Raw genomic sequence first — 69,363 nt, 5'->3', positions numbered from 1 at the left:
TACAGTACACGAATAACAATTAATTGAACTACATTTTTGTTTTAAAAATACATATAGTTAAATATCACTACTTTTTTCTACCGCTTCACAATTCCTCCAAATTTGAGGGATCGTTAAAGAACAAATATCCATTTTTCACTTTTTTTTTTTGGCTAGAAAATGCTTTAGAAAACAAACCTCTTTAATGTATTTTTTTTTTTGTTATTTGTTATTTTTGTTTTGAGTTTTTGTTTCTTCCTAACTTTTTGTTTCACCATTCTAATACACACATACTTTTTCAAATTCCTAACCATCTTTGATACGATGAATTCATTTTACACATAACTATTGCACTTAAAGTAGACAAAATACAATTATTTATATAATGAACAACCCTACAACACATTTCAGCAATCATAGAACGTATGAATTGAATGTGCACAAAAAGTAGAGACCAAAATTGGCAATCGAAGGTTATTGAGCAGAGATGATTATCGAAACCTGAAAATGGTTAGCAGAGTTGCGTCGAAGATGGATGTCAACTTCAATAACTAATCATTGGAGTTATCATCGAAGATGGATGTCAACACCAATAATTGATCATCGTAGTTGTTGTGCGAAGATGATCATCGAAAAAGTTGATTGCACAAAGGTAGTCGCTAAAGTTGTTGTTAGAGTGATTGACGAAGCCTAGAATTGGTTGTTAGAGTAGTCATCGAAGTGATTGCCAAAGCTCGTTTTGGTCATCGAAGTTATCACTTGAGTGATTGTCGAAGCCAAAAATTAGTCGTCGGAGTTGGGCGTGTGATATTGGTTGCTAGATTTGGTTCCCATAGTGTGCCAACAATACTCGTCGATGGGGGCCAATGAATAGAACATTGAAAATATTGAAATAATGGAAAAGTTGAGGTGATAGTAAAATATACCACGTCAACTCCACCAACATTTTAAGTTGGTGGGCCAAACAACAAATGAGCGTTTGGAACAGTGAGTTGGTTACTATAATCTTAGGTTATTATATGTTGAGTTATAATATAGTTTGTGTTCGGGGTTTAGATTATTTTAGTTTGGATTATAATAGCATGTGTCTAAAATGTAAACTATTCTAGTTTGAAAAGAAAATAGTAAGCACTATAGCACAGAATAAAAATTGATGAATGGAAAATAGTAAAAACTGTAACGAATAGTAAATATAGTAGTAAATGGGGATCTTGTAGCTAATTGAGAAGTACTTAGTAGTATTAGTAAATGGGGATCTTGTAGCTAATTGAGAAGTACTTAGTAGTATTTACTGTAGCAAGTAATGGTTATTATCATTGGGGTTGATGCCCTAAATCTTGTGGTCTTGTGGTTTATAATTGTATTATTCAATCATTTTATTTATCTAATAAAATAAAATATTTTATTTTATTTGACATTCAGTTCATTATTAACTCATAAAACCAATAAACTAGCATACAATGTTATCTTCTATAACCTAAACATGTATGTGGAGACATACAAGTGAGTTATGTTTAAGTGATAGCCTAAATGGTCTATAGTGAGTAGATGAATAAGATTAGATACATTATCTTATTTTGGTGACACTACGAATACGACGTCCTTTGTAGTTGTTACAATTGTTTTAAAGTGCTACAAATGATTTGATCACAATCATTAATGTCGAGACATTAGAGTGGAGGTATTCTATATAAAGAGTTTGTATAAATAAGACCGGACCATAAAATAAATAGTCTCTCTTATTAACACTGTTACAAGTTGAGACCACATTTCACTAGGTGAGAGTGACTATGTCGTGAACTCTTGCCTATAAAGGCGGTCCTTGGATCTGCATGGGTGAGAGTGACTTATGTCACTAACTCAATATGCCTACCATTTTGGAGATTTGTTTGATAGGGGAGCTAGAAACATGATTACACAAGATGGAATTCACTCCTTTATAGATAGAGTAAGTAGAAAATTTGCTCTCTTACAAGCTAATTCCAGAACTTGAATAATGTGGCGTCACACCCTCTCTTGGCCTGAGAGAAGTTCAGTTATAATGAGACTATAACTTATTGTTCGTTAGAGGGATTAGTGGTACTTAAGGAGTTAGATGTAACTACATGGACAAAATGATAATTTTGGCATAGTTGTACTTACGAGCAATTTGTGAAAGGTCATTGCACTGTCAATTAGTTATATCTAATGAGCATTGAAATATATCTACAGTAAGAAGAGTACAACTGTTAGATTTTGGTGGAATAACTTGTAGTTAATGAATGAAGATTAATTAATTAATTTAGTGAAATATAATTGGTTTAATCAGAGAGTGATTAATTTAATTAAAGAATTTAATTTAATTAAATAGTTTAATCAATTAATCTAGTATTATTGGAGCTTCAATCTATTCAATCTATCCATAAAGTCCCTTGCTAACTCGATAGAGTATCTTGCTAGCTCGATAAGAATAGATGAGAATCAAATTTATTTATGTTATATATATATAAGTTAAATATATATAAATTTTATTTTAATTAGTAGAATAACTCCGTCCATCCCTCACAAATGGTTATGCTTATGATACAAAGAATTTGTTTTTTTATGAATTAATTTTCACTTTATCTCCTCTGTTTTCGCCATCTTTCTTCTCTCCAAAATCTTTTCAGGTTTTCTCTTTTATCAAATCAATATCTCAAAACCCCACAATTTTTTCACCTTCACACAAATAAGGAAGATTTTGTGGTATTTTTGGATGGAATCTGCAAAGGTTGCAGTGTTCTGGGTAGAATTCCACAAACGTTAGATTTCTTTTTTCATTCCCTCCTTAGAAAACCAGGTTGAATTTTAATTTTTGTTTTCTCTAAATTTTATAGTTTTTTAAGTTGAATTTCATTTGCATGATGTTCATATGTTTCGGCTATGGAAATTTCATTCCTTTAATTGTAATTTTGAATAATTCTTGCCCAAACACTATCGAGTTAATTTAGTATATTGTACCAACTCAATTCAACTCATATAAGTGAACCAAATACTATCTTATAAGAAATGTTTGGTTTGCCTTTTTTTTGTTTTCTCACTAAAGACTATTGTAAAACAAAATTAAATGAACAACAAACATTAATTGAGAGTGAATGGACTAAATAAAAACATTTGTAAGTAAGTGTACCAAAATGAAAGAAAAATACACCAAAATATTCAAATCATCACTAGCCTTAGTAATATATATAAGTATGAACAAAAAAAGGTGACACATAATTGCTTCATAAAACTATGGTTACCCTATTAATTTGGAAATTAAAATTAAAAATAAAAAAAGTGACATGTTTAATTATTACCATTTCATAAGTGTGTTTGTTTATTTCATGCTGTTTTCTTCAGCCTTCTAACAAAATTCTAAGCGTTTGATTGTGTCTATTTATTATTATTATTATTTTGAACTATGTTCTAATATTGAATATGAAACGTATATACATAAATTGAAACAATTTTGAATTAATATATTCTTTTAAAAAATTCTTTTTTAATTTTAATTTTAAAATTGATTTTCTAGTGTATTTGTTTAAATATTTGATATAACAAGTAATCAACGGTCGATCGGAGTCGATTTCTCAATCAAACTGACTCCAACCGACCACAAGTTGGTATGGAAATTGTTGACATGTCGGTCAATTTCTTATTTATTTATTTTTAGTTTACTTTCTACTCTTTTTCTTTTTTCGATCTCCCACTTTTTGCTAGTTAATTAATAAAAGCATAAAAATTAGGCTGTAAATATACCGTCAAAATAAAATCATTCCCATTAAATTTTGGTAGTAGATAAATAATAGAAAATTTGCACCATATAACAAATAAATTTAGAAAAAATCAGTCTGCAACACCTCTTTTTTACCTATTGCAAATATGACAATTATGACAAATGATTAATGATATCATGCGGATATTAGGCGGTTATCGAAAGCGTATTAAAGGACTATCAGAGAGTTATCGCAACAAATTTAAAAAATGTTGTGACATAGGCTCTATTATCATAAATATTTTTTTTGCTATTTTTGTAAAAGCTCCTCGATCATATGTGACATATTTTTTAAACATATAATATGAATTTAGCAAGACTACTAAATTTAAATTTTTGAGAAAGTAAATAAATAAAAATTTTCAATATTTAAAAATCCTTTTAATTTAAATTTCTCATATTTTTAAAATCTTTCAAAAAACTCTTTTTTTAATTATTTAGCAAATTTATGTTTAAAGTTATGTTATGTTATTTTTGTTCAAAATTTAATGTATGATTTCATAAGGTTCTCAATCAATATTTTCTAATAACTTATACAATTTTTCTAAACAAAATCGTACGAATGAATGTAGGAAATTTAGGAGTATGGTTTCCTAAAATTCTTGTGAGATATCGCATATTTGGAGTCCAAGATTTGATCCCAACAAAAAAATTATTTAAATTAATTGTATATTTAAATTATTAAAAAAAATCATGTAAATTTAGTTGAGGAAGCTGGCGATGATAACTACTCTTTTAACTTCTTTAAAAGTAATTCTATTTTTTTATTTGAAAAACCTATTCCATCTAAAATCTAATCTCACACAAACATTTAAGAAAAAACTTAACAAAGTTTATATAGCTAATTATTTTTAAAAAAAGCAAAAAGAAAAAGGAAAAAATGTTGAAAAAAGAAGATAACGAATATTATGCATATTATTTGGATAAAAAGACTTGGAATGAAAGAATAAACAAACACTAAAAGTGTGGAAATAATGCTTCCTTGTTTCTTTTAATTAAAGAAAAAAACACATGAATGAGAGTAGGAGTAGGCTACCAAAATTAAAACAAAAACTATATAACATAAAATGAGCAAAGTAAGAGAAGTAAAATACAATTCTAAAATATAGTAAAAGCACATCAATCAATATATATATATATATATAAACACATAATTTTGGGAAGGATATATAGTTTCACCAACGACATTTGAGTGTACCACATGAAACTAATATTATACAAAATTAACAAAACTTCTGAATGTAACATTATGAAAACTTTAGGGTAAGAATTATGTAAGTTTATAATTATATTTTAACGTGATAATTTTTTATTCTATAATTAAATATTTGAGACAACCAATTAAATTTACATGATTTTTTTAATAATTTAAATATACAATTACATCGTATAACTCTATAATCATCTTTTAAAATGGACAAAAAAAGAACCAAATGTTTATTTACTTGTAACCTCTCTTAGATAGTACTAGATGACACTAATGTGTGATACATGTGGATATTATAATATAACTTTATTTTCTAAGTTGTATTAAATATAATTCATCCTTAAATAATGATAATTATATTATGAGATTGTTACCATGTATTTTTATTTATAATCAATTAAGCGTTGTGGTCTTAAAAGGAAATAAAAACAACTCTTCTTAATTTGGTTCAATGTAAATAATTTAATTTTAAAATGAAATGAATGAAAAGTCGAAAAATTAATCTTAATTAGACCACCTATATTCAACTCAACTGGCACGATTTGTTTGTACAAGTACAAAAGTTGTCGAGTTTAAATATATGTTATATTGTACTACACTATCTTTCCCAAAAAAAAAAAATTAAAGAACTAATCTCATTATATACAACTTTTTATATAAACACTTCAAATGGAGGTAAGAATGTGAAAAAAAAAATAGCTAAGTTTATGGGACATTTTTTAAAATAGTAATGTAATACAAATTATTACAATCTATATAATGTGTACTATATGATTTTATTACTCTATATAATGTAATACAAATTAAAAGAAAATTAAAAATACTATAGTTCTTTGTTCCACAAAATTGACATTACATCATTCTTTTTTCTTTCATGCATGCACATCTTCGAATCTTTTGCAATATTACACAAGATTTACACAAGCATAAAACTAAAGTTAAAATGATGTTAAATAAAAAGAATCTAATTAAAATTATAAGGCAAGGAGTGATTAAAAAAATAAAAAGCAAATCTAAGCATAAACGTTTGTAAGAAAAATGGTTTAAGAGAATCTTTATGTGTGTATATATATGAGAAAAGTAGAAGTTAGAGAACCTTTTAAACTCATAAATTCTAAAAAAATAATCATTGCAATAAAGAAATAGATTTTTCATATTTTTGCTTATATGTGACGTGAGAATATGTATTATCAATGTTTTTTTTTTATTTTGTTTAATTTCGAATAATAATAATTTAAACGACTTAAAACTCAATATGTAATAAGTAATGTTTTTTGAGAAAAGAAAAGAAAAGAAAAAGGAAAAAAGTGAACCAAAATGATGAAGAGAAGAAATGTGGAGATTATGAATGATATATATAAGGATAGTAGAGAGATAAAAGTGATAGTTGTGGTGAAGGAGGAGATGAGAGAGTTGGTGTGACTGAAAGTTTGAAAGAGTTCAATTAATTTGGGATATGAAGCAAATGATTGTCCCACTCACAAATATACATATTTATTAAATCAACCATTAATTAATTAATTTGAAACATATTATCTTATCACTTAGCAATCACGAGAGAAAAACATCCCTAAATCAAAAATGGTATTAGAATATTAGAAGAATTTTAATACTTAATGTAATATTGTTTATTTTTTCATGAATTAACATATAATTGAATCACAGTTTGACTAAATTAAACAATACATATGACTCTATCACTCCCTAATATATTAAATATCATAAATACCTTCTCATGTGTATTGTCTTTTGTTGATTATTATTATTATTATTATTATTATTATTATTATTATTATTATTATTATTATTTTGACAATGCAATTTATTACTTATTTAAACAATTTCAATATATATTTCAATTTTCACCAACAAAAGATATCGTTATATTATTAATCTTTTTTAGAAGGAAAGCACTTACCATATTTATATTTTATTTTGTTAATGGCATGCAGTATATGCAGGTCTTATTTGATTTTAATTAATTGCTTAGAACCAAACCCACAATATTTAATTAATTTAGACTCAAAAACAACTTTTTTTTAGCTTTTTCTTCTCTTCTCAACTTCAAAAGGTTAAGTAATAGGAACAAAATTGTTGCCTCCAATGTTGTCAACTAAATATTAAGATTTTTTTTTTTGTTCAAATCTGTGTTAGATTTAGTTTAAATATAATATTTATTTATACGTTATTTTATGTCTTTCACGTGATTATTTTATTAGGTAAAAGATAGTGTCCTAATTAAACATCATGATGGGTGGTGCCTATAAATAGAACCTCGGGAATTAATCCTCTCAGTATCTCATTTAAGTAGTTCACTATTCTCCATTAAGAAAGTTAATTAAGTTATGGGAGGTCAAGTGAGAGAAACTCACAATCTCCTAAAAGTCATTCATGGATTAAGGTATGTAATTCTCTGACTAAGTTTAATTTATGAAATTCATGTAGTTCAAAGATTTTGATATTTATTGTTTTATATAATGTTATGGTTTGATTGTGTAATCATGAAAATAAAACCTACACGTGGTACCAAAGCTTTCATGGTGAATTTATGATTTTTGATACTAATGTGTAAAAAATAATTTTGCTTGATTTTTCTTTGGTATATGAAAATAACTCTATTGGATGAAAAATGATTAAGAAAATAATAATAGTAAATAAATAAATGGTATTTAAAAAATCACTAAAAACTCAAGTTTTGTTTGGTTGATTTTTCATGGATTAAGTATTCCGATGTAATTGTTTTTATTTATTAATTTATTATTATTTTTTTACAATAAAGAATTTAGATGAATTTCAAAATTGATCGATTTGCTTAAATCTATTGTCATTAGATTTTGAAAATATGTGCAACTACTTATAAAGATGCAAATATGATAATCACATCAATTATGTATCAATTATTATTATTTTATGTGTTATATTGATATATAATGATAATAATATAAGTATCCACTTATACTTTAAATTACGTCATTTAGATTGAATGAGAGTTTTGATAAAATTATTTGCAATATTAATACTTTTGCAAATTTTGTTATTAAAACCACTTGAAAATTATATTATTTGATATCTATATATTATATAAATAATTTGTTAGTTATCAAACTGACCAAATTAGTAAGTTATATAAATATCAAATGAAACTTAAATCGTGGAAGACAAATAAGTTTTAGAAATTGAAGAAATTTTATTTTTTATATTCTTATGATAAAGAAAAATCTTTTATCTTCTTATTATGATAAAGAAAAAAAAATAAAGAAGAAGATAAAGATCATCAACATAATCACAATATCAAGTTCGTTAGAGTTTTCAAAACTTATATATTTATTCCTTTTAAAGTTATTGAAGATTAATTAGATTCTTAATTACTCCATTAATGTTACTATTTTACTCATCATTGAGTTGCTTAAATTTAAAATATAATAAATTATGCATGTTTAAATTCCATAAAGTTTGGTACAATAAATTATGTTTTATTGTCCTTTTGCATTATGTTTAAATCACAAATAATTTAAAGTATGTATTTGTTGGTGATTATTTGATATCTATAGTATAAATAATTTGTTAGACACCAAAGTGGTCAAATTATTAAGTGTTCTATAAATATCAAATTAAAGTTGGGTTAGTTCAATTATCAATATTTTCGATTGTTTTGTTGCAATATATATGTACGTTATGAATAATTTGTTAGTCACCAAAGTGGTCAAATTAGTAAATCTTATAGATATATATTCCATTGATATTGTTTTGCAAATTAAGGAAATAATTCTTTTTTATTACTTTAATATGATATCTATATTATGAATAATTTGTTAGTGACAAAAGTGACCAAATTAGCAAGTTCAATAGATATCAAATTAAAGTTAACTCAATTACTAATATTTATGTGATGCTAATGAATGATATGATATTATGAAACATCAAGATATTATCATGAGTATATTGATTTTCATTATTATAAAATATTTAATTAAATTGTCCAAAAGTAATTAGTAGTTTTATAATTTTGAATCTCATTGTGGTTAATTGAGGTGTTTGGTTAGATATTGTTGGTATATCCAAAGATAACTAATGTATCTAATTTAAGCATTTAAATTACCAATTAAGTGAAATTAAATATAGCATCAGCTAAGTATAAATATTGTATATTCCAAAGAAAAACTTCAATGTATAAGTTAATGATTATTTAATATTATCTCAAATTTTGTTGTATCTTTAGGTGTGTTTGGCGGAGGGAAAAGGGTTATTGTTTGGGGAAAAGGGTTATTGTTTGGGGGAAGGGTTATCAAACCCCCTCAACCCTACTTCAACTCTATCTCAATCATACCTTAATAATAATTAATAATAACTTTCACAATCCTTCCCACACAAATATTATCATAATACTTTCTATTATATTCTCTCCCCCAAACACGTACTATCATTCATAATCTTTTCCCCAAACACATTATCATAATACTATCAATAATAAACCTTCCCCCAAACGCATATTAACATAACATAGGATTATCAGATTATCAGACTATCATGATTTTTTTCCTTCGTAACTTTTTCCCTTCCCCAAACACACCAAGTTTATTTCTTAAAGCAAGAATATATAAACATATTTATTTTGTAATTATAACATTTTCTCCCATTTCTATTTATTTGCATGCTACATCTATAGTCAAGTTTAATGTACTCAACTTCTCTGATTGCTGGTGTGTGAACAAATTTGATCACATCTTGAAGTTTTGGATCTTGATTTGACACTCTTAAGTGAGAAACCTACTGCACTTACTTTTGCTAGCAGTGATGAGGATAGATCTTTTTATAAAGCTTGAGAAGATAAAATAAATTGAGCCTAATATTATGTGAATTACTGTAGCAAACAATATCAAGTCCACAATTACAATATTAAAAGTGCCAAGAATTTTATAAATTTTATGGGAAGTATGAAGAGAAAGAACATTATATTGACTCATTTGTTAAATTCCTAGGAAGTCACGGTATATGTGCTCAATACATAATACTAGAAACACCATAACAAAATAGTGTTGCAAAAATATATAATCGTACATTAATGAATATTGTTAGAAACATGTTAATTAATTCGTCTACTTGTGTCCTTGTGGATATGTGCATTAAGAACCATTCAATATTTATTAAACAAGGTTCCTAGTAAGTTAGTTCCAAAGAAACCTTTTGAACTGTAGACAGGAAGGAAACCTAGTTTAAGGCACTTGCATGTTTGGGGTCGTCAAGCGGAAGTAAGAATTTATAATTCACACTAAAAGAAACTATTGAAGAACAACTAGTGGTTTTTTCATTGGTTATCTAGAAAAAAACAAAATGGTATAGATTTTATTGTTCTAACCACAATATGAGAATAGTTGAAACTAGAAATGTAAGGTTAATTGAGAATAGCGTAATAATTAGTGGAAGTTTGTAACCACACAAAGTAAAAATTCAAGAAGTTAGAGTGAAAAATCCTTCATCTATAACTTCTTATCAAGTTGTTGTTCATGTAGTTGTTGACTCTGTTAACAATCCACAGGAAGAAAAAATTAATGGTTAAACACCACATAATGATGGTATAACAAATGAACCTATACCTGAGGGACTACAAGAAATAGAGTTAAGAAGATCTGTAAGACAAAGAAGATCAACTATTTCTTATGAATATGTGGTTTATTTGCATGAGTCAGAATTTGACTTAAGTATTAATAATGATCTAGTTTTGTTTTTACAAACCATTAAAGAAGATAGTTATGCCAAATGGTTAAATGTCATGAAAGAAGAGTTAAAATCAATTAATAATAATGAAGTCTAGGACCTTGTAGAATTGCCTAAACGAAGTAAAAGAGTTTGTTGTAAATGGATCTTTAAGACCAAACTTGACTCAAATGACAATATCGAACGACACAAGGCTAGACTTATTGCCAAATGTTATACTGAGAAAGATGACATTGACTACAAAGAAAGTTTTTCTCTTGTCTCGAGAAAAGACTCATTAAGAATTATTATGGCTTTAGTACCTCATTAAGATTTAGAACTTCATCAAATGGATTTGAAACTACCTTTCTAAATGAAAATTTAGGTGAAAAAGTGTTCATGGATCAACTGAAGGTTTTATGGTTGAAAGAAAGGAACATATAGTGTATAAATTAAAGATGTCAATATCCTCTGTCCTACGTCCGCAGTCCGGAGGATTTATCCGTAGGACTATCCATCAAAGAAAGGAAGGTCCAGGGTCCTACGTCTGCAGGATTTATCCGGAGTCCGGAGGATTTATCCGTAGGACCATGGACTTAAACAAGCTTTCAGAAAATTGTATCTTAAGTGCAATGATACCATCACATCTTTTGGTTTTAAAGAAAACATCGATGATCGATGTATATACCTTGTTCTATATGATTATTTACAAGAGATCTGATCATCTTGAGTTGATTGGATATTCAAATTCAGATTTTGCCAGGTAGGTGGATACACGAAAATTTAGTACATTTGGCTATTTGTTCCTGTTAGTTGAAGGAACAATTTCATGAAAAAGTTTGAAGTTGTGTATTATTACTGCATCCATTGTGGAAGCTGAATTTGTAGTATGTTTTGAGCTATAGTTCATGGTTTATGGCTGCAAAACTTTATCTCAAGACTTAGAATTTTTTACAGTATTGTCAAGCCATTGAGAATTTAGTTTTCTTCTAAAAAAAACGACAAGTATTCTAAAGGTGCTAAACTTATAAAATTAAAACACTTTGTTGTTAAAGAAGGAAGTTCAGAAACAAAGAGTGTCAATCAAACATATTAGCACTAAACTTATGATTGCATATCAACTAACTAAGGGATTGCCACAAAAAAAAAAAAAAAACATTCAATGATCATGTTAAACACATGAGCATTAGTAGATATCATTATTGAAATCAAGATTATGTTATTTGATACTTTGAGCTAATTTATTTATTGTTTTTTATTTTATATAATGGTTATGTTCTTATGATTAGTATATATATAAATGAGTTATGTTAAACAGGACATCATCTTTGATAAAGACACTTATTGTTGAATCATTATTGATTATCTTTATTATAGATCATGTTAATAGAAAAACTATTTCAATGATACATGAAATGGAGTATGTTAATGGAATGATGTATGACCGTCATGATTCTTTAGTAGTTTCTTTGACTTGACATGATATGTTATGAAGTTTAATTTTGCACATTATGTCTATGAACGTATATAGTAAATAATGTGAATGGGCGAACTGAGAGAATATTAGATTTAATTTGTCTCCAAAAATACACATCAATTTTTGTATTAAAAAGAAATTGTCCAATATAAAGCAAAATTTTATGTTTAATGTCACGTTTGGATTTATTTATATATATATATATATAATATAAAAAATCCAAAATTGAAAATTGAAAGTTGGTTTATTAGGCATTAATTTTATAATTTGAAGAATTAGAAAATGTATTAGGTAAATTTGAAAATGAGATGGTATGTAACACTTATGTCTAGTAGCTAATGAACACTATACTTTTTGAACTCTTACATAATTTGTTCTCCCAAGTCCAAATTTTATCAGGAGAGACAAATTTGAAAATTTTAATGGAATATAACATAAAATACATAATTATAGAAAGAAAACCTTTTTTTTATTTATATGTTTATAAAAAATAAACAATAAGAAGGGGGATGTAGTTGAAATGTAGTTGGTAGAGTCGGAGTGTGTGTGTGTGCTTCGTTTTACGAGTGGATCACCCTCCATTCCTACCTCATTTCCTTTATCTAAATACAAAGTTTCAATAATTTCCTAATATTATTCATCAATTATTCTAAATCATACTATCCATTCAAACACTTCTTATTTATATAATATAATTCACACATTCAATTCTTTTTTAACTACCCCCAATCAAACATTCATAACATATATAACATTTACAGTTTCTTAATGGGAAAGTTAACTCTTTAGACATATTATTACTAAAAGAAAGTAGATTCATATATTGAGAAAATATGTGATTAATAAGTACCAACATCCATCTTTGAATTAATTATTAAATGAGAGTTAATTAATTAATGTAGATAGAAATGAATATGTTTGTGAAGCTAAGGTATACTGCACTCCTAAGCCCGACAGATATAGCATTGAGTTTAAAGAGTTGGAGCCCTTCTTCCTCAACTTATCCTATATATGTGTGTATGTATAAATTTGAATATTAACTCCAATAATAATAATTGTAGTAGTTAGCCTAATTAATTCATAATTAGGATAACTTTTTATAAATACATTTTTTTTTTCCTCTTTTAGTTCCACCTTAATCCATTGTTTTTCTCAACTCCTATCTTCTCATTTTATTCAATACTTTTTATGAATAATAATGATGATAAAAAGGGTTTAAAGAAATTTCCAATTTTTCAAAAAAAAAAAAGAAAGGAAGAGAAAGGAATTTCCAATATCAACCTGCAAACACAAATAAATATATATATATATATATATATATGAGTATTTACAAATATATCAAAATTTCATATTAAAAGTTTACTGACTAGTTTTTCATTTACAACAATTTTCCAACTTTGTTTCTGCCATGCTTATTTAGTTCTTTATTTTTCTTTAATTCAACACTATATATACAAACTTTTGTTTGCTACATTTTCAAATGTTTAGTTTAAAATATAAGTTTTTTTAAAAAGTTATTGTTTTTACCGGCCTTCAAAATAGTTTTTGAAGTGTATTATAAAAAGAGAACATTTTTTTAAAATCAATTCAAATGAGTCATTAGCTCGTGATTTTATATTTCTTATTTTGTTTAGTTTAACGGGTGATCGATTAATTAAGTAGCCTACACACAAAACTATATTTAACCAAATACATTTTATTAGATATATTTTCTTTAGTAGCATATTAGAAAATCAAACCTTCAAATTTTGTTAGAGGAGGATTATGTTCATTACCATTAATTTAAATTCATTTTTGTATATTTTTCTACTTATATTTAAAATATAAATTAAAGTATATCATCAATTACGCCACTTGATGAAAAAACAATAAATATTCCTATTTTTTAATTACAAGATAAATTTTTAGATTAATATTCATGTAACTATCACAATTTTGCATAGTCAAGTTGGGGTCATATTATTGATCTAATTATCTTATCTTTCTAAAAGACAATAGTGGAAGCATAAACCAAACAGTTCTTATATGGCCAATCACATGTACTCCTTCTTTTCGCTCGCTAGCTTGCCTTTCCTCTTACTTTTGTCAGAAAGGTTAAACATGGAAAGAAAGGGTATAAACAATATATTCAATAAGAAATCCACTACTACTCATCCCGCTAGATGAACGGTTAACTTCCTATTAGAAGGTACATTTAGTCATATCAGTCTTGTGCTTTTGTAGGAACACACATCAGTCATATCTCAGTTTGGTGATTTCGTAGGAACACACATTAGTCATAAAGTGAACCTAAAGGTACACTTAACACTCAATCAAACATCAATATCAGTAAAAAAAAAAATGTGGTGACTAGCCTAATAGCTAAAACTAGTAGCTATCATCAGTTCAAATAGAATGTAACAGTCGAGCTTAGTCCAACAATAGGCATAAAATGCAAGCATCAACCAATAGCTTCATAATTACATATTCAATCACATAATAGTTACATATTCAATTACATAAATAAATAACACAATTTGAGCCAAACTCTCATATGAGCCTATCAATGCATTTCAATTATGTGCATAATCGTTAGTCAAATTATACATCCATACAGTACAATTTTAATCTTAAATCGAATGTTTGGTAGTAGAAATCTCTTAGCTTAGCTTATGCTAAGTTCCTTACTGCAAACGAAACCACAATTCCACCTATGCATAACCAAAATTAAATTAACAATTTTCTGTCAACAAATTACTAATTTAATTACCTTAGCTTACCAAACTTAACGAAATGGAGGTTGAAAAATTGAAAAATCACCCCAACGATGGAAAAATTCACCACTTAAATTCTCAAGCTTTGCCAAAAGAACCTTCCAAAGGCATGCAACCAAAATCGATTCCAATACTAAACTTAATTTATAGTCTCAATTAACCTTTAGTGAGAACTAAACTTTCACAATAAAAATTCAAAACACTCTGTTGAGTATGGAATTTTGGCCAATTAAATTTCACCGCATCATCACAGCAAATATTGTGGTCTAACAAACAAATGCGCTCAAGCTTGAGTACAATAAGCAAATAGGCCCAAGCCCAAGCTTAACTTCAATAAGCAAATGGGCCCGACCCACACCCAACAAACAAATAGGCTCAAGTCTAAATTCAATAAGCAAATGAACTCAAACCCAACAAATAAATGAGGGCCAAGCCCACCAGTCCATGAAATTTCTCAATAAATAGAGATAATTGTCATTCATTTTGGAGGTTTTTGATTGAAGAAAGAATTGAATCTCTGAAATACTGAAGCTCTAAAGAATTGTAAGATTCAAACTTATATAAAACTCTCAATACGTGCAAGTTCTTATCAACTTCGAGATCATTATCTTCTGAAATATTGAAGACTTGGAAGATCAATTTTTTCTTAAATTCCATAGGACTGAAACTCAAATAGACTTGCAACTACAACATTCTAAAGACCGAAGATCAAGAAATTCTAAGTTTTTAACTTGTATTTGAGAGAAAGCATCAAAGGAGTAAATATTAGAGATTGTATTCACAATATTCATCAATATATCAAAGTTCAATTTCACGAAATACATTTTTTTCGAAATCTCGTGTGAACACACTCATCTAACTCACTAATCTTAATTAAAACCAGTGAACGACGATGGCAGAGGGCAACAAACACAACTTATTCGAACGAGGCTGGACAAAGTGACACAAACTGAAGGCATAGGAAGGACAATGGAAAAGAAGTCGGGGAGAGAGAGTCAACAACGGGATACCTTGGAAAAGAAAATGAATATGTTTTTTTCCTTTCCTACACAATCAAGGCACAAACCTTAATTTGTAACTAAATAATAATAAAAATTAATAATATGTTTTTATTCTTTAAATAAACATATATAATAGTTATATATAACTTTAGGGACATTTTTAAAAGTAACAAATTAAATTAAAATATTTACAAAATTTGAGATTCTATCGAGGAAAGAAATTGATAGACTTTATCAATGTCATCGATTAAAACATATTAATGTCTATTATTGATAAAATCTGAAAATTTCTTGTCATATGTTATAAATATTTTGTTAAATTTGATGTTTTTTACGATTCTCTTAATTTTTATCTAAATCTCCCTCCTTTTCTCTAATTAATTCCTTTCATCATCTTCCTCAGTAACTATATTTGAGCGTATAATTTTTAATTTTTCACTTATTAATTATATAACCAAAACTATATAATATTAATAACATTCTCATTCAAGTTCCAAAATTTTTAATTAAATATAACCCACCTATATATACTTAATTAATACAACATATTACATCAAATAATTTCCTTCATCTTCGATGCTAATTAATAACACCAACTAAGTAACAAAATTACCTTAAATTTTTTTTGTATTACAATTTATTACATGTGTCATCTATCAATAAGTTGAGTGTTTCAATCCTCTCAAAGTCTCAAATTTACCTATTAGGGTAATTTTTGGATTTTTCAAAAACACTTCCTCTCATAATTGCTCAAACATCCCAATTTTAGACGTGAATGATTTTATAAGGATGACAATATCACTCTTATTCTCCAAAACACCACTCTCAAACATGCATTTTCATAAGTAAATTAATTTTGAGCTTTGATTAAGATTATTATTAAAAATAGACGATGAACTAATACCAATGAACTATTTCGTTAATTTGACATTTGTAAGAATGTTTAATAGAAATTGTCTTAATTTCATTAGTAACAACTGTTTGGAAAGTTTGATAAAGACGCTCTTAATTCTTACCTATAATATTTTGAAGAGTGTAAATTAAAAAACCAAAATCTTACATAAGCTACTTGAGAATTGAAAGCAGAGTGACTTGAACCACAACATTGATAAGAACCTCAATTCCATGCATGAAGGCCACTTTGATTGGAGGTTTTTTTAGGTGGGAATGCTTTTGGTCATTTGAAGCTCATGTTTGTTTGTGAGTTTTATCCATTTTTCTACTAATATCACTTTCTCATACATCTTTACTACTTTACTACTTTCCTCCCATTGGATTGGATTTGGATTGCCTTGCAAAATGGTGAATTTCTTACCATGTTTCCCATGCAAACTTCTCTCTATTTTCTAAATTAAATACAAAATAATTCTTTTTCATAAAATTCATTAGGATGTCAAATCAAAGATACAGTTATATTTGATTTCTAGAGATCATTATACTCCAATCATCTTATATACTGAACCAAACGATTTCTAAAAGAAAAAAAAATGAATATTTTGAGACTACATTGAGTTTTGAATATTTAAAAATATGTGAAGTTGAACGCACAATTTCAAAGTTTGAAATAAAATAAGATATTATACAGTGTAATAAAAAAAAATGCAAAATAAATCCGTAATATCCCAACTCAAATGTAACTTAAAATTCCCCTAAATTTTACTCTCTTTAAATTGTTGACTATTCTAAAAAAATAAACAAATTAATAAATCAATTGTTGACAATATTATATTGCTGTAATATTGAAATATGGTAATTATTTGATTTTGGGTTTTAGATTTTTTAAAAGTTTTGCTTATAAACACTTCTTCTTAAAAATGTTTTGTTACCCACACTCTATTCGTATACTAAACTACGTTCTACTTTAATTGGAGGGATGGTTGGACAAATCACCAAAATGAAATGGAGTTTTAGAAATTTGCTCAAACCCATTTTGTTTTTGTGTTTTATTTTTATTTTGTGAAAATTTGTCAAACAACTAACTCTTATACTATTTAAAATTTAATAGTACACAAAACTACTCATACCACTAAATCCTTGTAATTATGGTGTATTTCAATCGTAAAACACTAAACATGATCTAATCTCAATAATTTAAATTTTGAATATATGTAAATAAATAACTATTTAAATCAAGTAATAAATCCGATCTAATTTAGTTATAAGAAAGTTATATGGGTAGTTTACAAAATGTTTAATTATAAATAATGACTCAAAATTTGCCAAGAAGAATAAACACAAATACAAAAATATTGATTAACTCTTCCTCATACTTAAGTCTTATGTATACCAATTTAAACTTGATCATATGTCAACACATACTATAAAAGCAACTGAAATCTTAATGACAATATCTCACCTTATATTCAAATAACTATCAAATATCACCTTCTAATCCATAATTATTTTTTAAAAAAATTATCATACCATTCAAAAAATGGTTATCTCTATCTTTATTCTTTTCAATTCAACATTTTTCTTTCTTTTAATTAAATTTCGTGGGACTCGGTTTGAATCCGTAGCAAAAGTTAACTTACATTAATGGCCCATGGGCCTAAAATAATGGGCTTTTCGTACTTTGCAACATGGCTTCTACTTTTCCTTTCAGACCTAAATGGGCTCAAACAATAAACTATACAACACTTCTTCTTCCACAAATATTTTTATTTATTTATTTAAGTATAATGAAAAATAATCTTTTTTTTTTCTTTTGTTCTTTTAGAGAAAATATGACAAATACAAATTATTTTTCAGAAAAATTGAATTGTTCATCTGAACTGCCGGATTTAAATCCAAAATCTTTCGTTTACATGTACTTTACTATGTGAGTTGAGCTTTACTCCTACTGACGTACGCCTTAACTTTTTAAATATATACAATAAGATAACCATCTTAGTTTTATATTATTCTTACCATTTATTTTTGTATTAAATGTGTCAATTTTAAAAAATTTGAAAAAGTTGATAGATTAATGGAATTGAATTGGAAACAAATATTATATATATATAATTAAATTAAAGAATTTTAATGAGTCCAGCAGAGAATGGAATAAGATGTTCAAAATATGGAGTTTTGATAATTCATATGCAAATGAATTGAAACTTATAATTTTCTAAACCAAATTGAATATTTACATGACACGTGTCTTAGCAAACCGACCCCGTAAAAATATGATTATTCAATTCCAAGAATCCATTCCTCCTTCCCGGATTTCGATTCTCTGCATTTCTTCATTACATTATTAATTAGAGGTCCCCATCTAAATTAATTACAAATCACACACACTTATTTTTCTTATTCTATTTATTACACTTTAACTATATCACTAATTAAAAATATAATAAAATAAAATATTATTTTGATTTGTGTACTTTCAAGTTTAGTTCATACCTACTTCCAAGATGTTCATTTCGGTTTCTTTTAGATGTTTTTGTTCAATTTGTTTCATGTACTTTTAAAATGTTTATATTGGTTACCGCACTTTCAATCTTGATTTATTTTAATATTTAAACTTTAAAATAGTGATAATTTCAATATAAAGTAAAAGTTTAGAAATCTAGTTACCAAAATGATCACTTTTGAAAGTACGTAGACTAAAATGAATATTTCAAAAGGATGAGAATCAAAATAAACCAAAGTTAAAAGTATATGTCTAAAATGAAAAATTGAAAAGTACACAAACTATTTTAGTACTTAAACTTCAAAAAAGCGATAATTTTGATAACTTAAAAATAAAATTTAAGAAACCAAATTGAAGTATAAGAACTAAAATGAACAAAAGTCGAAAGTACATAGATCAAAATGAACCAAAGTTTAAAGTATATAAATATTGAAATGATATTTAAACCTAAAAAGAAACGTGTAAAATATCAAACTAGAAAAAAAAATCTCTAATAGAATTCTAAAAGGCACTTAATCCTTAGAACATATAAAGCAAATCCAAAAAGTATTAGGATTATATATTCATAAGTAGTTAGTACAAATCGTAACATTCAATTTAAGATATGCTTTCTCTATAAAAGAACTAGAAAATAATCCAAAGAGACCCATTACAATTTAGGGGACTAAGAATATCTTTTTATTATATGTTTTCTTTTCTCTATACACATAATGTTTACAAAAAAAAAAAAAAAAAAAAAAAAGGCAAATAGAAAGGAGAATTGGAAAAAGAAAAAGGGTGAAAAAGGAATAAAGGAAGTAGAAATTGAAAGAATAATGACATAGTTTGCTTTATTAAATAAGAATTGGCATATTCGAAGAAAATAATAAATAAAGATATATAAGATTATATCAGATGGTATTGTGTGTTTTATTATATAGAATATTTTGTTGGGATATGTATTGGTATTCAAGTGGTAAGCTTTTAGATGAATATTTCAATTATATTCCTAAGTTCTTTACACGTATGATTCCTACCCCCTATTTATTATTTGTTCTTTTGTATATTTATTATTTACTATGAAAAATTTTAAACTTTCATTTAAATTCCTTTTCTTCTCTTTCACCCGCATATCTTCTTCTACCCATTGTTAACTAAAAAGTAATCTAAAGTTAACAATAAGATCACATAAGGAGGTAAGCTAAATTAACATATACTAAAAGTAGTTTAATGATAATAACGTAATTAACATGTACAAACACATATTCAAATCTATGTCTAGCTTAGCTTAGCTACTTTATTTGTTGTATACTAAAAAAACATAGTTGTTATATAATGAACAAATTATAAAGAAAACAAAATTACATTAACAAGTGTGTTGACTATATCTGCTATATACAGCGAGATAACATTTTATAATTTAAAAATAATTCATAATGTGAAATAGTGATATTTGGTTATATATTTTATATACAAGTGATTTGTTTGCTTGATATGTAATAAAATATAAATGTAAAGAGTAAAAGAGTTGAAGCAAACAAATTCTGTTTAACTAAACTATTATTATAATAAAAAGGGAAAAGTAAAGTAGGAAAAAAATGAAAATGAGTGGAGGAGTAATAATAATATCGAATTCCTTAGGAAGCGAAGGCACAATTGGTGTTAATTGGAAGGGTAAAGTAGGAAACTCAATCTCCCGCTTCCCTAATATCAACATCTACTTTTGCTTTTGCTTTTGCTTTTCTTTTTTCTCATCTAATTTTTTAGATTACATGCTTCACTTCTAAACTTTTTTGCTTTATAATCTACTTTTCATCAATTCTGTTTTTTAAATCTGAAACCAAAATTTGAAAATTTTCTATAAAAAATGTTGTAAAAACATTATTTTATTTTTAAAACTTGGCCAAAAATTTGAAATATACCAATTTTTTTCTTGAAAAAATGAACTTTAATTTTAAAAACATAAAATAAAAAACCAAATCATTAATAAATTTGCTTAAAATTTCCTATATAAAGTATTTTTTTCGTTAATTAAAAAAAAAAAAAACCCTAGTTTTTATGAACTGATTTTCTTAGACCTAAAATTTAAATTTAAGGGTAAAAGTGAAACTTCCAAACTTTGGAGATATAATTTGAATTGTATGGTTACTGTTTAGACCTCTTTTTGTTTCTAGAAGTGTGCTTGCTTTTCCCTAATTCATCTCTTTTAAATAAATATGTGAATTTTCAGTTAAATTCGAAAAAAAGAAAAACAAAAAAGAAATTACAAACTACATTATTTTTTTCTTCAAAATTCGATTTGGTTTGTAAAAACCTTTGGAAATAAGTCTATAACCTACTTTTTAACCGTGTTTAATAGATCATTTTCACATAAATAAAATTTGAAGGACTAAGGTATATTAAATGATAACGTGCAAGAATTTTGTTCTTATTTAATTTACAATCTATTACTATTGGAAATGAGTGAATAAGTTATATTTCAAACATCTAATGTAGGAGACATTGGTGAATAAATGAACAATATTTTATGACCTTGATTTGTGTTGTATATTGATTATTTAAAGGATGAGGGATAACACACACTATATATCAATAAAGTTAAAATGAAAAATAGAAAATAGAAAATAGAAAAAGAAAATGTGAATAAAAGTAGAGTGAGATAGTGGATTGAGGTGGAGATGTGATAAACCACTGATTTTCATCCAATACCCCACGTTTATCATAAATTCCTACCCACACTTATTTTCAGCCCTTCATGTAATCAAAGTCATTTTTTCTCACCTTCCCTAACTTTTCCCCACTCCACACTATTTTCCAACTTATTCTTATTAATTCATTCATTAATTAAATCATCTAATTAATACATATTCATTTACTTAATTTAAATTATTATTATTATTATTATTTAATTAAGTGACGTGAGCAAAATTGTCCACATCTCCCCTAGCTAGAACATAATAGAAGCAAGTATTTGGGGAACTGCTATAATCGTGTTCTTTACGCACTCTTCTCCTAATAAATTGACAATTTTAGTCTAACTATTCTAAATATTTATCTTCATCTAAATTACATTACACCCAAATTCGGACATATCCAAAATCACTGACAAACATAAACCCTCCACTGAAATTCCTAAATTAAATCATATATAAGATTTTATAATGAATTTATTATTATTTTTAGATAAGTAATTATTATTTGATTAATTGATTAATATTTAAATTCTTATCTTTTTCAATACCTTTAGTTCTTCAGATAATTTTTTAAAACAATTAAATTAATGTTAGATATAAACTTTAGCTTGAAACCTAAAAAGAGTAGATATATAAAGTAAATAATGCTAAATTGTTGGAATTGGTAAAAATGAATAAACAAACATGCTATCAAATTTTGAACTTCTTTCTTAACTTTTTTATTTTATTTTTTGTCGGAATTTCAAATTAAATTTATATTTTGCTTTTGTTGGAGTGGTTGTTAAGTATAGGAGGAATAGATGCATGTTTTTTCTTTTCCTCTTTTTTCTAAATTACAATATTTAGAAAGAAAAAAATGATGGGATTGAACTAATCAACCTCGAGAAATAGTTATAAATTGGTTTTCAAAGGGGGAATATACTAAATATATAAGTAATTTTATTTTATAGAGAATAAACTAAAAATGAAAAGATAAATTTTTAGAATAATGGTTTGTTTCACAAGAATTTACTTTTAAAAGAAAAAAAAAAAAACTAATTACCCATTCTAAAAAGTATAACCAATTTTACAATAAAGTGCAAAATATTTTATCGATTTGAACCATTTTCATTTAAAAAAGTCACAGGACAATTTAATATAGAATTGAACTTCATCCCTAATGAATCTTGTAAAGCATTCAAAATAGGTTAGATTACTACCTATCACATTTAATGTCATAAAAAGTAATCTAAAATGCAATCTAAGTGGTCACAAATAGAAATTTATACCTAACAGTGACTATATTTTTGAAGGCAAGAAATTAAATTGATATATATTAAGATTTATAGACCTATCAAATTTTAAAAAACAAATGGATAGAGATTTAAAAAGATAATAACTACAAAGCAAAGTTGAAAATCTTGAGATGTTAATAGGATATAAATTTAGGATAAAAAAGTGTTTTTAATAGACTTAGTAATATTTGAAATGAAAAATTTATAATATATATATATATATATATATATATATGATATATGATATGAGCGATTGTGATGGACATAAAGAAATGAATATTTTCCCCTAAAAATTGAAGGATTTTAAAAGGGTGAAAGGTGAAGGAAGAAAAGAGAGAAGGAGATGGTTGGAGTTACCTACCTAAACCAAAATGGAAAGGGGAATTAGGTGGCAGTGGGAAATAGAAACATAGCCAGGTGGATGCATCAGAATCTGCCATGCCCATTTAAAAATTGCTGAGGAGTCAAACACGTGGCTACTCTTCCACTTCCTATTCCTATTTTGATAATTAAGTTTTTTTTCTTTTTTTTTTATATATAAAAAATGAATGTTTATTGTGGAAAGAGAGGAAATCGACACTTGTCCTTCTTAATTAGCGGTTAGCCGTTGGAGCTGGTGATATGAAAGATGATATGAAGGTCAAGTCCAATCTCTACCTTATTATATATTATCGATTATATCAACTTAACTTTCTCTACTTCTATCACCTTTCTACCCATCATTTTACTAAATACTTCTATTTTTTAAATATATAAATGTATTTTTTTTCAATATAATAAGAGATTTCGAGACCTCTAATCGTGCGAGCAAATATAGATATAAATTAATAGTATTAGTTTATAGTTCATAATTAACTCATTATTATATTTTATTAAATTAACTTTTTAAGTTTAGGGTAAAAAAGTTAAAAATTACGTTCACCCTTAGTTTTAGATAAAAATAATTAAAAGATATTATGAAGTATTGAAAAGTGAACTTAAATTTTTTTAAAAAGTTTTTTTTATTAATCTAAAACTTACATCAATTTTCTCAACGATCAAAATTAAAATTATAATTTTAAATTTCTATTAACACATGGTGCCATATCAAGAACATAACCAATTCTAATAATTATTGTTGTAATAATTACCCCTAATGATCAAATAAAAATATATATTTGAATATTAATATTTAATAATAATATGATAAATTTATTAGTGTGTTTTTTTTGTATTCTATTAATTATTGTTTTTGTATGGTTTAAAGACTATGTTTTTTAGAATTTTGTGAGATTTCGTCCGATTTTATGTTTTAACAAATATTTAAAATATGGGTGAAGTCTTAATTTGACAAATATTTTGATTTTGATGGATATTTTAGAAAATTTATAAGAACAAAAAGTTTAAAAAATTAATTAGTAAATAAATATTTTAATTTTAGTAAGAATATTTTAAAATTATTTTCAAATGTTTGATGTCATTTTGAAACATTTAAAAATTTGGAGGTACTTTTGACACAATCCACAAAATTTGAGACATTTTTTTTTTTATATATATTTAATGTTATATTTTAAGTATGTGTTTAGTAATTATTTGATTTTTAAAAAATCTCATCAATATAAACACTCATTTCATCTTAATTTTATTTTGTTTGTACCAGCATACAAAAAAAAGAAAGTAGTTTGTTTAATAACTATTTGTTCGATAGAAATTAGAAGACATTTGAGGAATAAACTATCATAATATTAGAATAAGCTCCTCTTGGTATATTAAACATTCTTTAGAAGCCTCAAATAGCTATAGTTAACACATATGGTATTTTTAGTGTATATCTCTTGATTCCACGAGTAATTAATACTACAAGAAAATGAGGATCTTTCGACGCACAAAAGCGTTAGAAGAAATATGAAAAAACGTAGAGAAAGGATTTTCTGACGCATAAATTTGTGTCGAGATCAAGTTGAAAAAAATAAGTCAGGAGAGGATCTCCCGACGTACAAAATATAGCATGGTGTTATGAAAAATGAGTTTTAAAGGGAAACTCCCGAGCAAGGAGAAGTTTAATATAATAAAAAAAAATTCAACGTTACTTATCCAAAAGTCATGTTGTGCGTGGAAAATAAATATTTTATTATAGTGAAAATACAATAGGAGGTACTTATACACAACCATAAACAAAGATCCTAACCGTCTAACAATCTAACAAAATATGACAAGAAATGAACAAATACCTTAAATATAATAACAAATTAGATTTACATTAACATCCCCCTCAAGCTTAAATGGTAGAGTAAAGACCCGCTTGAGTATGCCATGTAACTGATGGAAGCAAGCAGTGGAGAGCTCCTTGGTCTCATGTCTGCTAGTTGTTCATAGATATAGATTGAAGGATGACGAAGCCTTGGAGATGGTGGCGTATAAAGTGACAATCATTCTCGATGTATTTTATGCTCCTGAAAAACATCATCGTGAGAAATTTGAATAGCATCGTGATTGTCACAATGAAGAAGAGTGTCACAATTAACACCATTACAAATTTCTAACTTGATTCAATATTTACTATTTTACATTCATCATTTTTTATTATTTGTTACCGTGTTTACTATTTTTTTTGTTAAATTAAAATAGTTTATACCTCAAACATATACTATTATAATAAAAAAACTAAAATAATATACCGTTTAAAAACAAAAACTATTCTAACCCAATTACTTTAACCTAAAATGATCTTTGCTCCAACTATTCCTAACATGATTACAAAAAATAAATAACAAAGTAAAATTTTAGGGGTGAGAAGAGAATCTATTCTTTTACTTTTAATAAGAATAATAATAATAATAAAAAAAAAAATACTAAACAGTCATTAAAAATAGCTGTACTTTTTAAAACTTGTTTGATTTTGGTATTTGCTTAATGTTCCAAATTATTTTACTTAAAAAGAATGAAAATTATTGTAGAAAATTTAACAAAAATAAGGTTAATGTTAAATAAAAAGAAAAATGAAGTATTTATTAATTATTATAAATATTAGATAAATAGAATTATCATTAAGCTATGGTGACCATATTCCACCTCACATGTGTACGTGTTTGACTTGTTGTTTGTCAAATTATCTTTGATTAATTTTGGGGGTAGGATACGAACTTTCCAAATGAAGAGGAGATGAATTTAAAGGATTTTTTGTAATTTCTTATTTCATTATTTATTTTAATATTGTATTATTTATTTTTATTTGTGTATTTTGAATCTGGCTCATTTTCACAACAGTATTGGAATAAATTTAGAAACAAAGCCATGGAATTGAATACAAAGCATAAGAAAAAAAAATGTAGGGTCAAATTGGTGGGTCAATTTTTAAAAGAATAAAGCCACAAATGTTGCTGCTTTAGTTTTATAAAGTCAAGAAAAAAAAGAAAAGGAAAATTGAATTGAATTGAATTTACGAGGAAGCCCCTAACTTTCCATTCAAAATACCAATTCTAGGTATCCTTATGTGCCCACGTGACACATCTTCAATTTTGGACAAGGGCTTATAAGTTATTTCCCCTTCACAAGAGCGGAGGAAAACCCTCCCTTCCGTTTTTCCTCACACGTGTACCAAGACACCGAGCGTGCCAATAGTAATAGTACCCCGTGTGGGCCCAAATTAACAATTGGAAACGCCCCTGCCGGTAAAATGGGCGGTTGGTCCGGTCCCACTTTGCTCCTGCCCCGGCCCATTCACCCTTTCACCCCGAATCCGATTCATATATCCTTTTTCCTCTTTATTCATTATATATAACTGCCTTCACTCTCCGCTTTCCCTCGCTCTTTTCATCCCAACTTCTCTACACCTTTCTCTACACCTTTCTCTCTAATCATCCATTCTTCTTCCTCTCTTTCTCCCATTCAATTCAATCCAATCCAATCCAATCCTTCTCAAATCATCAATTCTCTCTCAATCTTTTTGTTCCATCTCCTCTATTTGCTTTTTACGACCGCTACCCATTCTCAGTTCATTTATTCACAACCGTTTCTGTCTTCTCCTTCTTCTTCCTTCACTCCCATTTTAATTCTCTACTCGCTTGTTAGGTATTATTCCTTTTCTCTTTTATGTATTTTATATTCAGTTCTTTTCTACTATGACCCCTGCTTCTGCGAGGTCGGTTTCGTGATTATTCATGGAACTTCAAACAATCGTCCAATCCTATTTTTCAGTTATAATGTGTATGATTTTTTAGATGACTTTTCGTGGAGCGTAGTCATGAATTTTTCCTGAGTTTGGATATGTTTTTCTTCTGTTCTTCTTTGGTTTCTCATTCCTAGCTGTTTGTTTTGCGGTCTTGGTTTATGTTTTCGTTTGCTGGATAAATTTTAGAAAGCACGTTTCTCATTTTGTAGATCCATGGAAAATTTTGGAAACGACTTCCTTGATTATCTTGTTGATGACGATTATTACGACGTGGCTAATTTCGATGACGACTCCTCTTTTGGTGATGACGAAACGCAGAGGAGTAGCGATGTAGATTCTCTGGACTCTGATTTCGAAGATGATTTTGAGATGGTATATTGTCTGTGTGGCTTTCTATTTCTTGTCCTCTTTACGTTAGTTTTGGTTAGGGGAAAAAACAATTACTGAAAATGACGTTTGGCTTCAACAGAGCAAGTCAAGAACTGATACGTCTGCATTGGAAGCTAGAAATGGGAAAGATATACAAGGTATACCTTGGGAGAGGCTTCATTTTACAAGGGAAAAGTGCCGTGAGACACGTTTGAAACAGTACAAAAACTATGAGAACCTCTCACGCCCTCGCCAAGACCTCGAAAAGGTCAGTGGCTCTGTCGTTATCTCACTTTTATTTCGGCCATTGCTTAATTCTTTCTCTTTTATAACCACGAGAGAATCGATCTTCTTACGTCCTTTTGGGAACCAAAAAATTTGAAAATGGGATATGTCGATTTTGTTTGGCAAGTTGCGTTTGATTCAAGTAATCTTACTCTCTCGTGTAATTCCTAATTTACTTTCCTGATTTTTAAATAATATAAGATAAGGAGATATTATTCATTCACTTTTTCGGAAGCCCCTTGCATACTTTCCTTTATCCCGTTTCAGAAATTGAGAACAAACACTTTCATGATTGAAGAATAAACTTTTAAACTATGTTACGTTTATTTATTTATTTTAAAAAATCAGTTGGTTTTCTTGCCGTTTCTTGTTAAACAGGAATGCTTGCAAGTAGAGATGGGACATGCTTTCTATGACTTTCAGTTCAATACCAGACTTGTCAAGTCAACAATTGTGCATTTCCAGGTTGAGATTCTTATTCATAGTGTTTGTTTTCCTTCTCTGTCGTACTGGATACTTATTTCCGTTTTAGATATTCTTATTTATGGCTGTTTAGTTTGGAATTGTTTTTATTTTTCCTTCGTGAGGTTGACTACACAGTCCCTGTATCGTCTTTGTATTTTTTTTTAATAATAAAAAACATATATTTTTTCTTTTCTGCCTATTTTCGTGTTCGGTTGTCCTTTTATCCACAGAGCATGCTCAGTTTGGGAAAAAGTAGTAGTCTGCCGTGGTTGATTTTGATTTGTTGGGCCTTTTACAAATTTGGCGTTAGAAGATATAATTAAATTTAGTGGAGCAGATGGGTTTCGTAGTGATTTCAAATAGATCTAATCTTAATACACGCCTGGTCAGGTAGATATTTCTTTTTGATTTATAAATATGTGTCCTATCAAGAAACAGTTTCCTGTTCAAGATGCAAACAGTTACCCCCACAGCCATTATTAGTCATATTTTACCTGAACATCTCCTCCTCTGTCATGGATTCAAGCGCAATAGGATTAATCTTTTATCAGTTGTGGTCGTTCAGATCATTGAGTTAGAGATTTACTTTTATGCTTGTGGTATGTACTATTCCTTATAGTACTTAACACTGTTTTGCTATTGATTCTCCCAAGTGTCTGAACTAATTCTGTGGAGCAATTCTGATAAATAACTGTACAGTCAACCTCTATTTTTCTTCTTTTAGAATCATTTTGTTTTTCCCTGTAGATGTAATGTGTCTGTTGTTCGTGTATCCTTATATTTTGTTTCAAATTTTTTTATGACGAAGTTGTAAATGCGTTGCTTATTGGCTGTTAACCATGATATATGAAATTAACCTCTCTTTGCTATTTAGGACTGCTATTTCACTTTATTTCAGCATGTAAAGCAGGTGGGAGTTATAACTGAGCAGCTGGCGCAACCTTGAAATGGTATGACAGGAAACCGTCTGAGCATTTAAGCCATAAGAGGCCGTATGAAAATTGCTTTAGTTAAATGTTGTCTATTCCCTAATATTAGGAGTTTGTCATTGAAATAGTTAATTTCTCCTTTATGCACACGATGACACATTTAAATGCAATTTCTTTATGATGCTTCGACTGGAATAGTTTTTTGTGGTGGTTTTATTTGGATAGAGTTCCTTTTATTTGGCCTTTGCTATCTGATAACGTAAGGGTTCGAAGTGCCATGGTGAATGGTTGATTTAATTTCTTGGAGATTATTTTTGTTCTATGTTAGTTTTAGTTTTAGTTTTAGCTTTTAGTTTTAGCTTTTAGTTTTAGTTTTAGTTTTTTGTTAAAAAAAAATGTCCTATTTGCACACTTCAACTACAATTTTTGTTGAGGTATCCCATGCACGGCCACGGCCTTAATTTCTTTGATTCAATTTTGTGGTTTTTAACAGATACATGGTTATATTATTATACATTATTTCGGTTTCTCAGTTCTGGAGACTGATTTTTCACTTTTACCACATGCTAATCAAAGATTTATTTAGATCTTGTTATTTCTTTATTTCTCTTGGTGAGATTATAATATCGCTACTCTGAAGTGTTGCATCTTGCGAAGATCATCTCATAACAGTAGAAAATTGAGTGTGTCATGCTCTGAAACAAGGGCTCAGAGTCCTTGGGTGGGGTGGAAGGGAGGCAGTATCTGCCAAATGGGTCCTCATCTTTCTTATCATATTTAACACATGCCTTTTGGCTCTCTGTTTCTGTTTCAAGATTGTCTGGTGGCTGTTTAGTCCGTAGTTTCTTTGCAAGGCCTAGAAACATATCTGTGCTCTCTAATTTACCTTATTTTGCATGCTTTTTCTTTCCAATGTTAAGTCGTACATTCTTTCATTCAGCTTTTCTGTGTCCATGATAGTTATAATATTTTGTTGGTTTTTGTACCAGTACTTGGTTTCACCACCTTCGTCTATTTCACATGCTGTGTGGCATTTTGTGAATTATTTATTGAAATATTCAAGGTTGTGTTGTCCTTGTCCATGTGTAAGTTTCACTGGTTCAGTGAAGTCAATTATTCACACAGTTTCTGACATGTTGGATTCTAAAGTTGAGTGAAGTAAATTAGTCACGGAGGCTGGCATTTTAGGCTTCTATAGAGTCCCAGCTGACAAGCTAGTCAAGTATTTTGCTTTCTGGAGTTTGTTGAAACAAACAAACCGGAGTATCTTTTTGATTGATTATTTCTTACTTGTTTTGTTTTCATCATTTTGGTGATTTAATAACTCCTAAACATTCTTAATATATTCATTGACGTATCCACCAACTTCTGTTTTTCAATCTTTGCAGCTGAGAAATCTGTTATGGGCAACTTCCAAGCATGATGTATATCTAATGCAGAACTATTCAGTATTGCACTGGTCTTCATTGCTTCGAAGGAGCAAAGAAGTACTAAATGTAGCTAAACCAGTTGTTCCCACTCTGGTATGCAGTGCTTTGTTGGAAAATGTTTTTCCACACTAATGCCTGGCTCTTAAAGTTATCCTTTCCAGATCATTGAATGCTTTTATTGATCATAGTTTTGTTGGCTTGTGCAGAAACTTCCTGGATTGATGTCTCAGTCACTTTCTAGAGTTCAGATAAGCACCATGGCGGTTAAAGAAAATCTGGTTGTTGCTGGTGGTTTTCAAGGGGAACTTATTTGCAAGGTGTGCAAGTTGGGAGTTAAAACATATGTAGCACACACTTGATAACTTCCTACTCAGTTTCCTTGTATTACTGAACATCTGATTTTTGTTTTTCTTATTCTTCATTCAGTACCTAAATCATCCAGAGGTTGCATTCTGTACAAAGATTACAGCAAATGAGAATGCTATCACTAATGCTGTGGATATTTACCGAGATTCAGTGTAAGCACCATTAGGAATTATTAATGAGCAAAATTGTCCGAGTAAACTATTATGTTTCCAATGTATGTACACTAGCATTAAAAAAAAAAAAAAAAGACCGTTGATAATCTTCTCTTTAATGCAGGAGTGGAATAAGGATCATGACGGCAAATAACGATTGCAAAATCAGGATTTACGATGCTGAGTGTTTTTCTTCCCTTGGTTGCTTCTCATTCGACTGGTCTGTAAATGTGAGTGCCATCCACTTGGTTTTTCTTTATCACTGTTTTGATAATTTGAAGGCACCCCTAACACGGTTCTCTCACAGAACACATCCGTCAGTCCAGATGGTAAAATGCTTGCTGTTCTTGGGGACAGTCCAGATTGCTTGATCACTGATGCAAATTCTGGCCGAGTGAGTACTTCTTACCTTTTCATTTGCATGTTTATTGTACTTGGTTTTAGGAATAGGATGGGCAATAGAATTATTGGTTGAATACTAAAATGGAAGGGGTTTTGAACAGGCTATTGGATGCCTTCAAGGGCACTTAGACTATTCATTTAGCTCAGCATGGCACCCAAATGGCCATATTCTGGCCACAGGAAACCAAGATACAACCTGTAGGCTATGGGATGTGAGGAAAATGTCGGAGTCCATGGGTGTTCTAAAAGGAAGGATGGGAGCTATAAGAGCTTTAAAATTCACATCGGATGGTAGATTTTTGGCTATGGCTGAGCCAGCAGACTTCGTCCATATCTTTGATACCCAATCTGGGTACGTTGAAGGCCAAGAGATTGATATGTTTGGAGAAATAGCAGGCATATCCTTCAGCCCTGATGCTGAATCTCTTTTTGTTGGTGTGTCGGATCGAACCTATGGTAGCTTATTAGAATTCAACAGGAGGCGTGAGAATAGGTATCTGGACTCCATCATTTAGTGCAATCATTCTTTTAGTGATGTGAATGTACGTACGTGTAAATAACTTTCCAAGGATTCGTATGTGTGTGGATTATTATGTAAAGGGAAAGGAGAAAAAGGTTTGTATATAGAAGTTGAGAGAAAAAAGAGAGGCTGCCTGTTTGGATTTCAAGTTCAGTGCTCAAGCTTCCTTGATTTCAACGAAATATTCAAAGTTCTCCTTTTTGATCTTCAAAGTAGCACACATGAATTAATATCTGATGATATTTATTTAAAATGGTTGGTTGGTTCTTTATTGTTTTAAACAAGCGAATCTCTGTGCCATATATTGATATAGGGAAATGAAAGCAACCTTCTCCTTTGAGAAGGCTAGAAACCTCTCCCAGTAAAATCTAAAAAATGCTAATCCCCAAAATATTCTCTTTATAATATATCCCCCTTACAAGTAGTAGTGGGTCCTCAGGTATATATCCCTCCCCTCCCAGTGGCACTTTTATTCCCCAATTCAGTGCATTTCTCTTTTTGCCCCTTTCTCTTGGGAGTCTTAATGTATTGATTTATTTATTTGTAATGTTTTTGTGTTGCCTATATATGATGAAAGTCTGTTGGCCATGCAATTTGGTTGTTGAAGAATCAGTTATTTATTTTAATAGGCCATGTGATTTGCGTTGAGATTAATGAATTGGATGATCATATATCTGTTGAGGCAAAAGGCATATTCTTTAATTATATATCCTTTCTCCCATTCAACTATCAGCTGAGCTAACTCATAGGCTTAGGCTTAATTTTCAAGAATCGGGCCGAATAATTTAACAAACTAGATTTGTTTGTTTGTAGGGTATTGGTTTTGTATTTGAATTTCTTGAGGGAAGATGAAAATAATAGGTTTTGTTTGTGCTTCTTGATTTATAAAAATATGTGAATACGTGCACACTCCTAGATAGCACCGCATGGGCATGTGTGTGGGCGAGAAAAATATTAGAATGGAGGGTAGGCAGTTTTTGTCTCAAATGATAGCCTTAATCCTAAGGTGTTATAGTGATGAATAATATGGATGGAGAGGATGGAGAGGATGGACCATTATCTCCCCAAACCCTAAAGCTTCATTCTTTCTCAAATTTGTCCCTCAATTAATTATTAATTAATTATATATTAAATCATATTTAGTATAAAACTAATTGATACATGTAAATATCATATCATTATAGGTTTACACCTCTCTATATTATAATTTTATACAAATCAAACTTATATATGAATTTAATATTTGAATCTCAATCAAATATATATATACCTCTTTAATAATATGGTTTGGGTTATAAGTTTTATATATATTTTAGAAAGATTAAGAAAAATCACATAATGTTATAACTAAGATTTCATTTATTATCTTAATTAAGATTTTTCTGTTTTGTAACCACATTTTAACCCTCACATCAATATTAAATATAATTAATTTTTAAAAATATATAATAAATATTATACCAAATTATGAGGTGTCTTTTAAAAAATATATCAAAGCGACCAAACATTTATACTAGAACAATTTTGAAAATAGAAAAAGTTCACATACTCTTAATGAAAAATACTAAAAATGTCTCGTGATTAATTGATATGAACAATAATTGGCACTATGTATGCCTAATATATTTGGAAAACGTACGCATTTAGCGGGCTAATATATTTGGGAAATGACCGTTTAGATTTGTCATTTTGATTTGATCGAGATTTGATTGTTTAAATTTAGATAACCAAATTTTAACTATTTTTTTCATTATTTTTTTGATACACGATCGTTTAGATTTGACAAGCGGTCATTTAAATTTGGATAGCCAAATCTCAACAATTATTTTTTCTACAAATCGTTTATATTTGGGAAACAATATTTAAACTTGATTATCTTTTTGTACACGATCGTTTACATCTAGCCATTCAATGTCTTTGAATTCGTTTACATCTGGTCATTCAATGCCTTTGAATGATGTTTTAAAAGATATTTTATATTTTGCAGAAGAGGAGAAAAAATTGTAGAAGAAGAGAAAAGAGGATGAAAAGAAAAAAGAAAGAGAAGTTGCATAAAAAAGAATATGAAAAGGAAGAGCAAACAATTGAAAATAAAGAAGTGACGATGAAAAGAAAAAAATTGGAAAAGAGAAAATGAGAATGATAAGAAAAAAATGGTAGCAGAAAGAAAAAGGAGGATGAGGAAAGACAAATCAAGATTTTTTTAAAAAAAGAATGGTAAGTTTGTGGACTTTTTCGTTTTGTTGTTATTTAAATTAAAAAACAAGGAACAAAAGTCATTTATAGTGAATGAGTTTTTAAAAAGAAATTAATTATTTTTTAATTGATTTATTATTTATTTAATATAAAGAATAAAGCTATATTATGTTTTCAAATTCTTAACTTCCTTATAGAATATTAAAAGTTTTTATCTCTAAACCCAAAAATTATACTTACACAAATTTTCTTAACTTCTCCTCTTTTTTTATTATTATTTTATTTTCAAATATTTCCTTTGATTATGTGTTTTATTAGTTTCTTCACTGTGTTGTCTATGCTTAGTATCACACTCGTCGGACGTTAATCGTCAGTTTGTCATTTCGCACCGTCCACCACCACTAATTTTTTCCTCAGTTTTTCTGACTTTTCTCTCATTATGAATTTCAGGATTTTGAACAACCTTGAATAGATTCACAACTTTATATCTCGTTCGAACTTAACTCCATTATTGTTTTTTTTATTATATTTTTTAAACTATTTCATAAATATTATAAAATTATATATCAAAAATATATTTTTTAAAATATTGTTACAAAATGTTTTTTCTTAAGAAACACAAAATAAGTAGTTTCTTGTATGAAAATTAAATATTTTTTTTTATATAACTAGATTTTAAAATAAACAAATATTTTTTTAATAACAATGATTATTTTTTTTAATGAATTTTACTAAAATGTGAGAAACTCATGTTTATTAAAAATAATTTCCAACCTAATACTCCTATTAAATTTAGAAAAGCAAAAGTTCACATCCTAGATGAAAAATAATTTGTATTTCACACAATATATATATACATTATATATACATTTTGTATCTGTTTTATACACTATATTTTATATATTGTATATGCATATTGTATCTATATATGTATATGTATATACAAATATATTTACATGCATTTTTTTCAAACGTTAATATTTTCAATTAATTCTTCTCTACGAAGAAGGCTTTGTTTTCGTTTAGACGAACGAACAAAATAAATTACTCTGTTTCTTGTTCGAACTCAATTATTTTCTTCTTCCCAAAATCCATTCTATGCTTTATTTATTTATTTATTTTAAAAAAACACATAAGACACAATATATCTATTATATAGAATTAAAATAGTTCATTCAGAATATCACAAACACACAGTTTCAACACATAAAAACACAAGATAAAAATGTGGTGAGAGTTATTGTTGGTGAATTAAAAACTTCTACGTGTAATGGAATTATTCTAAGAAAAAAAATTAGATTACTATTTTTTTTAGAAGATATAATCAACATCAAAGTATTAAACTTTTAAGAAAACCAAAAGATTAAGAGATTCTAAATGATATGAAACCCTTGGATATTGAATCTAAGAACCATGTTAAACAAGACTCAAAGAACACAACCCCAGCAGCCACAAAACTAATTTGATTTCAACCCCTAAGATATGCTAGCTAGATGCAGATTGCTTAGATGATCTAAGAAACCAAGGATCAGATAAAATTAGAAACTTCCATCAACCCTCGATCTTTAAAGCACTACACAAAACTGACAAATAAATCCTCACTTGAATACTCCAAATATTCATGCATTCTATCACAAAAACATACAAGAACAAAATTATACATTCTAGAATTTTCAAATTTCATTCATCCTAAAATCTTAATTTTTTAAAATATGGCTATTACAAACCTATTTATACTAATTAAAAGATTAAATGAAAGGTCACAATATTTAATTTTATGGCCTTTCAACTACCTTAATAAATGAAAACACATTTAATAATATGACTTTTGGGTTGCCAAAATAACTCTTCAACTTTCAAGCATTGTATCTTTCAACTTCTTCATTTGTTAACAAATCCAATATGAATAGTTGTCAAATGTGTATCGTTGTTTTGTTAAAATGTCTTAATCTGTTATTTGACCCTATGAACAACCAAGTACGGGGGCTCGCTTATAGACTAGCTAGCACACTGTTCATGAACCATGCTATATTTGTGTCGATCTTCCTTTAGTATTTTTGTCATCTTCGTAAAAACTTTACTTTCAAGTTTTTGCTAATGTATACTTAAACATATTTAATAGTGTTCAATTAAGCAAATAAAAAATAATTATGATGTTGATATTTTAAACCAATCTTAATAGTCATGAAAAATTATTAAAAATCCCAAAAGAAGAAGAAAAACATGAATGAAATCAAAGAACAAAAAAAAAAAAATAGAGAATAAGAAACAAAGAGGAGAAAGAAATAGTCACGAAAAAAAAAAAATCAAAAGTCTTATACTATGTGATCTTTCTTGCTATTCTCTTGAATTTCAGAGAAGTCATAAGTGTGAGCTATTAACTCCTTGGAATATAAAGTGAGGGTAAGAAAATGTTGAAAGTAGAGATGAATCTAGAGTAGAGGTGAGGGCTAGAGGGAAATGTTTTTCACTCAATAATTGTTTTTGCAATGAATGCATAAAACCCTTAGTAATTGCTTATGCAATGAATGCATACAACCCTAAATGGTTTTAATCTCTCTTTCTCATACAAGATATCTTATAGTTATTTGTACCGAGCTAACATGCGAACATAATGGATCTACATATCGGTTCATGATGTAATTATTAATTAATTAAACTCTTTTAATTTAGTTAATCAATATGTATTAACTACCGGTCACTTCACTAAAAATCAATATACTAAGCCCAAAATCCTAAGTACCACAAATTCCTTTAATAAACAAATTAAATAGTTTAGTCCAACTATGAACTAACACCTCTTGGTCTAGTGCTTCTTTGTTAATGTATATGCATTTAGTGCTATAATGAATATTACATTATGGTTCTAAGTATGCGACTAAGCGAGACGGCTAAGTTAAGATCATATGATAAAATGTGATTTAATCTTATGCATTGCTTGATTTTTGTACACACGTTTTTTCTCTCTTATGTCCAAATGTAGCGAAAGAAGAGGTTTCCTGGGTAAGTCAAGGTCGAACATAGGTAAATTTGGCATCTTTTGACTAAGTATGTCAAAATTGAACTCAATTTGTTTTTGGCAAGAATAAGGAAAGAAAGTTCAGTATAACATGATGCTATACAAATGAAATAAGTAATTCTTTTAGGCGAAATAAATCACCTAACTAATTTCAAATTAAGGCGATCATCCTCTCGGAGCCTTTGCCTTACTCTTGCTCGCCATTCAGGATACAAATACTTAAAATTATTATGCAATTTATATGTAATATGTTCAGTCGCATTAGTTATGATCCATTCTATATTAAGGCAAGTAGCCTCTTGGCGTCTTGTTGCCGCACACACTCGCATTTTTTTATATATATATTGAGGAATTCATTGAAGTAATTTTATTGCTACAATCATTTCATCGCCTGTTCAGTGAGATCTATGTCACCAGCTCTCTCGAGTAGTTAACACCAAATACCTTATTCCTTCTTTTAAATGGATTGAGGCATTGAATAAAACTCTAACTAAACAAGCTAAGTAATACAAGCATTCATATTTTCTAAGAACTACTATTTCTTTATGTCGTTTGAAAGCATAAAACATAGAAGCATGCAAAGTAAAGAAATGACAAAACGAAAGTAAAAATTGATTGTATTCGTAGCAAAAGCTTTAGGCCTTTTGGCCATAGAGTTTAAACTATAAATACAACAGAAATAAACAATAGAAATGGAAAGAAAATGAAGTGCGTCAAGCTGTGGAACACAGTCTCTCATGTTCTTTGACTCCATTTTATGCTTATTATAGAATTGAGGGGGGAAATGAGAAATGAATTATTATTTACAACTATCGCTCTAAGCTCATGTAAAGTACAAAGAGGAAAGGTTAGAGATGAAGCTGAATTCTTTCACTGGATTTTCACACACATCCGAAATGAAGAAATTACACTTTTATTTATAGGCATTTAAATGATGGGATGCCACATGGTTTTATGTGCTATTAATTTCCTGACTTCGCAACATTGCCATGTGGCGATAAAGACGTTATTTCGTCCTTTCGCTAACAATCTCATCAACTCTTATTATATTCTAGTTATTCGTATTGCTTGACGTCTTTTCGTTGGGCGCCAAGTTGGTTGATGCAAGCAATGGCAGCCTAAAATGGCTCATTCATTTCGATTTCTCTGCTGCTTTTAGACAATAAAAACCATGATAAACAAACGTCTTATCTTTTGTGACTCGTATATCATGTTTAACTTATGTCAGTCAATTTTGCTACATGTTATTGCTCTTTATATCATAATTATGTTCTATTTTTTTTTACATAAAAAGCTACAATAACTTGTATTTCTACAAGTTATCAGCTAGTGGGAGGTTGTAATAGCTTAACTCTTTATACTAAGATGTAGTCATTACCTTAAAATAAATAACAATTTTGACAATTTCTTAAAAGTAAGAAAGCTAAATTTTTATTAAAAATACCATGAAAACTTACTGCAGTGGTTTTACAAATTTTAAAGATAATAAAATAGATAGATCAAAATGTTTAAGATCAAAACTTTGAAAACGAACATTGAAAAGCAGAAGCAAAACTGAGTTCCCATATGACGTCACAAGAATTTTCTGTCGCTCGCCAACTTTCCTTTACCTTTGCTTGAATAAACATATACTCAATAAGTGACCCACAACTAGTCTCGCTAGGTGTCTGTTAACTTCCCATTAGGATCTTGTGAGGAGGTACTCAAAACTATCGTGTGCCCAATGGAATACACACAATCTAGTGATCCCAAAGGAACACTCTCATCTGTCGGTGAACTCGAAGGAACACCTATGATATTGGATTATAGTGATCTCGTCGGACAACTCATAAACATAACATCACAAACTGGTGGTTTACGCACATAATCATAAATTTGTGAAAGGTGGTGATCCCGAGGGACACCCATATAGGTACAACCTTAAGGGTGTGTTTGGGGGAGGGAAAGAGTTACGAGGGAAAATGATTATGATAATCCTAGTTTTATGATAATATGTGTTTGGGGTCAGGGGATTGTTATTGGTAGTGTTATGGTAATACGTGTTTGGGGAAAGAAATATGAATGGTAGTGTTATGATAGTATGTGTTTTGGGGGATGAATTATGATAGTAGTGTTATAATAATATGTATTTGGGGGAAAGATTATTATTGTAGTATTATTATAATATATGTTTGGGGGAAAAGTTATGAGTGTAGTCTTATGATAATATTCGTTTGGGGGAGGATGATGAAATTTTTAGATATTTTTTAAAAAAATAAAGAAATTAATATATGTATTTATAACAAATCATATTATTTTTTTAAAATAAAAAATATTAATATATGTAATTATAATAAAACATATTATTTTTTTCAACACTATTTGCAATTTTTTGTTACAGAGGAATTAATGAAACATTTGTATAAAGAGTGAGAGGCGTTTAAAATTAAATTTTTTCCCATCGTACACAAGCAACAAGTAAATTAGTTAGAGCATTAAAATAAAAACGATGAATGAAATTGGAAAAAACAAGTTTAATACATACTAAGGTTAACATTAGTCCAATAGCCATAAAACATAAATAAAAATACAAAAAAGCATCTAGCACGCAGATTAAAACAACAGACAAATAAGAGAATGAAATATAACACAAACAAAGTTAAGGGTTTTCTTTAAGAATGACGGTGTAGAATGAGAACTTCATTTCGTCGGGTATACCGAGGAATCCTTTCATGTCTTCGACGTTGTGCATCAATATACGCAATAAGCGACACCTATCGATCATAGTCAGCTTCGATATGGTCTGTAATTGGCGAACGACCTCTTGTCGTGTTACACTTGCATCTTGTAACTTGAGGATGAGCTAGTCTGCAATGCGGTTTAGTTGTTCATTGTCGTACTGAATTGCATTGTGAACTACATCCCCAGTTTCTACGGACTCTCCTTCCCGTTTTCGCTTAAACCTGCTAGAAACATTCCTACTGTCACTTCCGCGAGCAGTTCATGTGCTCATTACTTCGTCAGGCGACATATTTAATCCCTGACTATACGTTGTACGAAACTCCATATCACATTGACATCGACAACGAAAAATCCCTCGTAACATCTAGGCACATTTGAGCCAACGACTACAAAGGTCTTTGTCCAGTCGCCCGTTGAATGATGTTTGCCAAAGAAGTAGGAAAGTTTGCGTAGTGGGAAAACTATCTCTGCAAGAGGCCATTCTCAATCAAATGACTCTATTTAAATACAAAAAATAATGTTAGTACTATTGGGCCACGCATCTCCGCTATAGTGTGGAACGTTTTCTTAAGCAATTTTAGGTGGCTATCGATAATTATTGCCGGGATATTACGGGGCTCTTACATGCCATCATGCTTGCGAGCTAACTAAGGTACCCTGTGTAGATACCGTATTTTGTCATGTCTTTTTAATTTTTTTATTATTTTTTTAAAAGAATTTGAATTTGAATTTGAATTTAAATTTAAATTTGAAATTTTAAGTCTTAATTCTAAAATTTTAAATTTATGTTTTAAAACAAAAATAAAAACAAAAACATATTTAAAATTAAAATTAAAAATAAAAGTTTTTCTCATCCCTATTTTTTTTTATCAATCATCCCTATTTTCGTTTTCCTTCGTCCCCAAGCTCCCACCTTCTCCCACTCTTCCACTTTCTTCTCCTTCACTCCACTTCACTATCTAAAACTACTCCACTTTATTACCTAAAAAATTGGACTTTGCCCTATAAAAAGAGAAGGAGAAGATTCAATGAGGGGAGGATTTTTTGCTGGGAACACATAAAAGAAATTTTTTTTGGGAAGAGCTCAAGAGGATCAACAAAGAACCTTTTTGCATTTAAGGCAGACTGGTTGGTAAGTTCTTTTTTTATTCATGCTTGATGATATGGGTTAATTATTTGGCACCCATTTGGGTGCTGTCTTAATTATTCATTTACATCACTCATTAATTAGCTGCGTTAATCATTTAACACCCATTTGACATAGTTTAATTATTTGCATCATTTTAATTAATTAGCACATGTATTTGAAAATATATTAAAAAATAAATCAAGCTTATGCCCACGCCACAAATTTAAGGCGTTGACTTTTCATGGATATACCAACAAGAACTACAACTGTTGGCGTAGTTGATCTATACCATACCGTCGGCAATAAATGTTGTTGGCAATGCGTGAATATGCCAACGAAATTCTTACACTGTCATCGGTGAATAATAAATGGCCAACCCTAAATGCCAACATAATAAATGGCCATGAAACACTTTTTGTCATCGGTGAATAAACCCTTTTGTCGACGGTTAATTTCTAGCGTTAGCATTAGATCCATTTGTTCACTTTTGTCAGTAGTTCTATTATACGCTGATAGTCTCTTTTTCGTCATTAGCAAAGGCTCTTTCAACGGACCTAAGACGACGGTTTGTGTCGACGACTAAATTTCGTCGACATAAGATAAGCTGACGAGTTTTTAAAAATAGGTTGACAATTTTTGTCATTGGCAAAATGTCAATTTCTTGTAATGTAAATACATGCAAGCCTTTAAATTCATGTTCGAAGGTCTAGTAGTAGAATCTCTTACTAGAGAGATTAACCAAACAAAATACTCTCTAGCTTAAAATTCTCCAATTAAATTAATCCCAAAATTGAGGTTGAAACCAATTCAACCTTAATGGAAAAAAACTGTAATCTAAGTTTTCAAGATTTACCAAAGAAACTTTCCAAAAGGCATGCAACCAAAATCAATTCCAATAATAACTTAATTTAGAGCCTTTAATTAATTAACCTTTAATGAGTACTAAAATTCCACACTAAAGATACAAAACACTCATCCAAGTCATCGATCTTAACCAAACTGGTGAAGCGGAGACAAAAGATTATCTAGGTGAAGAAGATGAATGAGTTTTTTTTTTTTTTTTTCCTTTTCCATATAAGCATTCCAATCCTATTTATAAACCAAAATAGTAATAATAATAATATTTATCATTATTATTTTCTTTTATGATATATATAATACCAATATATACATATAATTTTATTTCCATTTTTTTCCTCGTTCAATTCCTTAAATGCACAAAATCTTAAGGGGCCATTTGGAGAAGGAAAGGTAAGGTAAGGAAAGGAAAAGACTTTCTTTCCTTGTTTGACCCATGAATTAAGGGCAGGTAAATGAATACCCTTAATCCCCTTTATTCCTTCTCTTCCATCATTTATTACCCCACTTTTCTCCCTTAATCATTTCATTTTCCAATATAATCCTTCTCTTTCTTCTCCTTCTTCTCTTTACTCATTTATTTATTATTCTCTCCAAATTAATTCACATTTCTTCTTCTTCATTATCTTTGTGTAAAACGAATTAGTCATTTTCTCGTATGTTGCTTATCGTTCTCATGAAAAAAAAAATTAAAAACGAAAGAAAAATATTAAAAAAGAAAGAAAAAATAAAAACAACATAATGCAATTTTTTATTGTATAGGATTGATGATTCAAATTTAAAATACAAAATTTATTTTTGTATTCTATTTACGGTAAAATTTGAATAAACATATTTTACATAAATGAAAAAAAAATTGTTTGTATTATGTATTGTGTGTACGATCCAAATTTTTTTTATACAAAATAAATTTAAAAATTAATACATATTTTATGTGTGTTGGGGTTACAATATAAACATTATTTTAATACAATTTTTCGTTGTTTTGGAAAACAGTACGAACAAAATAAATAAGTTTAGACAAACAAAAAAAAAAAAATACAATTTTTGTTTGTATTTGGTTTACAGAAAACATTCCATAAGCATTTCTTACACTTTGAAAAAAAATGTAATTCAATTTCTTTCTCATATGAGGTTGCGGTAAAAAAACAAATATTTGTCATAAATTTAAAAAAATAGCATATTTTTTTAATATATTGAATTTACGGATCAAATTGGACTACAAATTGAACACAAAGAAAAAACTAATGTACAAATGTGAAAAAATACTCTACGTTTGAAAATATATTAGGACTACGTTGTAAGTAAAAAAAATATTTATACAAAATCAGCTAAAGAAAATCAATACAATTTTTTTTTGTGAACGATTGGATTACAACCTAACTAAAAAAATGAATTTGAATACAATTATTATTCTTCCTAAATCATATTCCTTCATGCTATAGCTGGTAAAATTTTTAATTTATTTTATCAATAACAAACCAAACACCTAAACCCTTAACCCTAAGACTTCTATCATTGCCTACAAGGCCACTGATAGAAGGATATAAGTGTCTATCAAATGTTTGTTATTGATAGAATTTGAAATTTTGCTATAACTTATAAATATTTTGTCAAATTTGCTATTTTTGACAATTTTTCTAATAATTATATATATATATAACCGCGTATACATATAATTATAAAATCTCTACCAAAAATTTCCACCTTTCAATTTATTTAAATAAACACTTAAATTATTTAATTAAATTTAATCTCAACACCACAAAAGATCCAATTATACTAATTAATTAAATATCAACCAACAAATATTTGATTAATTCTAATTTCATAAAACAATCAATTTTAAATTAAATATTTCGAATTAACGTTCAATAGTTCTAACATAATTAAATAAAATTAAGATAATTAAATTTAGTATTACCTTAATTTTTGGGACAGTACATTGGTTGAGACTTTATTGTTCAACACCCGAAATCAACTATTAGGAGATCAATTTATCTAGTTTTTCAAGAAACTGGAAGGGGTGGATTTCATCCTGTGTATCTGTGTGTTCACAACTTCGTACTCGAAAAAATCTTCAAAATGGTAGACTTGTTTAGTCATCTATCATGCCTACTCTTACCCCTATACAGAATAAATAATGATTGTCATTATAATAGAAGCTTACCATCCACTCAAGATTAAGGTCAAGTCTCTTGTGATCATTCTAGTGAAATATCAGTTTTATTCAAGTAATTATGGTGTTAAAAAAAGAAACCAATTAATAGTATTGTCACTTTACTCCTTTATACATGATACCTCAATCTCACATACCTCCACATGAAAAATATGGTTCTTATTGTTATTACAAAGTGAGCTACCGGACAAGACACGCAACCTTTATTTGATTTCTTGGAGGTATTTTAGGTTATAACTTGAACATGAATCACTTGTATATCAACATCATATAATCTTAGATCTTAGCTTATTGAATTGAAATAATGTAGACCAAATATCAAATAAAATACTTTTTGTTTTATTAGACGAACAATTTGTGAATAGAAAGTAGGGTAATAGATGAGATTTATATGACCCCAAACCTAACAAAAACCGTATGCCAGAAAAGTCTTTCACAGTAAAAAAAAGATTTCTACCAAATTGTGTGGAATCCCATATGAGCTTTATTTCCAACTCAATTTTTTTTTAAAATGCCGTATGAAAAATTAATAGGGAGTTTTTTAAATATCAGGTTAGTTATCAATATTTAAATCATGCATCACATTTAACATTTTATCATCTATTATAATTAGTTTAAATTTATCCAAACAAAACAAGGTTACAATTTAAATTGATATGTAGGAATTAAAGGAAAGGCTTAAAGACAGAGAATATATAAATGTAGGGATGGGTCAAATAATGTGATACGATAACATTGAGAATATTTTTTCTTTTATAAATATTGTATTTACGTTTGCAAAAGTTCACTCAATACTTCTTCTATATACCAATTCTACTACAAATCAAAAATACAAACACTATAACTCTTTTTCTTACGATCCAATTTTGATACCCAAAAAGTAAAAAGTAAAAAAGAAAAATGAGTTGTGCTTTGGATCAATTATACATTCCTCTTGGATCTTTCTTCCTATTCTTTTTCTTCTTCACAATTTCTCTTAATATTCTTATTTAATTATATATATATAACAAGTAGAAGTATATGAAGATCATAAGCTGTATGTTGAAACTATATATATGACGATCAAAAGTATAAGATAATTTAGTTAAATTTGAATTAATATTTGGTTAGTAAGACTACAAATAAAATATATATATAAAAAAAAGTATAGGAGTATAACATAAACTTTAGAATATCACGTTGGATTGAACTTGACTTTGTTTTTGTTCGTGGAGATGGAAATATCCTCTAAATTTTAAGACGAAGCTTTTCGTGTTTTGACCCATGAAATTGTGGTATAATTTAGATGCTCACTTATTTCATACTAATTAATTATCTTTATCTTTCTACACGTATATATCTCTTAAATATTCTCATTTTCACTTATCTCCCCATATTTCCTTTTTCTCTTTTTGTTGACTCTTCTCATTATTCCCTCTCTTCCACTGTTTTTTCCTTTGTAAAAACGTGGATGAAGAAATAAACCGATAAAAAGTGGAATATACTAAATTATATTTTAAATTCCCACTTCACATGTTAGAGTCTAGAGGTGAGTATTGATATCCAAAAAAACTGATCCAAACGATCGAAATGAACGAGGTTGTTTGGTTTAAGAACTGCGACTACAATCAATCTTGTTCGTACAAATTGTACCATGAGGGAAATTGGAAAGAACCTTACAGATCTCTCTACAAAATAAAGGGAAGGGAAAGAAGTATTTGAATTGAAGAAATAAAGAATAGGAGAAACCATTGAATCCAATTAGTGATTTGTGTGGGGAAGGAAAAAGGAAAAAAGAGGGTATAGTGTGAGCACACACTCTTTTCTTCTTTCTCACAAAGGGTCACGGCCTTGTGCTCCATTTCCAAATTTTCTTCTAACCTCTTTATACAGTTTGTCGATTAAAATACTTTTGCTTATATTATGTTTAACAAATTAACCAATATTGAAATTAATAACACAAAATTTGTAGTTTGTCTCCATTGATTAAAGAAAAAAATATTATTTTAAAAAAATCATTTTTATTTAATTTTTGAAAAATTATTGTGAATAAAAAAAACGGTTAAAAACATTTACAATATATAGCAATATTTCAAATTCTGCCTCTGTTCTTGATAAACATTGTACTGAATGTTTGTTAGTGTCTATCAATAACATATATATAATTTAAAATAATTTTGCTATATTTTATAAATGTTTTCAACGATCACTATACAAAAAAAGGTGATCTCCTATCACCTACAATCATCGAAATATCCTATCCTGACATCATTGGTATCGTCGAGAGAGGATTTTTCGATGTCGGTTGATATCCCGTCGCGAGTTTAAAATAACGCTTCTGATGCCATATATAGGGTGTCAGGAGATATTTTGAACTTCCAACGGGTTATCAATCAACGTCGAGAGTTCATTGTCCAAAGCTTACTCATTAAATTCCTGACGAGGTGTTTATCTGTCGGGAGATTTTTAATTTATTTTTGAAATATTCATTATTAACTTAATTTTTTTTAATTTTGATATTTTCATAACCTAAGATTTATATAACCCAAATCAATAATAATTGAGTAAAAGAAATTTTTTCATATACATTACAAAAGTAACCAAAATTGTTATTAATGTTGTTACATATATAATAATGTTTACATCCTAGAGTACAATAGAAGTGTTCGATTTACACGTAGTTGGTGAATTCAAAAGACACTTCTAAGGCATCAAATTTACCTACAAATGATTCTAAGACATCGAACAAGCTCAAATCATTAACATTTTACCCAAGTGTCGACTTGTAGAGTGTTTCTAGCTCAATTGAAAAGCAATCAAACCATTTGTATAACCAATCATCAATACACTTTCTTATCAAGCATTTCCCCCCAAAAGTGTTCATATTCAAATTCATGAGTACATATATTCTAAAACCAATCTCAAATATATATACTACAAAATGAATGCCACTATTCTTGAAAACAATATAGAAAACCAACTTCCAACGTTAATCAAATTCTCATATTAGCTACGGAAAAGAACAACAATAAGTAAATAAATAGTACTCAGTCTATGAACTTCATTTTCATCTTAATTTTTTAGTTTTCCAACATCAAACTACTAAACCAAATATAGGAAACGTTGCAAAGTATAATCCTTACAAACTTTCAACACTACAAACAATTATCGAGCATACAAAGATAGAGAAGAGTAATCAAAAGAAGAAAGTTTAGAGTACTCGAAGAGAGAGATCTTGCTGAGATGAACTTTTTAATGAGACACAGTGAAGTTGATGATGGTGAGATGACATTTAGTGCATGTCAGTCCAAGAGTAGAAGATCCTTCCTTTGTGAGAATTTCGCTGTCAGTCTCCATGCACTAGAAGTGGCCATTGTGGAGTTTATGGACGGATCTATTAAGGGGCAAGAAGGGACACGTGCCCCTCACATTTCTGATTTTTGTATTTTAATATTAGTTTTTGAAGTATCAAATTACAATATATCTTAAATAATACACTTTTTCATTATATTCTTACAGTGATTTGTGTCCCTTCAAATTCCAAGGTTTCGGGTTCAAATCTTGTCTCAATTTTTTTGTTTGGAGATAGAAATTCGAAACAAAACATGAAATGAAGGACTCAAATCCAACATAATTTGTAAAAAAGAAAAAAACACTAGATTCAACTAAACCAAACAAAAAAGATAAAATTAAAACAAGAATCTGAGGTGTTTTGCTAACCTTAAAACATACAAAAAAAAAAAATTGATCAATAAATGAATAGGTTTTGAAATTGAAAATCTATAGAACAAATAAGGGAAATGGAGAAGAAAGGCAATGGGTGGAACAAATGTATCCATAGGAGAGGTGGCGTCAGATGGCGGGAAGTGGTAGCAAAGCAGAGCTAAGGTTTGGGTGCGAAAGGGTTTAGCTGATTTGAGGGGGAGAGTTTGAAAGAGATCTATATTTTTCACATATATGAGGGAGTTTTAAAAGAAAACTTCCAACGACTTATATGGCGTTAGAGTTTTATTAGAAAGCTCCCGACCTTAATAAAAACGTTGGAAGTTATGAACCATTTCCCAACACATAACTAATGGGGAGTTAGTCAACGCCCTTGTACAATGTTGAAAGCTAATAGGTAACTCGGAAAGCACTATGATCTCTCAACAACCCTTTCACATGTTGAGAGATATTTGTTTCTTGTAGTGAATTTTACTATTCTTTAAAACACACCCTTACTTTTTTTTTTTTATATTCATAAACTATTTTTTATATTCAGATTTTGTTTTATGATTTTAGATTCACTAAACTTAGCATGCGCTTGACAAACCATTCCAATTCTATTTCTGAAAACTGTTTTCAGATTCTATGATTCAAATAGCGAAAACAATTTCTTATTAACGTTTTTAATGCATCAAGAATTTGAATTTTATATTTTAAAATGTAGAATTGATTAAATACATACAAAAATATTTAGAAATACAATGTCATATTATAAACTCAATTCAATTTTATAACTTACATTACGTAAGATATTATAAATTATATAATAACTAAAAATAACAATCATATAAATTTTTAAGTTAAATTGTAAAGTTGGTAGTCTAGATTGTAACTAATCTCGTTCATAGACTTAATTATAATGTATATGGTGTCTATCAAAGTTAAACTTTAACTTTATCTAAATAATATGAACTAATATTATAATTTAATCAAATTTTTAAACATAATTTTTATCAATTTTTAAACATAATTTTTATTCGTAAATAAATAAATTAATAAAATAATTTATTGTCAACAAAAATTTAGTTCCAGTAGATATGCTAGTTTGAAATATATTTAACCATTTTTTTAAAATTCCCCTTTTAAAAATTTCAAATCCAAATTTTAAATTGCTACCAGACATATATATGAAAACAAAAATACCCAACTTTCAAATTTCTGTTTTTAGATTCTTTACCAACAGAGCCATAAATAATTGAATATTTATTCAGAATAACAATTTTTTTAAAAAAAGTATTTAAACATTTTGAGAGGTTAATTAATAAAACATTCAATTATATATATATGTATATTAATTTGTGTTTAAAAAAGAAATTATTTTCAAAATGAAACAGCGTTGGGAGCCGAAATTGGAATATTCATTTTTTATAAATTGAAGTGAGAGAGAGAGAGGGGTTCTGACATTTTGATAGAGCAGACTAGGAGGCACGTGACTGACAGTCTGAACAAATAGTAAGTAAATAATACCCTTTGGGTCTCTTCCTTATTTCAAAATTCCAAAATTGCAATCTCCTTATCCTTCTCCTTCTCCTTCTCCTCCTCCCCCTCCCTCTCCCCCTCCAACATGGCTCCAACATCCCCCATTGTTTTTACGTATCTTCCCCTCTCTTTTGACTCACGCGATTACCTTCGCGTTCTCTACACATCATACCACAATCATGTTACAACCAATACTAACAATTCAAATGGAGAGATGAGATGCGGGTGGTGAATTCGAGTGTCCAGGATGATGCGCCGTAACCCAAGACCTTGTCCCACGCACGCCCACCTTCCTCCTCTATCCCACGTGCCCCCCCTGTTCCACTCTTTTATTCTTCCCCACTCTAACCCTAACCCTAACCTCAACCTCACTTTTTTAACTACACTTCTCACTTCCAATTAACCATGGTTCACTTCCCCCCTCCATACTCCAATACTAAAAATTACCATCACCATTCAATCATTATCTAAACACCTTTGACGCTTTGACATATCAAAATCTCCCCATCTAATTCGCAAAGCCATTAAACTCACAATTACTCAAAAAGCTACTTAACTGTCTTCTATCTATCTAATAAACAACAACCACAACAACGTAGGTGAGATTGTTTTTACCTCAAATAATGGCTCCTTCCAAATTGCATTTTAAATTCTATATAAAATAGCCAACTATACTCCAGCTCCCTCCAAAAATTCCTCCATCGTGATTTGTAGAGACATTTAAACAGTTCCATTGACCAACCTTTATTTTATTCCAATTATTTTGTTTAATGCACAATAAATGCACGTTCTGACCTCTAAACATTGTATATCAATAATCAATTTCATCGAGTCAACTGGGGAGAACTAATTATTATCATTCCCTACGATGGATCATAAAAATTTGTTGAAAATATTTACGATCGTATAACAAAATTTCATAGTTTATTAATAATAGACATTGATATGTTCTATCATTAATCAAATCTAAGATTTTGTTATGGCTGATAGATATTTTAATTTATTTTGTTATTTTAAGAGAAAAAAAAAAACATGGTAAAGATATCAATATAGCAGCAGCCAAAGCAGTTTTACCATACCATACATAAAATCATTTCATTTGAGGTAAAGTAATTAGCATCATACCTTTTATTACGATATCACAACTGGTGGGTGATTGTGGGGGCGATTAAGGTGGAAAGTAAAGCAACCATAAAATATATATATATCAAATTCTTGGAGGCTTCGTTTTTTCTAATACACGTTAAAATGATGTGTGAAGGGAAAAGTCTTTTAGACTAGGATGATTAGTGAAAGAATTAAGAGTCATAATTACACAATAAAAAGAGAGAATCCAAAATTTGCAGTTACCTATTGGCCCACTTGCTATAAATTCAGGATGTGAAGCAATCCAATAAACTGACACAAAGCTTAGGAAACCGTGTGGGGCTCCCAGGTTGAGTAATTCAATCGGAGCCATACATTCAGCTTCATGCCGACGACATCCAACGGACAAGAATTGTCAGAAGAGGGGATGAATTGATTACCTGCAAAGCAAAAGAAAGATTAAAGTCATCAGTTAGTAAAGTGTGAACACGAGAAGTTTTTTGGTCAACGGAACTTTAAGGAGAATCAGAGATGATGAACGTGACTATGAAGCTCCTAAAATTACCGTGGATAATTAAACGCTGTGATTTTAGGCTTTTGGAGGCTTATAAAAGGGTGGAAGCTCCTGGGGAATAAGCATTGTAGGCGGAGAGACAGCGAGACTTTAGAATAAGCAAAGAAAAAAAAAAAGACTGTGTGTAAGAGAAATATAAATTTGAAGTTTCTTCGTCATCTTCTTCTTCTTCCCCCCTTCTGTACTCCCCGCTTCTCTGAATCCCTTTCTGTTAATTATCTGTCTTTCAGGTTCTGGTTTTTGGGTTTGTTTTTAAAGGAATGAACAATAACCAAACTTTGGATTGTGTAAAGCCAGGTATTTTCAGAATCGAGATCCAGTATTTGTGTTTTTACTTTTGTTTTTCTGTAGTTTAATTACTTTGTTTTTGTTGCTCTCTTTTTTCATTTTTTTTTTCTAACGATCAATCTGCATGGAGGGTGAATTTTAGTCCCTGAAGGTTGGTTTCTTATCTTCTTTCTGTTTCTTTTTTTTTTTTCTCTCTTTTTTGGAAGTTGAAGGGGTTGTCTATTTACAGACCTCTTTGATATTTTTAGTCGCAGCCTGTTCTTTCTATTTTAACAAGAATCAGGTCCATCTGTAGGGATTGTTTTTTTTTTTTTTTCGTTTTGGATTCTTTCATTTTGGTGAACCATTGAAAGTAATGGCAGCTGCCATGGATTTCTATAATGAAGGATCGCAAACAGACCACTTCGGTGGCGAACTAATGGAAGCAATTGTACCTTTTATTAAAGTTGCTTCCTCCTCTTCTTCCTCTCTCTCTACTTTCCCTTCTTCTTCTTCACCAACACCTTATCTCTCTCCTCATTATTCTTCTTCCTTCAACACTCACCTCAACTTCTCTCACTCTGCTTCTCAACAGTCCAATTTGTACCCTAATGGCTGCTCCACTTCGATGAACCCAGTATTTTCAGATGGGTTCTCGACCCAAAACCTCATTGGTTTCGAACAGCCAGTCACAATTGGACCCCATCAGTTATCATCATCTCAAATCCCTCATTCCCAACCTCAAAACAACCTTCTTCAAAACCAAACCCCACTAGCCTTTGCTTGGGGCCAACAAAACCATCAACCACCATCCTCCTCTGAACAACCGCCCAGCTTCCTCGCCCCCAAGCCGATCCCAATGAAGCAAGTGGGTTCGTCTTCAAAACCCACCAAGCTTTACAGAGGGGTCAGGCAACGGCACTGGGGAAAATGGGTGGCCGAGATCCGACTCCCAAGAAACCGAACTCGGCTCTGGCTTGGTACCTTTGACACTGCTGAAGAAGCTGCCTTGGCATATGACAAGGCAGCCTTCAAGCTCCGAGGGGACTCTGCCAGACTTAATTTCCCCAACCTCAAGCACCAAGGTTCCTGTGTTGAAGGCGAATTCGGCGAGTACAGACCTCTACATTCCTCAGTAGCTGCAAAGCTCCAAGCAATTTGTGATAACTTGGCCAAGCCGCAGAAACAAGGCAACTCAAAGAAGCCTGTTACTGCAGCTAAAAAGTCAAAGTCCCAATCTTGCTCAATGGCTGAGGAAACAGCAGCTGTGAAGGTGGAGAACTCCTCGTCGCGGGCTGTCACAGAGAGCGACGGGTCGGAAGCGTCTTCACCTTTATCAGATCTTACATTTCCTGACTTCACAGAGATGCTATGGGATCAGAGTCAACCTTGGGAGAATTCAATGCTAGAAAAATATCCATCTGAGATCGATTGGGCATCGATCTTACCTTAATAATTCGTTCGAAATCTTCATCGGCACCTGCAACAGAGTTTTATTGAAGGTTGCAGGCCGAGGCTCAAGGCTCAAGTTCTTTTAAATGGGCATTGTGTCAATATCATGTAAATGTCCATGGTCAGCTGGTTTTTTTTCTTGCTAGACCATGAACGATTTAGTTTTGGTTTTCTTTTTCATTTGTAGTAACTGTAATCATTTTTTTATTGGTATGTTACAATTGTCTATTATCTGTGGTTAAACAAACGGTTAGTTCAACACTTTGTAATATCAATATTAACATTGACAATGCATAACTTTATAAGTAGGGAAGCAAAAACAATAAGCAATGCTTGAATAACTAAAGTATAGAATCGACATTGAGAGAACTCCATCCATAACACGGGAAAATTTTGAAAAGAAAATTCAGCGATCTCGGGTTTAGCCGGCTTTCAGACCCTACAAAATTCTTTATTCTACTAAAACTGTATGCTTTCCAGAAGGAAAAGGGAAAAAACACCCCAAAATTTAATATGTTCACTTCCTTGGGGGACCAATTCGAAAATTAGTGTAGTTTCTATAAAAATTTAGATAAAAGAGTTGCTTTTAAAATTAGTGTGGTGGCACACTTTTCGAGGTGAATGCCCTGCCCTTTCTCCTGAATACTTCCAATTGATCCAAGCTCATGCAAAGTATCAGGGAAAAATTAATGGCCCCTCTAACCTATTTACCTCTACGGAAAAATTCTCACACTATTTTGAGCACCACTAAGAAAATGAATATCTGGAAAGCTAGAAAAAAAATAAAAAGAAGCATTTAATATGCAATATGAGCGAAGATGAACTACTATTGTTGGAAGGGAATCATCAGGAAAGTTTAGATCAAAAGCAGCAGCATACCAATAACGGGAAGAGAAGAGTCATTCCGCATATTTTTCTCACGATTTGATTCTCTTCAACTGTACTGATGCTCAAGTAAATTTGCCAAGTGCCATCTTCTTTTTTATTGCCTTTTGACCATGATATATAATGGAGTCTAGTATCCCCGAAATAGTAAAAACTCCTGCAGAAAGTCCACAAAATTTGAGGCCATGTAAAATTGAAACAATGTAACTGTGAGCAGATGAAACTTGGCAGGAGGACAAAGAGCATGAAGAAACAAAAGAAACCATTTAAAACTGTGAGCAGATTATATGAGGATGAATGCTTCCATTATTAAAAAAACAAAGTAATTGTTATGTGAAAAGTTGAATTGAGTGAAAAGGAAAAATGGTCGATGTCTTGTTGTGTATTGTGTCTGGTTAAACCACTGCTACAAGCTTAGGTAAATTTTATGAACTGATTGAGTTTCAAATAACTCTTGTAAGTTACCTCCAACTATAGCGCATACATTTGTTAAAAAGTGAAAGAAGGAGATGTGCTCCTCTGTGAATGTCACCTGAAAAATACAATATGATTGGCTATTTAAGACACCTGACAACTGCAAAGTATATCACATGCCAAAAGCCAATAAGGAGCTTGAAAGAAAGCCTTGCATAAAGATTAGAAATAGTGGTCTTTGCAACAAACTTAAGAATAAAAGTAGAGATCCCACCTTTATGGGAGACAGATCATAGAAGAAAAAAACTCCATGAAGAGCCTGGAAGCTTTCTCCATCTATGCCCCTCAAGTGTTGAGTTACAGAGAACTAGTGACAAGAAATATTCACACTTAAACAACCATCCGAAAGTTCAATAGAGATAACCATCCGAAAATTAGAAACTAGAGACAAGAAATATCCAAGTTCAACTCAACCTGATTTGACTTAATAGCCTTTCCATTCACAGCCTTGTAAACCGTAGGCACAACCTGCAAAGAAATTTCAGAAAGGTATCTCTCAAGTAAGAAAACCCAACAAACTGATCTCTAAACTGTAGAACAATAGATACAAATTGATGGAAATGTCAATTTCAGAGAACCAGAAGAATAGGGGAAAAAGAAAAAGGACGAGGACATCACACTTAAAACAACCTTGATAAAATATTGGAACATGCCACTGAGCGTTCCTTGATTCCATTGCACACTTGAAGCAGATGTAGAAGGGAAAAAAACAAAAAACAAAAAACAAAAGGGAAAGAATGTGAGGGAAATACCACAATTAGTTTAAGGTAAAACGACGATTTACTAAACTTCGAACAAACAAAAAGGAGCCTACCCATCAAGAGGATTTACAACACCTGGAAAATCATCTCCAAAAGTTAATCTGTTAATTCTGTGGCTTATCTGAAGAATATTATAAATAAATGAGATGGTATCCTGAAAAGAAATACAGCAAATTTCTCATTACAAACTAGTTGCTTACATTAAAAGCATCCCACTGAAATGATGCTAATGGATTATGAATCTGGAAGTACGATAGTTGAAAACCTCTTCCGGGTGCAAAGTGAAAATTTCCAGCCACCTTATTAACTTCCAAGAACCCATATATGTTGCATCCTTCACCCTCTTCATTTTTCACCCTTTGAAAAAAACCTTCTCGTTTGCACTGAAAGTACAAATAAGTTGAGATACAAGAGATTCCATTTCACTGCCAAAGTGTAATACAATCTCACAGCTCACAAGTTCTAAGAACAAGAAATGATATAATACTGCAATGTCCAAGAAAATTAGGTTGAAATCGACTGAATACTAAATTTCCCTAAATTGAAAATAGACCACCGAGAAGAGATTCACTAAATTCTTTAGTAAATAAACCGCAATTGCCACAGTTTGAGCTATTCAATCAAAATTGACAAGTTGAAGGGATCTTTGTTTTGAGCAATTTAACTTTGGACTATTACTATTCACTATGATTCGTGTGTAAACCATATCCAATGATGCACCTTCAATCATCTGTAAGTGTGATGGGAATGCTATTAGGATAGAATTATGAATATTTTAAGGATACTGCGGGTACATTAATAATTTAGCTAGGGTATGGTGATTTTTTATAAATAGAATGAGGGTGAAAGAGTGAAGTTAGGTCATTTTTTGGTTTAGGCTTGGTGGCATCTCAAGAAAGGGAGATTTCAAGTACCTTGGCTTGAATACTTGGAAGAGTTATATAGTAATTTCATTATCTTTTATAATTCAATACATTTGGGTTCTACCAATTTACAATAGAAGAAACAATGCGTCAGAACTATCAAAAGTCAACGTGAGTCAGAAAACTATTTATTTTATTTTCAAATAGATTTCAAACAGTCAAATGACCTTGAAATTTAAAACGAAATTTGCATCTCAAAAAAACATATCATATGCTTTTATGCAGAAAATAATCTAACCTGGTCAATAAGATCTGGATGAGACAGAGCCCAACCTTTCCTATGATAAGCTTCACGCACATCTTGACAAGAGTTACAACAATCCTCACCTGACTGAAAAATAGAACAAAGGGATAAAAGGATAAAAGTAATACTATTAGCAATTAATTCAATTATACAGTTTCAAAGCTTTACTGATCTAAATCAAACAAACTTCAAAATATTTGGGAAACGCAGGTATAGCAAGGGTAGTCTTAATTGGCTGTATTATCAAATTTTGAATTGGCAGGCTAGTCCAATCAAGAACGAGTAAACAACCAATGTACTCATTAAAACCTATGAAGTAAAGTAATACTAGATTTCTCTCAAAGAACTTGAAAATGCAACTAAACATTGTTCAAATTCCAAAACAAAAATCCAAAACATGAAGTCTGCACTTACAGCCCCATAGCAGGAACCACAATACGTCTCATTTTGCTTGAGTCTGCCACCATGCTTCTGTAAAGGCCTTTCAATCTGCATGAAGTAGAAACAGAATCTATGAACAAAGCAACTCGTTATTCAATGATTCTAAAGTTATTAGTATAATATACCAAAATCAGTAATCATAAAAAAATCATATGCTCATTAGCAACACCATCTGGCCTTGATTCTTTCCAATTATTGTTCATAGAAATAAAGGTAAGTGATAAGCTTTTCTGAAACTATACAGAAAGGTAAACGGTAACTGAAAAGACAATGCAAAAAAAAAAAAAAAAAAAAAACAGATTTATATACCTCAGTGGACCCAATACCATCTGGTCTTGAATCTATTACATTGCCCTGGTAATCTATTCTTTTCTTGACAATATCATGTTTCTGCATAATTAAAAGACATTAAAATGAAATTTAACCAAAGGATCCTAAGTGCCAAGGACTGGTTATATGTGAGTTTTCTTGCACGGAGAAGCAAATGATATGAAACAACAATCATTTACATTTCGAATTTAGGGATGGCATACCACATCAAGGTGTTGCTCTCCACTAATGTCCATAGCATGAAGACTGAGAACAGAACATGGAAGTGCAGGAAATGTTACATCAAACTGCACAAGGAATTGGAATATTACGTAGATGCACATTCAAGTGTAAGTCCAGGAGCATTTCCAAGGCAAATAATAGTAAATAAGAATAAAATCAAGTGATAAAAAAATTTGTTGAGCAGAGTATAAACCACAGGGTTATATCAAGCAATCCTAATTGACCAAAATTAGAACTTCCCTCGAAATATACTACATAAACTAATAATCAATATATCAATTAAAAGTTTCCATTTGACAGGTAAATTACATTGATGCGTAAGTGTTCTCCTCTTGAAGTATCAACTATAAGCTTTGTTTCTGTTGCAGTATGGACATACAAACCTGGAATTAGAAGAGCAAAGTCTCACCATATGTTATATAATATATATAATTTAATTACCCGTTACAGAAACTCATCCAAACAAACACCTGAAAACAGTTTCACTAATAATCAACTCAGTTATTTTGTTAATTAAAAAGAAACTAACAACTTATGAATACCAAAAGAAATAATGTAGGATGCTGCATGGAAGAGATGGAAATGAGAAAAGATGTGGAAAGCGAAGAACGTACGAAGCTCGGAGAAGAAGAGGAGAAACATTATAATGGAGGAAGCGATAGTGATGAATCCACCGGAGAGTGTACGGTTGTAAAAATCTTCGCTGATTTTGGGATAGGCGTCCAATTTTCGAATCTTGTTCATCAAGCTTTCCATAGTTTACGAAAGAGTGAGATCTGGATTCGTGATGAAGAAAAGAAATATGTTTGTAATAAATTGAATTACTTGAACATTTGTTATGAGACAATGTGATGAAGTAATAAATTGAAACCTAGAAAGTTTGAGTTTCAAATCTTTAAGCGACGCTCCATAGAGAGGAAGAAAATGGATTGCAAAGGAGAAACGGTGTTGTTACGTACAAAATACCCACAACTAAACTCAACTTAGCATTTTAATTAGAACCTTTTTTTTTTCTTCTTCTTCTTTCAATTTTATCTCCTATTTTCTATGTAACACTGTCATTTGTACTTTTCAATTACTAATTTTATTATTTCACCAGCTACACTATCTAGTTTGTAAATCTTTAAGTACTTTATTAGTTTATTTATGCAAAAATAAGTCTCATTAAATTTGCAATAGCCATTAAATTGTTACCGACTTTAAGTAACAGCTAAAAGTGTTGTATTGTAAAGTTCAAGTACTAAATTGTTACCGAAGAAACATTGTGTTAACTAGAAAGAATAAGCTCACACAAAAGCTTATCCACAAAGTAAACGTAAGAAAAAAAAGAACACAACCAAGTTGGCAATCCAGTTTGGTGTAATCACACCTGCATCTGCGAGACCACATGCCCGAATGAGAATATGATTTACTGAAATTCAAGAGGTTCACAAGTACATAATTTATGGAAGATAAACTGTCTCCTATTACACAACTTCCACAAGATAAAAGTTTAGAATCCCTCTAAACCACTTGACGTACCAACAAGAGATTTGATTTAGGCTTCCCTAAGCCATTTGTTGAACGATATTCACCCTTTGTCTCAATATTTAGGCTCCTCCTTAGTGAAACTCCAACATCTTCATGTGTGTGTGTGAGGCCAGGAATAAAACAATATTTCTGCTAAAGTTTATTTTGAATTTTTCAAAGCCGTTTTGGATTTAATTACATATTAATTTCGTTGAATCAATGGACCGCTCAATTTGACTGTCATTAATTTTATTGAACCATTGAACAGTTTCAATTTGACTATCATAAAATACGTTAGACCGTTTTCTTTGACCGTCATAATATTGGACAGTTACCATCATTGTTACCCGACCTTTGGTAGCCTCCCCCATCCTCTATATATGCACCCACCTCTCTTTTCATTTCATATACCACACAAACATTTCAAGCTCTCTCATCTCTCTCGGCTTTTCCTTTTCTGTTTACTATACCAAATTATGTTTTCCTTTAGTTTTCCCCGTAAACAAGTATATATAGAGTGTTGGTATATTCCTGTTGGTTTTAATGCAGTTTTTACCGATAATTTAGAGGCTGTTTTATCTTGAGGACGATGAGGCACTTGATATCAGTTTGCATATTCGAGCAGAGTGCTTCCACTACAATAAAAAGTATCTATTACAACAGTTGTATACATTCCAAAATTAAAATGAGGAAATAAAATTATCACAAAAGGTCAAAAACTACATTTTGACGAGGAAAGACGAAATTTTTTTAATTTTAAGAATTTATGATAGTTTTTTTAATGTCATATATATATATATATATATAAATGACCGTGTTTAATTGTCATTAAATATAAATAATAAAATTATAAATATTTATTTTAAATTAAATGAAAAAGAAAGAAAAAAAAAAAAGAGGGAACTTGAGTCTCGTGAAAGCCTAGCAGCCCCTCTTCTCGAAATTTCTCTTGTCGACCTCTTCCTCACGCCCCAATCTCTCTCTCTCTCTCTCTATCTCTCCCCCGCCAACGTCGGCGACTACTGCGACTCAGTGCCGATCAGCCAAACGCACTGCCACTTTTCTTTTCCTTGTAAATCCTCTTCTCTCCCTTCCAGAACTCCTCTAATTATTCTGACAGAATCTTCCTCAAGAAGGCAAGCCCCAAGTCTGCATTCCCCCCTCCCTTTTTTTATTTTATTTATTTGATCTATTGGATTGATTCAATTTAAGTTTCGGTGTTTTACCATGGCAGAAGAGCTGCGGTGAGTCCGATTAGGTGGAGAAAGAGTCGAAGAAACAAGAGGAAGGAATTGTGGTTAATAAAAAATTCAAAGGTTTGAAATCTGCTCAGATCATTCAATTCAGTTCATTGCTTGGATCATTACTTAAACCTGTTTCTAATAATTCAAAGCCTAAAAATGACCAATTTGAAACTTCAAGAACAAATGCACAAATTCTACAAATAATGTGTAACGCTAAGAATAAATAAATATGCTAATTAAGATGTGAGTACTCAATGATGATGTACGATTCTTTTTCTCATTATTTTTATTTATCAATTGCCGCTGCTAGCCACGAAGCAATCATTTATAGTATTACTTTCTAATTCCATAATTAATAACGACTTATGTGATTCTGACCCTAACATTTATTAATTAATTTCTATTAAAAAACCGATGAAATATAACTTGGATTTTATTATTCTGAGGGTCATCACATTATTATAGCCATGGAGAGAGACCACACACACCCACACAAAAGAGAATTAATGCAAAGAAAAATGTATAACAATATAAAAGCTTATACCAAACACAGTGATATATACCAAAGTATGTGTAGTTTATGGAAAATGATGAAAGAAATTTAAAATTAAGAAGCAAGGATGATAGGTAACAAAAAGTTTATGCTTTTGTGGTCACACCCCCACACACCACACATCAAAATTACATTCACATGCAAAAAGCGGAAAAAAAAAATCATACTTGTTTAAGCCTACGCGACATTGATATGATATATTTCATCAAAGAAAAGTCAATATTGTATGTTTTAATGAGATTCATGCTCTCAACTAGAGAAACAAAAATGTGAAGGTTCTCAAAATGTATTATACAGATTGTTGAAATCGAAAACCAATATAGTATGTACTTCATAATTAGGTTATATAATTCGAGTACATAATTTACTAAAATATACAATTTTTAGCTCAAGAATTAAGAAGTAGTGGATTTAACTGTTGACCTTTAAAACGAAGTTGGATTAGAGATCAACTTGATAGGCAATTAGAAACTGGTTGAACCATTGGTTTACGTTCTCATTTTATTAGAGAAAGTATCATGAGCAAATGCATTAATCTCCCCTGTATACCCAACAAAACCAACATGACTATAATATATTCACTTAAACCCCTCACAATTTGGTCTTTTGTATTTTCTTAGGTACAAATTCATGACTTCTCGTACGTTTATATCTTCACTATTAAAGCTTGTTTAGTCTATTGTAAATGAATCTCGAGTGTTTAATCATTAATCTTTCCTCATTAATTTATATGAGAAAATGATCCGACCACAACTTTCGACAACCATCGTCAGCTAACTCTAACCACCAAATTTGAGATGACCTCCACTAGGGTGAATCTTCAACTACTCATTTTCGTTTGAAGGAGCTTTTGTCCAAAAATGTTTAAAATGAAAATAATTTGATTGAAAAACATCTTTTAAGTCATTTCAAACTAATGTAATGTAGATGGTATCTTACCGACCAAGCTATGGTGGGAGTGGTCATGTCATTAAATGGATCGATAGATAATTTGTTAAACTAAAGTAAACACCTTTGAATGGTTTTAGATTGAAAATAATGTTAGGGAAGCGTGGGGTTGGATAATAATTGGCCAAACTCTAAAGGTAAAAGGCATACCAAAGTCACCTAAATATAATCCAAACTGCAAGTCTCTATGACTCACGAGAGGTCCCAATTTTGCTCATCACCAAAACTAATAATAATAATTCTCTCTCTATATATATATAAAAATCTCAATTGCTTTTCAACTCCCCATAATTGCACTTTCACTTTAATTTAATTTAAACAACTATGCTCTTTTCAACTTGTAACTATTTTCCACTTTATTCAAATCAATCAGTTTCTTTGCTTAGAAAATTTTCAAAATCAATCAATCATAGGTAAAGGAATAATAAAGTAGCATTACATCATTTCAAAGGTACTATATTGCTACCAAAATCATATCACACTCATCATCATATGAAAATTTAACACTAATTTGACATGAGAGAGTAGATCAAATCCAAGTTCCATATATATACCCAATATATTTATTTTAGTTCTTATTTTTAGTAAGTTTTATGAATTTAATATTTTTCAATTATACTTTTTTTATTAGTTGATACTAAAAATTAGCTTATGATAAGGTTAAAAGGGTAGATCTACTTGATGTATTGATAAAAATTTAGGAGAAAAGTATATTTTTTTTGTCAATTTCTGACTTTTGGAGAGGACGAATCTCAATGTTTATTCGATTAGAAATTCCATTAATCCATATTTTTAATTTGGTGAGTTCATGATAATTTATTTATGATCATCTAAGATTCAAAAGGTATAAGAATCATAATTTGTTAAACAAAATGTACTTACTTGAAAATGATAATATTTTGGTAAGAGGAGACCGATAATAATAATAATAATAATATTTGCATGTCACCAACCACTAAACTTTTTAAAGATAAGAGAGGGAGAAGGCAAAAAGATAGATGGGATTTTTCTTTTCTTGTTTTAAAAAAAGTAAGCATGTGTATTTTTTTTTGTAAAAGTGCAATATAATTATATATTTATTTCTTGAAACTTTGGGGAGGGTGTACCTATTCAAAATATCATTTGAAATCAATTAATAAAATAGAGAGAAAAAAGCATGAAATGACTTGTCAATCACACAAATGTTAAGAAGATAGTAAAGAATGAACGAATCCACATACATTGAGAGACAATATATATGAAAGAAAGATAATTGGTTAATATTAAAGAGTGGAAGGGATGTTAAAACTAAAATTGAGAGGAGTGGAGAAAGAGGAATTAAAAAAAGAGAAGCAAAGAATGGTATAATTGGTAGAGAGATGAAATTATTAGGCGGAAAGGAAAGGGAAGAGAGTGGGGGAGAGAGAGTATTGTAAGATTATGAGAAAAGAAAGGATAAAAAGAAGGGAGAATATCTTGTTGTCGTTTGAATAATATTTGTGGGACACAATACTTGGGTGCTGCTTATGCATATGCTTATAAGCATGTTTATGCATATGCTTATGCTTATGCTTATGCTCTCATCAAATAAAAACCACTATAATATAAATATAAAAGACATTTTTGGGCTTCAAATAAGAATGGATTGCATTCATGGGAAGAAGAAGCAGCCTAGTTGAGAATATGATTGGACAATGAAACAAAGCTCGTGCCCCTTTTCCAACTTTTAACCATAAATTTTACATCTAAAAACTCCTCCTTTTTTTTTTAATCTCTAACCCATCTGAAGAACCAAAAGTAAAGGCCAAGGAAAGCACACCCTGAGCCTCCTCTGTTCTCTTCTTTTTAATTTCCATTTCAAAGGCAGGCAAAAAGGAAGTTTGTTTTCATGTTTTAACAGATAATAAAGTAAACAAAAAGTAGTAGGGGGCCAAAACCATAACAACAACTACTGACACTTCTCCTTTTTCTTCTTCTTCTTCTTCTTCTTCTTCTCTTCTGACTCTCTGTAAGGATTGTCTTTTAAAAACCCCACATCCCAAACCCCCCACTAAATGCTAGAAACCCCCCCTCCCTTTTTCACCATGAAATTGAATAGAGAAAAATCTAAAGGTATCCCTTCATCGGATTTGTTGGTTTGTTTTCCTTCCCGATCGCATTTGGCTTTAATGCCAAACCCACTTTGTAGTCCAGCCAGAGGGTCTGATTCCAGTAAGTTTCGTCTTGATTACCGCCGATATCACCGGCGGAGGAAATCCGCCGAGAGTCCCGTGGTATGGGCGAAAGCCAAGACGATGGGATCCGAGATTTCGGAACCGTCGTCACCCAAAGTGACTTGTGCAGGGCAGATAAAGATCAGGCCCAAGAATAGCAAGAGCTGGCAATCGGTGATGGAGGAGATAGAGAGAATTCATAACAGGAGAAAATTACGAAGAAGGAGGTTTAATTGGATTGAATCTTTTGGTTTCAAGAAAGATATTATGCAATTCTTAACGTGTCTACGAACTATGCGGTTTGATTTTAGGTGTTTTAGAGCTTTTCCAGAAACAGATTTCACCACTGAAGAGGAAGAAGAAGAGGAAGAAGAAGAAGAAGAAGAAGAAGAGAAGAACCAAGTGGGTATTGAAGAAAATGAAAGCTCGAGAACTGCATTTTCTAAATGGTTTATGGTTTTACAGGAAAATGGGAGTAATGAGTTGAAGAGAGATAGCAATAGTCGCTGTTATGAGGATGATGAATCGATTGAGGCAACAATGGCGCCACCCAGAAACGCCCTTTTGCTCATGCGTTGTAAGTCTGCTCCGGCAAGAAGATGGATGGAAGAAGAATCTGAAGAAGAAGATGATGAAAAGGAAAAGGAGAAGGAGAAGGAAAAGGTGAAGGTGAAGAAAAGCTTGAAATGGCTAATGGAGGAAGAGAACAGAGAGAGAGTGGTTATGGAAATGGGGACTGATTTCTGCAGAATGATATCGGATAATGCAAAAGAGTTTACAAGGAGTCAAAGTTGGAAAGTTTGATGATCACAGGTTAAGGAAGACATGAATTTCACCTTCATTATGTTTTTAAAATTTTTTCATGATTCGAATATTTTTCAAAATTATTGAGTATGAATTTGTTAGTATTATTTGTTTTGGTTGATTGTTGTACAGAATTTATAATTTTGTTGGAGAGGATTTTATTGTAATGTTCATGTATGAGATAAGGTTGAGGTCAAATGGAATGTTGGGTTGTTAATCTCGAGTGTTGGATAGAGAATGATGAAATGTAATTATGCAAAAGGGTTTTATTTCTTAATCTTATTTGTATCTTTTCCGTTTTTCTTATAATTAAGAAGAAAAAGAAAAAAACGTGTTTGCTTTCGACCTGTCTAATCAAATTATGAAGAAGTGAAGTTGAAGACATTGGTTTTAGTCATTTTTATATTTGGTCCCTTGGGTACGGTAACACAAAAGAGCGGATCCCAAACTACAAACTTGACATCGCGGTCACTGCTCACTGCACTGCACACTTAAAACAATGACTTGGGTTTCTTTAAAACCAACTCAATTATTGAGATCACATTTTAATCTATAACTCTTACTGAATCCAATTGAGTTGGATTGCTTAATTAACTAACTCAATCTCAATTCACGTATATGTATGATAGTAGAAAGAATATATATTTTTTTATTAAATTATTAATAGTAGGTTAACTCATGTACCTTCAACCCAATACGTTTTTTATTTTATGAGTTAATAATCCTCCCTAAATCGTATAGGTTGATCAAGTGTATTGGGTAAACGGTTTTTTTAACATCCCTGCTGGCAGCTTATTACTTTGATGCATTAGAAAGCTTGCAACTTTTTCACTTCCAGTACTTATATTTATTAAATGAAAAACAAATAATAAGAAAAGAGAGAAAGAACTTTTATGTTCATAGCAAGTTGAGTTCCCACTCCACTGTGGACGGATGTTCCAATTGTCATGCCTCTTTCAATTAATTTGTTGCTTTAAACGAATATATATGACATTTACAATCGAACAAACATTTTACATAGGAATTGATAGGATAGAATTTACTCTCAATCAAGAATAAGAATCAGCGACAAAACAGTCTATTGTATATATTGCAGCAAACAAACGACAGAATAATCAGTTCATGTGAGGTTGTGAATTATCCACAGACACACACCCCACAACACAAAACCACCGTCTAAATGGAAGATATTTGACTTGAAAATTTCTCTGTCATAAACTGAGATTTCACTTGTTACAAGTATAGGAATGATACATGTCAAACTTGGACCTTTTTGTGCAGTATTACGTACTAAGTAGTTTCCTATAATTTACAAGCACACGAATTCATGTTTAGTGTTACCAAATGAAGTGGTTGTATATAGCAGCAAGCAAGAAGCTCATATATTCATATATCAAATCCTGGCATTGCAAATGAAGCAGCAAAGGCCTCGACCTGGTTCCGAAGCTCCACAATATCTTTGTTGTTTTGTAGATTCTTCATGATACCTTTATGTAATTTTCCAAGCTTTCCTCTACGAACGACTATTTTTGTGATATGAGCTGCTTTAAGAAGAATCTCAGCTATCGTCTCAAAATCAGCCTCTAGACAGCCTCTAGTCGTCATTGCAGGAGTGCCTGAACAAGGAAACAAGTTGGTTTCCTATAAGTCGCAACTTCATTATAAATTCTCTCTCAGCAATCACTAATCAGAATTATGAGGATTACAAAGCTGAGTAAGTACTAAATAAGACAAAGTTGCATACCTATTCTTACTCCTCTAGGGGAGATGGCTCCATTGTCACCATAAATGGCACTCTTGTTGACTGTAATATGACATGCCTCACAGATCATCTCATAATTCTTGGCTGCAGCATAAGATTAAACATCAAAGTATCAGAAATTAGTTGTCATTACAACCTTAGATGCTCTTTTCTTGACAACCCACAAGGGACAACTTTACCCAATAACATTCACATGAATTTGGTGTTGTCTTGACACTGTTGTTACTTTCCTCCATATTGTACAAACTTATGTAAACATTGAAATAAGTGTTTAAAGAATCTGAATATTAAAGAGAAAACAAGTCTAGAAACTTCTTTTTCAACAACATGCTCACAGATGGATGCAATCAACCTATGACTTTAGCATGAGAAGCCAAGTTACACAACAGGGAAAGGGGGAACTATGATTTAATTCCTTCAATCTTATCTAATAGTGACAGGATAAGACAATCAAATCAAAACCAGAGACAAACCGAACAAGTTAACTTGATAGTCCAGCAAAAATGATTAATGGAAAGCGCAAAACTAAGCACCAAAAGTTAGTACCTAATGATATTTGCTCAAGGGTCTTATCGCATAAGAAAACCATATCAGCATATACAAAATCAAATCACAATAGTACTAGAAGAGCTAACAACAAAATTTGAAGCATTCAAACCAAACCTACAGTGCAATTGAACAGTGTGTCTCCGTGAGGAGGCAAATATCCAAGTATAGTACCTGTTAGTCCCAAAGGAGTAAGATCCCACAGCACCAAATGATTGTCAGTACCATTAGTTACCAATCTGCAACTTCTTCTTAGTAAAGCTGATGCTAAAGCCTGCGCATTTTTCTTCACCTGTCGAATATATACTCTATACTCGGGAGAAGCTACTTGCTTTAACGCTATGGCCAGGGCAGCAATATGATTATTATGGGGACCCCCTTGTAACGACGGGAAAACAGAAAAGTTTATCCTGTCCTCAAAATCATAAGTAGCAGTACCAGTGTCATCTCCACGAGTTAGAAGCACGCCTTGCTTCCTTGATTTTAGACCCCTCCTGAAAAATATGATTCCTCCTCTGGGCCCTCGAAGACTTTTGTGTGTTGTTGAAGTAACTATATCACAATATTCAAACGGACTAGCACATTCCTACAGTAAATACAAAGTCATAAATAAACGAGTGGCATACGTGGGACTAACTTTTAGATCGCTAATATGATATGATGATACATGAATTATCAAGAATGGGACGGAAGTTCAAATTGCAATCTCACAGACTAAAATGATTACACCCCGGGACAAGCGCATATTACCTTAATCAAGCTTTATCATAAATCATGAATCATGAATCATATATCTGACTAAAAGAATTCAATCACAAGTCCCAAGGACTGTAACGTCAAATAAATTTACACACCTTGGCTGCCACCAAACCGCTTATATGGGCCATATCACACATCAAAACCGCCCCGCATTTGTCCGCGATCTGTCTACACCTAGCATAATCCCACTCGCGTGGATACGAACTTCCTCCACAGATGAGTATTTTCGGACGATAATCGAGCGCCTTTTCTTCAAGCTTATCATAATCAACATATCCAGTTAGGGGGTTCACTCTATAAGGAAGACTCTCAAAGAAAATAGAAGTCGCTGAAATTTTTTTCCCAACAGGAGAATAATACCCATGACTAAGATGCCCTCCGGATGCTGAATCTAAACCCATAATTCGATCCTTCGGAGACAAAAGACCTGTATACACAGCAAAATTTGCTGATGTACAAGAGTAAGGTTGGACATTCACACCCCATTTCTCAGAATCGAGGTCAAAAGCAGCCAAGGCTCTCGAACAACAGAGCAATTCAATCTCATCTATATACTGATTACCCGTATAGTATCTAGCGCCAGGCATTCCCTCAGAATACTTATTCGTTAAATGGCTGCCTAAGGCTTCCATCACAGCCCTACAAACAAAATTTTCCGAAGCAACTAATTCAATACCCTTATATTGTCTCTCCTTCTCCTTCACCATAATATTATGAATTTCCGGGTCAGCAATTCGAAGCGACTGATTCCCCCATGCCTTTACCAAAACTCGTCTCATGTCAAGGCTCGATTCATCTGTGACTGCAGCCCGTTTCGCAGAATCCTGATTAAGAAATGAATGAGCGTCCCTCTGTCTCTTCACACGCAAGGGTTGCCCTAGAAGACTAAACTTCTCGTCGTCGCTATCATCATCCGCAACCCCCTTCACCAAATCGAATTTCTCATCCTTATGCTGAGGGAAATCCGACGGGTACGAGGAATTGGAACCCGTGGAACACAAATAGCTGGAATTGTCCCCAGTTGAACTTCTAGATATGGAAGATGTGGTATGAGAACTTAAGCGGAAGGAAAGATCCGAGGGGGCGTGGCGAAAATCCATAAACCCTAACAACGCAGAATATAATAATGAAGAAGATGAAGAAGACGAAGAAGAAGAAGACGACGAAGAAGAAGACGAAAAAGAAGAAGAAGAAAAGGAATGGGATGGGAAATTAGGGATAGGAGTAGAAGCAACAGAAACAGCGACAACAAGGGCGGAAGAAAGTACAGTGACAGTAACGGAAGAAGGAGCGGCGAGGGGTTGTAGAGGAAGAAGAAAGTTCCATGTAAGGACTGGAAGATGGAAAAGGAGAATGAAAATGGAATTTATAATAAAAATGAAGGAAATGCAGTTTAAAATGGAGAAGAGAATAAGAAAGAAATGGCAGTGAAGGAAGGGCGATGAATGTGGATGCAAAGATGGGAGGGGGAGGGGGAAGGAAGAGGAAGGAAGAGGGAGGTGGTGTTAACCGGATGAGGGGAATAGCCGGTAGCGTGGAGAATACAAGTAAGGTGAATGATGAGGTGTCTCATTGTAGAGTCTAGAAGTTTCACATGGACCGAATGACGTCTAGGTTCATAAATGTATAAATGGGGTCCATCTGGGAGCATGTGTGTTTCATTGATGCCACGTGGCTTCCCCAACGAAACATGAGGAGAGAATTAGAGAAAGATATCTTGGGGTTTTTATTCGGTCGGTCTTCCAAAACCGGTACAGCGGTTTTC

The 69,363-nt window shown here is 30.5% G+C and overlaps 5 protein-coding genes and 1 long non-coding RNA gene across 12 annotated transcripts; 4 read left to right on the top strand and 2 right to left on the bottom strand.

Annotated features, from left to right (window-relative positions):
- Positions 1 to 27,013: 27,013 nt before the first annotated feature.
- On the top strand, positions 27,014 to 32,550 carry LOC101216836 (uncharacterized WD repeat-containing protein C2A9.03). Of its 6 annotated transcripts, XM_004150895.3 has the most exons (10): positions 27,014 to 27,279; positions 27,589 to 27,751; positions 27,849 to 28,016; positions 28,412 to 28,498; positions 30,816 to 30,950; positions 31,064 to 31,174; positions 31,284 to 31,375; positions 31,500 to 31,605; positions 31,683 to 31,769; positions 31,879 to 32,550. In XM_004150895.3, the coding sequence occupies exons 2-10, from the start codon at positions 27,593 to 27,595 to the stop codon at positions 32,290 to 32,292; spliced, it is 1,359 nt and encodes a 452-aa protein (XP_004150943.1). In that variant the 5' UTR covers positions 27,014 to 27,279; positions 27,589 to 27,592; the 3' UTR covers positions 32,293 to 32,550. The 6 variants fall into 6 exon arrangements, with proteins under 6 accessions (XP_004150943.1, XP_031740346.1, XP_031740343.1 ...); XM_031884486.1 differs by lacking the exons at positions 27,014 to 27,279; positions 27,589 to 27,751 and adding an exon at positions 29,373 to 29,448 and having other exon boundaries at positions 27,954 to 28,016; positions 28,412 to 29,097; XM_031884485.1 differs by lacking the exons at positions 27,014 to 27,279; positions 27,589 to 27,751 and adding an exon at positions 29,373 to 29,448 and having other exon boundaries at positions 27,979 to 28,016.
- Positions 32,551 to 50,690: 18,140 nt separating this feature from the next.
- LOC101214805 (endoplasmic reticulum-Golgi intermediate compartment protein 3) lies at positions 50,691 to 58,268 on the bottom strand. 2 transcript variants are annotated; one of them, XR_004216097.1, is made up of 15 exons: positions 58,153 to 58,268; positions 57,896 to 58,057; positions 57,591 to 57,664; positions 57,263 to 57,346; positions 57,039 to 57,119; positions 56,703 to 56,777; positions 56,283 to 56,375; positions 55,322 to 55,504; positions 55,175 to 55,242; positions 54,991 to 55,042; positions 54,775 to 54,828; positions 54,575 to 54,667; positions 54,352 to 54,418; positions 53,881 to 54,043; positions 50,691 to 51,148 (listed from the first exon to the last, which is right to left on the bottom strand). XR_004216097.1 is itself a non-coding variant. In XM_031884274.1 (14 exons), the coding sequence occupies exons 2-14, from the start codon at positions 58,035 to 58,037 to the stop codon at positions 53,952 to 53,954; spliced, it is 1,158 nt and encodes a 385-aa protein (XP_031740134.1). In that variant the 5' UTR covers positions 58,038 to 58,057; positions 58,153 to 58,268; the 3' UTR covers positions 53,175 to 53,951. The 2 variants fall into 2 exon arrangements, 1 of the variants encoding a protein (XP_031740134.1); XM_031884274.1 differs by lacking the exon at positions 50,691 to 51,148 and having other exon boundaries at positions 53,175 to 54,043.
- On the top strand, positions 51,209 to 53,248 carry LOC101214560 (ethylene-responsive transcription factor RAP2-13). The gene has a single exon (XM_004142561.3). The coding sequence runs from the start codon at positions 51,926 to 51,928 to the stop codon at positions 53,000 to 53,002; it is 1,077 nt and encodes a 358-aa protein (XP_004142609.1). The 5' UTR covers positions 51,209 to 51,925; the 3' UTR covers positions 53,003 to 53,248.
- A 1,431-nt stretch (positions 58,269 to 59,699) lies between the features above and the next one.
- LOC116403511 lies at positions 59,700 to 60,289 on the top strand. The gene is made up of 2 exons (XR_004216284.1): positions 59,700 to 59,937; positions 60,025 to 60,289. It is a non-coding gene; the product is annotated as an uncharacterized LOC116403511 (long non-coding RNA).
- A 3,028-nt stretch (positions 60,290 to 63,317) lies between these two features.
- LOC101215043 (transcription initiation factor IIE subunit alpha) lies at positions 63,318 to 64,830 on the top strand. Its single transcript, XM_004142563.3, has one exon. The coding sequence runs from the start codon at positions 63,569 to 63,571 to the stop codon at positions 64,529 to 64,531; it is 963 nt and encodes a 320-aa protein (XP_004142611.2). The 5' UTR covers positions 63,318 to 63,568; the 3' UTR covers positions 64,532 to 64,830.
- Positions 64,831 to 65,587: 757 nt separating this feature from the next.
- LOC101215287 (serine hydroxymethyltransferase 7) lies at positions 65,588 to 69,117 on the bottom strand. The gene is made up of 4 exons (XM_004142564.3): positions 67,694 to 69,117; positions 67,014 to 67,425; positions 66,276 to 66,377; positions 65,588 to 66,147 (listed from the first exon to the last, which is right to left on the bottom strand). The coding sequence occupies exons 1-4, from the start codon at positions 68,696 to 68,698 to the stop codon at positions 65,918 to 65,920; spliced, it is 1,749 nt and encodes a 582-aa protein (XP_004142612.1). The 5' UTR covers positions 68,699 to 69,117; the 3' UTR covers positions 65,588 to 65,917.
- Positions 69,118 to 69,363: the final 246 nt, after the last annotated feature.

This window comes from Cucumis sativus, chromosome 4 (assembly GCF_000004075.3).
Source record: "Cucumis sativus cultivar 9930 chromosome 4, Cucumber_9930_V3, whole genome shotgun sequence".
Lineage (NCBI taxonomy): Eukaryota > Viridiplantae > Streptophyta > Magnoliopsida > Cucurbitales > Cucurbitaceae > Cucumis > Cucumis sativus.
This window is presented reverse-complemented; position numbering and strand designations above follow the sequence as displayed.

What these genes read in the sequence shown, in the direction of transcription:
- LOC101216836 (XM_004150895.3), top strand. Translation starts at nt 27,593, where the DNA reads ATGGAAAATTTTGGAAACGACTTCCTTGATTATCTTGTTGATGACGAT. An exon ending in TCGAAGATGATTTTGAGATG is followed by an intron (nt 27,752 to 27,848) that starts GTATATTGTCTG and finishes TGGCTTCAACAG; the next exon opens with AGCAAGTCAAGAACTGATAC. An exon ending in GATATTTACCGAGATTCAGT is followed by an intron (nt 31,376 to 31,499) that starts GTAAGCACCATT and finishes TCTTTAATGCAG; the next exon opens with GAGTGGAATAAGGATCATGA.
- LOC101214560 (XM_004142561.3), top strand. Translation starts at nt 51,926, where the DNA reads ATGGCAGCTGCCATGGATTTCTATAATGAAGGATCGCAAACAGACCAC.
- LOC101214805 (XM_031884274.1), bottom strand. Translation starts at nt 58,037, where the DNA reads ATGGAAAGCTTGATGAACAAGATTCGAAAATTGGACGCCTATCCCAAA. An exon ending in ATCCAGATCTTATTGACCAG is followed by an intron (nt 55,505 to 56,282) that starts GTTAGATTATTT and finishes TTGTACTTTCAG; the next exon opens with TGCAAACGAGAAGGTTTTTT. An exon ending in ATGATCTGTCTCCCATAAAG is followed by an intron (nt 54,419 to 54,574) that starts GTGGGATCTCTA and finishes TGTATTTTTCAG; the next exon opens with GTGACATTCACAGAGGAGCA.
- LOC101215043 (XM_004142563.3), top strand. Translation starts at nt 63,569, where the DNA reads ATGCTAGAAACCCCCCCTCCCTTTTTCACCATGAAATTGAATAGAGAA.
- LOC101215287 (XM_004142564.3), bottom strand. Translation starts at nt 68,698, where the DNA reads ATGGATTTTCGCCACGCCCCCTCGGATCTTTCCTTCCGCTTAAGTTCT. An exon ending in TACTCCTTTGGGACTAACAG is followed by an intron (nt 66,378 to 67,013) that starts GTACTATACTTG and finishes CTTATGCTGCAG; the next exon opens with CCAAGAATTATGAGATGATC. An exon ending in CCCTAGAGGAGTAAGAATAG is followed by an intron (nt 66,148 to 66,275) that starts GTATGCAACTTT and finishes TTCCTTGTTCAG; the next exon opens with GCACTCCTGCAATGACGACT.